Genomic DNA, 72089 nt, shown 5'->3' on the forward strand with positions numbered 1-72089 from the left:
CACAAGGTTAGGCAAGCCACTTATCTCGAACTGGCTCAAAAGTCAACTCGAAACCATGTTCTTGGCACAAGTACTCGACTCCAAATGGCCCCTTTGGTTTCCTCAAAATATCACCCTCAAAAGCTTCAATCCCATTCAAAAATGGTGAAAAAATAAAGAAGTGTCGCAGATGGGCTATTTAAATACTGCCCATATATTCCTTCTTCGCGAATGCGGAAGGCCCCTCGCGTTTGCGAAGCACAAATTCGCTTGGTTCCAGATTCCTTCATCGCGAACACGATACACGGGATGCGGACGCGATGCACAGACTCCTCCTCCTACGCGAACGCGGGAACACCATCGCGAATGCGTAGGTATGAAACCTCCCAGCTTTGTGAATACAGGAGACTCTTCGCGAACACGAAGCACAAAAACTCCCCTAGCCCCAGCTCCTCTTCCCCAACGCGAGACCCTACTCGTGAACGCGAAGAAGGAAACCAGAATTGGGCAACTGGACCCGTTAAGCATCCAAAACACACCCAAGGCCCCCGGGACTTAACTAAACATGCCAACCAAGCCTAAAACATCATTCAAACTTGTTCCAATCTTTGGAACGCTCAAAACACCAATTTAGCATCGGATTCAAGCCTAAGAACTTCAAAAACTCTCAAAATACACTTTCGATCAAAAGGTCTATCAAACCTCGTCCGAATGACCTGAAATTTTGCACACACGTCACATTCAACACTACAGAGCTACTCCAACTTCCAAAATTCCATTCCGACCCTCAGATCAAAATCTCACTATCGAACCGGAAAATTCAAAAATTCAACTTTCGGCATGTCAAGCCTAAATTAGCTACGGACCTCCAAAACACCATCCGAACACGCTCCTAAACCCGAAATCACCCAATGGAGCTAACAAAACCATCAAAATTCCATTCCGAGGCTGTCTTTACACTATTCCGACTATGATCAAATTTCCAAAAGCTCTCATTTAGGGACTTAGTATCCCAAAACTCTCCGAAACTCCCAATAATTCCTCCCGGCAACTCACAATAGCAGAAACAAACACGAGGAAAGCAGTTAATAGGTGATAAAGGCATAAATTCTTAAAATGACCGTCCAGGTCGTTACATCCTCCCATATTTAAACATTCGTTCATTCTCGAATGAGCATAGAGACATACCTGAAGTAGTGAAAAGATGAGGGTAACGGCTGCGCATATCCTGCTCGGTCTCCCAGGTTGCCTCCTCAACCGGCTAACCCCGCCATTAAACCTTCACTGATGCAATGTTCTTTGACCTCAGCTTTCTAACCTGCCTGTCCAATATTGCCACTGGCTCCTTAATATAAGATAGATCCTTGTCCAACTGGACTGAACTGAAATCCAACACATGCGATGGATCACTATGATACCTCCGGAGCATAGAAACATGAAATACCGGATGAACTCCTGCCAAGCGGGGAGGTAAGGCAAGCTCATAAGCAACCTCCCCAACACGCCTCAATATCTCAAAAGGGCCAATAAACCTCGGACTCAACTTCCCCTTCTTCCCAAATCTCATAACGCCCTTCATAGGCGAAACCCTAAGCAGAACCCGCTCTCCAACCATATAGGAAACATCACGAACCTTCCAGTCCGCGTAGCTCTTCTGTCTGGACTGGACTGTATGGAGTCTATCTTGAATCACCTTAACCTTCTCCAAAGCATCCTAAACCAAGTTTGTGCCCAATAATCTGGCCTCACCCGGCTCAAACTAACCCACCGGGGATCTATACCACCTGCCATATAAAGCCTCGTACGGTGCCATCTGAATGCGGGATTGATAGTTATTATTGTAGGCAAACTTCGCCAATGGCAAAAACTGATCCCAAGACCCTTCAAACTCAATCACACACGCACGAAGAATATCTTCAAGAATCTGAATAGTGCGCTCGGACTATCCATCCATTTGAGGGTGAAATGTTGTACTCAACTCCACCTGAGTACCCAACTCATGCTGAACGACCCTCTAGAATCGTGATGTGAACTGAGTGCCCCTATTGAAAATGATGGAAATTGGAATACCATATAGACGAACAATCTCCCATATATAAATCTCCGCCAATCGCTCTGAAGAATAAGTAGTACATACAGGAATGAAGTGCACAAACTTGGTCAACCGATCTACAATCACCCAAATAGAATCGAACTTTCTCAAAGTCCGTGGGAGCCCAACTACAAAGTCCATGGTGATCCGCTCCCACTTCCACTCCGGGATCTCTATCTCCTGAAGCAACCCACCCGGTCTCTGGTGCTCATACTTCACCTACTGATAGTTGAGACACCGAGCTACAAATCCAACTATATCTTTCTTCATCCGCCTCCACTGCTAGTGTTATCTCAAATCCTGATACATCTTCGCAGCACCCGGATGAATGAAATACCGCGAACTATGAGCCTCCTCTAGAATCAACTCCCAAAGCCCGTCAACATTGGTACACAAATCCGACCCTGCATCCTCAATACCCCGTCATCACCAATGATCACATCTCTAGCATCACCATGCTGAACTTTGTCCTTGAGTACAAGCAAATAAGGGTCATCATACTGACGCTCCTTGATACGATCAAATAAGAAAGACCGAGAAACCACACAAGCTAGAACCCGACTAGGCTCCAAAAGATCTAATCTCACAAACTGGCTGGCTAAGGCCTGAACATCCATCGCCATAGGCCTCTCCGATGCTGGTAAATAAGCCAAACTCCCCAAACTCTCTACCTGGAAAATCAAGGCATCGACCACCACATTGGCCTTGCTTCGGTGGTACAAAATAGTGATATCATAGTCCTTCAGCAACTCTAACCACCTCCTCTGGCACAAGTTTAGATCCTTTTACTTGAACAGGTGCTGCAAGCTCCGATGATCAGTATAAATCTCACAAGGCACACCATACAAATAATGATGCCAAATCTTCAGGGCGTGAACGATGGTTGCTAACTCAAAGTTGTAGACCGGATAATTCTTCTTGTGAACCTTCAACTGTTTGGATGCGTAGGCAATCACCCTACCGTTGTGCATCAAAACTCTCCAAGGCCAATCCTCAAGGCATCACAATAAACAGTGTAAGACCCCGAACCTGTAGGCAATATCAAAATTGGGACCGTAGTCAGAGCTGTCTTGAGCTACTAAAAGCTCGCCTCACACTCTTCCGTCCACTAGAATGGAGCACCCTTCTAGGTCAACCTGATCATAGGGGCTGCAATCGATGAAAACCCCTCAACAAAACGATGGTAATAATTTGCCAAGCCAAGAAAACTGCAAATTTCTGTAGCTGAGGATGGTCTAGGCCAACTCTGCACTGCCTCTACTTTCTTCAGATCCACCTGAATACCCTTATTCGACATCACGTGGCCTAATAATGCCACATAATCCAACCAAAACTCACATTTCGAGAACTTAGAATATAACTTCTTTTCTCTCAAGGTCTAAAGCACTGTCCTTAGGTGCTTCTCATAATCTTCCCGACTCCGGGAATACACCAAAATATCATCAATAAAGAAAATGATGAACGAGTCCACATATGGCCGGAACACACTGTGCATCAAATGCATAAAGGCTGCTGGGGCATTAGTCAGCCCAAATGACATAACAAGGAACTCGTAATGACCATAACGAGTCCTGAAAGCAGTCTTCGGGATATCTGGCTCCCAAATTTTCAACTGATGGTAACCTGCACGCAAATCAATCCTAGAAAACACTTGTACGCCCTGAAGCTGGTCAAATAGATCATCAATACGAGGTAAATGATAATAGTTCTTCACTGTAACTTTGTTCAACTGGCAATAATCAATACACATACGCATAGAACCATCCGTTTTCTTCACAAACAAGACAGGAGCACCCCAAGGTGATACACTGGGCTGAACTTTGTTCAACTGGCAATAATCAATACACATACGCATAGAACCATCCGTTTTCTTCACAAACAAGACAGGAGAACCCCAAGGTGATACACTGGGCCAAATAAAATCCTTATTAAGCAATTCATGTAACAGATCTTTCAACTCAGGAGGAGCCATACGATATGGAAGAATAGAAATGGGTTGAGTGCCCGGCAACAAATCAATGCCAAAATCAATATCTCTATCAGGCAGCATGACTAGAAGATCAGCTGGAAACATATCAGGAAAATCCCGTACTACTGGGACTGAATCAACTGAAGGGGTATCGATATTGACATCTCTCATGTAAACTAAATACGCATCGCACCCTTTCTCAACCATTCGCTGAGCCTTAAGGAAGGAAATAAATCTACTGGGAGTGTGATCTAAAGTACCCCTCCACTCAACATGTGGTGCACCTGGCATAGCCAGGTGACAATCAAGAATAGCATAATGGGGCGACAACCACTCCATGCCCAAGATAATATCGAAATCTACCATGCTGAGTAACAATAAATTGGCTTTGGTATCAAAACCACTAAGAGCAACCAAACACGACTGATAAATGCGGTCTACAACAAGAGAATCTCCCATAGGAGTAGAAACATAAACAGGGGAACTCAAAGAATCCCGAGGTATACCCAAATGCGGAGCAAAATAAGAAGACACATAAGAGTAAGTGGAGCCTAGATCGAATAGAACTGATGCATCTCTATGACAAGCCAGTATAATACCTGTAATAACATAATCGGAGGCAACAACCTGGTACAGGTAGGAAGGGCAAAGTATCGGGCTTGGCCTCCTCCTCTAGGGCGACCTCTACCTCCCCAACCTCCACCTCTAGCTGGATGAGCAGGCGGGGTAGCAACTGGAGCTGTAACCATAGCCTGAGAACTCTACGGGGCACGCTATAGCTGAGAAGTCTATGGAGGCGCACTACTCCTAGGTCTAGGGAAATCCCTCACCACATGGCGTGTGTCACCACACTCAAAACAAGCTCTGGGAGGACGTGGTGGTTGTGACTGGCTCGGTCTAGGTTTACTGGACTGACCTCTAAAAGCACCCCATGCTGGAGGCGCGCTAGATACCGAAGGTACATAATAAGGCTCTTGAGGCCTAGGAGGAGCTGGAATACTACTGGCTGCTGGAAGAGCTGAATGAACAGGGCGACTCATATAACCCCTACCATGACAACCTGCAGTTGGGGCACGGGCACCAGAATAATGGCCCGACTCTCGAGACCTCTTGGCCTCCCTCTCCTTTCTCCCCCAAGCATGCATACCCTCAATCCTCCTAGCAATACTCACCACCTACTGATACGAAATATCCATCTCCAACTTACGAGCCATGCTAGACCTGATGCTGGGAATAAGCCCCTCAATAAACCGGCGAACCCTCTCACGAATAGTAGAAACCAAGGTTGGGGCATGTCTATCCAAACTGGTGTAACAGACAACATACTCTGAGACAGTCATAGCACCCTAGCGCAAATGCTCAAACTCTGCGCGCCATGCATCCCTGAGGCTTTGAGGAACAAACTCTCTCAGGAACATATTTAAAAACCGAATCCAATCAGTGAAGCTTGTCACACCTCCTTTTTTCACTACACCCGCAAGGGCGTACAGGAGTTTTTCCATTTAAAGGACAATCAGAACAGGATTTAATTATTAATTATTCAGATTCGCCGCTTGAGAGATTAATGGTGTCCCAAGTCACTGGTTGAATCCCGAACCGAGGAAATTTATGACTCTGTTAATAGTCCGCGTACCAGAAATCCGAGTAAGGAATTCTGTTAACCCGGGAGAAGGTGTTAGGCATTCCCGGGTTCCGTGGTTCTAGCACGGTCGCTTAACTGTTGTATTTGATTTTATCTGATTTTAATACATGTTAACTTATGTGCCTTTTATTCGTAAACCGCTTTTATTGTTATTTATTTTAAAAGAATTGCGACGTTGTGAAAACACGTTTCGATCCACGTCACAATCAATGCGCCCGTGGTTGTCAACACGTTTCGACTTCGTCGATATTTGGATTTGGGTCGCATCAATGCGCACCCGAGTTTAAGAAGGTACTTTAATTAAAATCGCGCCTAAAAGATTCTAACGTAATATTATTTTGGGGAAGACAGTGGAGTTCGCTGAATGGCCATCCCAAATTCTAATCATTTTTTAATAACCACATTGAGGACAACCCGCATACGTGATTTGCGTTGGGCGAAGTTAACTTCTAACATTTAAAAAAAACCATTTGAGATTAACTTACAATTTTTAATGATCAAATATCCCTAACAAATAGAACTTAATTATATGTAAACTAAATAAAGTTCAGTGGCCCAACTTCTACAATGGACTGGACCACTGATGGGCCTCAGAAATGGCCCAAAATTTGGGTCAGGCAAACGAAAGGGAGGCCCAGGCGACAGACTTCAACACCTGGGATCGAATCCCTTGAGAAGCCCAAGCTCATGAAGGCTATTCGCATAACAACCTGAGATGGCTTATCGTTGAGCCCAGCGAGGCCTTGATTTGCTTACCCAGACAACCCTTTGAAATTATCTCTAAGCTATTGCAAGTATTCAATAATCAACCAAGGGGAAATAGTGCACATCTACTTAACTTAGAAGGAAATTAATCAATTGAATTCCACTTCATATACAGGCTACTTCATATAATGACATTCTGGTGAGTTTCTTAGACATCATCAAGGTAAAAGCAAGCTATAAACACAATCTCAATAACATGAAGCAAACGAGCTATTTCTGAATCAATTCATGCCAACGTTGCTATCAATCTATCATGTAATCAACTAACACTGGTGTTCACTTCATAGTACTCACATGACTCTAAAATATAACAGTTCATATAGTCAATTTAGCACTAAAGCAAGCAAAACTTTAACAATATCCATGAATTGAACACTGAATACTTAGATCTGAAAGTTAGCTAAATCAGAACTCAGTTCTGCATGTACATTCATTCTTCAAATAATTAATTTCTGCCCATTTGAGCTCACATTCATCAGGGGTACAATTGTGTCCTATCAGAACTACCCTTTTCCATACCCAGACTACCCCTGAAGGCTTCTCTAAGTTACTGATCCTACCCTCATCCTTAACAGCTATAACCAATCCCCTAATTTAATCTAAAACTAACTGAAATTGATTAATTAGCACTCAGAAATCAACTAATTAAACTAACCAATCCCAATTGCTCAAATACACCCACTTAATCAAACTAAGACAAACCAGAAACTAGGATCAATCAAAGCAGGGCTTAAGCTAACAAGATCAACGTTAAATTAAACTAATTCTTAACCAATAAACTCACAATCAACAAACTCAACAATATATACAACAGAACAGGCCAGGAACTGCTTTTGAAAACCAGAAATACAAGCAGCCTCCACAGATCAATTCAACACACACTTCAAATGCACTCCTAGCCCTTACAGCTGAACCCAAACACCTCTGCAATACTGCTAAACCCAAAAACTCAACTGAAATCCAAAACTAATAATGAAACTGTAAGATTGTTTTTGATTTCTTCATTTTTTGATGTTTTTATTTTTTGAATACTAGAATGGAACTACTAACTGGAATTGAAAGCAGGGAGGAGAGCCTTTTGTGGGGATTTTCGAGCTTAGAGCTGAGGGAAGAAAAAGAACCCCCTTTCCCAAGGCATTTCATGCCCTTTTATAGGCAACCAAAAGAGAATAGATCAGATTCTGATTTTCTAATTAGTCCCTTCCCTATTTTCAGTTTAGTCCCTCTATTCTTGACTTGCTAAACAAGTAAGCACCCCTATTGTGCTGAAATGTGCACTAAAATCCTATTCTAGAAGGCCCTAGGGTATTCTTCTACCCATACAATACCTATACTGCCCTTTCATATGCTTTGAAATTACTATTCCTATCAGAACTACCCTTTTCCATACCCAGACTACCCTGAAGGCTTCTCTAAGTTACTGATCCTACCCTCATCCTTAACAGCTATAACCAATCCCCTAATTTAATCTAAAACTAACTGAAATTGATTAATTAGCACTCAGAAATCAACTAATTAAACTAACCAATCCCAATTGCTCAAATACACCCACTTAATCAAACTAAGACAAACCAGAAACTAGGATCAATCAAAGCAGGGCTTAAGCTAACATGATCAACGTTAAATTAAACTAATTCTTAACTAATAAACTCACAATCGAGCATTCAAATATCAAACTCAGAACTAACAGTAATTGATAGAACTAATACAAATAAATCATAAATTAACAGAACACTTAATGAAACAAAAAACTGTAACTAAAACTTCAACAATGCGAGTAAAAAGAAACAGGAAAAACTCACAGAAGCACGAGGAACTCCGGCCAATCACTAACGTCTGAATCCTTTCAGATTTTTGACGCGTAACATCCCTAACCATGTGTTCTTATTGTGTGGTGTGATTTTGGGCTGGTTTGGATAAACCTTCGATTTGACCGGAAACTTCAATCGAAGATTCGACGAGCTCCGGCCTTATTCGAGGGGAACCCGTGGGTGGAATGGAAAGAGGGGAGTGAGGAGGACGAGTGGTGTAATTTTGGGCTTGAACGGTGCATGTGACGTTCACCACCGGCGAAGGATTTAGGGGCGGCACGGATTTAGGGTTTGAGAGGATAGGTGGGGTGAGGAAGATGAGGCAAATGGGGTAGGGGGAAATTTCGGACATTTATATACCAAACATCCTAGTTAGATCCGGACTGTTGGATTGATGAGATCCAACGGTCGTGGTTAAATACTGGGGAAACAATGTCGTTTGGACTTACCAGGGACCGGACCGGGTTGGGGGTTTGGGCTGGACTGGTTTGCAACGGATTTAAGGCGTTTGGGCCTGAAAATTTCTTTTGATTTGGCCCAAAATTGGCCAGCCCTTTGCTTCTTATTTCAATTTCCTTCCTTGTTTTTTTTATTTCATTTTATCTATTTGTTTTCCACTTTGTAATTTTGTAATTATATTTTCTGATTTTATAGAATTGCAACAATTAAAATAAAGTCCTAATATACTTCAAAACTAAAACTGACTAATGCCTAAAATTGTTTAAAAACTATTTTATGACAAATTCATAAAAAAATCATTAAAATGCGAAAGTGAGCTAATTTTTGTGATTTTCATGTTTTGTTTTAAAACAAATTAACCCTTAATTGATACTTAAACCTAAATGCAAAAATGCATATTTTTTGTATTTTATAAGAATTAACATGCGCAAATAGAATGCAACAATTATCAGAAAATGACACCAAAATGCACAAAAATTGTAAAAAATAAAGAAAAATTATTTTGTTTGGGATTTTGGGAATAATCATATTTAGGGCAAAAATCACGTGCTCACAGCTGCCCCTCTTTGCTCGGAAACACGAAGGGTTTTCGGGCACTCATAGGTGGCTCCTCGAAGCTGGAAGGCAGTGAAAGATACCCACTTGATCCTAATATACCCATAGTGCGGAGGATACGGTGACACTCCTCCAGAAATCCCAGGGCATTATCTGAGGCTAACCAACTGAATACTGGAGGATAATACTTCTTGAACCTCTCAAGCCCCCGCTGCTCATCCTCTGAAACCGCCACCCTATCCTCGGGCTGACCTGGGGTTACAGGCTGTACATAAATAATCTCTAGGACCCGATCAACATGCACTCGCTGCTCAGGAGTGCGGGCGGCGGGAGTCTATGCTCCTCCCCCGACCTGAGATGTAGCTACAACAAGGGGAAGCAGCCCTGCCTGAGCCAAAGTGGTGTACATGCGCACGAACTGTGACAGAGTCTCCTGAAGTGCTGGAGTAGTAGTAACAGTAGGCGTATCAGGCGCTATGACTCTGGCTGGAACTGGTGGTGGTACCTCGGTGGCATCTCGCGCATGTGCTCTGGCTGCACCACGTGCATGTCCTCGGCCTCTACCCCGGCCCCGACCTCTGACGGCTACAGTAGGGGGCGCGGGTGCCTGATCATCTCAGGTAGCGCGTGTCCTCACCATCTGTGAGAGAATAGAAGACAGAAGTTAAGAATTGTGATATCAAAATCTCGCACGACAAGGAAATCAAATGAAGTGGAAATTTCCTAATAGTTATATAACCCCCCGTAGATAAGAACAAATGTCTTCGTACCGATCAACGAGACTCTAATAAACTGGCTTGTGATTCATGACTCCTATTAACCTAGAGCTCTGATACCAACTTGTCACGACCTTGATTCGCCCCCCTCTCCCCATGAACCATCATGACGGCACCTAGTCTCTACGACTAGGTAAGCCTAACAATGCGGAAAATAAACCAATTAGCGGAAGAAATAATAAGAACGAAATAGTGAAACAAAAAAGTGTTTAAAAGTGCCGCTCGACATACACAATAACAACTCTCAAAATCTGAACACATTTCCCAAAACCTAGAATCTCATGATCACAAGCCTTTGAATGTCTACAAGTATCTAACTCCAGAATATCTAACAAAGGAAAAGAAAAATACAAAAGTGCAGAAGGGCTAATACAAAAAGGGAGAGTAGAAAGGGACTCTTCGGTCTGCGGACACGACAGATATACCTCGGAGTCTCTACAAGTGCCTCATCTCAAGCGTGATGAGTCTAAGTGGAGGTACCTGGATCAGCACATGAAAAACATGCACAGAAAGGGCATGAGTACACCACATCAGTACTCAGTAAGGGCCAAGCCTAAACTCGGTCGAGTAGTGATGAGGAAGGTCAGGGCCCTACTGAGATTAAATAAAATATAAGATGTGATAGTATAAAATAAAGTAGTACAGTTGAAACATAACCATAAGAATCAATACAGGATAATAAGGATAACTACAACTGAAACAGAAATAGAAAACAATCACCAGGAATACCACTCTTCTCAAAGACAATAATCGGGGATCTCCTAGTATCCCGAGAATCTCTTAGTACCCTCAATACATGCCAGGGATCTCTTGGTATCCTCAATATATGCTAGGGATCTCTTGGTATCCTTAATATACGTGCTAGGGATCTCTCGGTATCCCGCACCTCCACTCAAATCATCAATATGTACAGGGGAACTCCCGGGATGCCGTCCTGTAGTTCCAAAGTAAAACACACAACAACAACACAAAGAATACTCAATTAAGCTAAATTTCGTACCAAGTAAAACAGGTAATTCTAACCTAACATGCTTCACATAATACAATTATGGCAGTTTAAACAATAAAGCAATTAAGTAAAGTAAACATGCTTTTCTAAGCTAACAACAGATTTAAATTTCAAGTAGAGTAAGCAAGAAAGAAAAACACAATTTAACCTACTTAAGTAAACACAGGATTTTTCAACAATTAGCACAAGTACGCACTCGTCACCTCACGTACAAGTAATTTCAATTACCACAATACCAAATCCTAAGGGGAATGTCCCCCACACAAGGTTAGGCAAGCCATGTACCTCGAATCGGCTCAAAAGTCAAACCGAAACCACGTTCTTGGCACGAGTACTCGACTCCAAATGGCCCAAATCTCCAAGTGATTCCCCTATGGTTTCCTAAAAAAATCACCCTCAAAAGCTTCAATCCCATTCAAAAATGGTGGAAAAATGAAGAAGGGTCACAGATGGGCTATTTAAATACTGCCCAGATATTCCTTCTTCGCGAACATGGAAGGCCCCTCGCGTTCTTGAAGCACAAATTCGCTTGGGTCCAGATTCCTTCATCGCGAACGCGATACACGGGATGCGGACGCGATGCACAACCTCCTCCTCCTCCTACGGGAACGTGGGAGCACCATCGCGGATGCATAGTTATGAAACCTCCCAGCTTCACGAACGCGGGAGACTCTTCGCAAACGTAAAGCACAAAAACTCCCCAAGCCCCAGCTCCTCTTCGCGAACGCGAAGAAGGAAACCAAAACTGGGTTGCTGCAATTTTTCTGCAATTTCAACAAGTCCCAAAATGCCCCGTTGAGCATCTAAAACACACCCGAGGCCCCCGGGACCTCAACCAAACATGCCAACCAATCCTAAAATATCATTCAAACTTGTTCCAATCTTCGGAATGCTCTATTATGATCCTAAATCCGAACTCGATCGTGATGGCACCTCTCGTGAAGACAAGGCCAGCTAACACTTTCCTTTTCAGTTTTAAGCAATCAAACCATAAGAATTTAAGTATAAAACATGATAAATAATCCAAAGGTAAGCAGTTAACCAAACTGTTTACGGAAAGTAAACCCAACACAACCCTATACCGGAGTGTCACTAGTCATGAGCATTTACCAATTCTAACACAAGTCTGAAAAGTCTACAAAGTTAATACAAGGTCACTAATAAGGGAAAAAGAATGAGATAAGGGGGAGAAACACGGGGCTGCGGACGCCAAACAACTACCTCGTAAACTCCAAAGTCTGCCGGGAGCTCTCAACTTTCGCTAGCAGGATTAGCAATGCCTGAATCTGTGCACGGGGTGCAGGGAGTAAAGTGAGTACTCCAACTTAGTGAGTAATAAACATAAATAAAGACTGAAAGCAAGAAATCACGTAAGGCACATTATAGGCTATAATAAAGCAGTAAAGATATGTAAGAATCATTTTAGTTTAGTTAAACTTCATAAAAGGCCTTTTTAACAATTAAGCAGATAAATGACAGGCAATAAGGAAGATAAGCACATAAAGGTTCGCCCCTCGGGCACAATGTCAACAAATCCTCCCCTCGGGCAATATCTCAAAACAATACCAGCACCTCGGGCTACATCTCACATCACAATGTGTACCCGCTCTCACTGAGGGTGTGCAGACTCTTAGAGGGGCCCCTTACGGCCCAAGCGCAATATCAAGCTATCTCGTGGCATCATCACTAGGCTCTCGGCCTTATATCTACAAGCCACCTCGTGGCATACAAATCTCAGGCCCTCGGCCTCATAATCATAATCAGTGTTTCCTCACAACATAGGCCCTCGGCCTTACTCAGTTAGAATCTCACAGCCACTCGGGCAACATTAAAACATAGTTCTCAACCCAAAATATCATTTAAAAACATCATTTAAGTGTTAAAGCAGAGTAAACATGGCTGAGTCATGAAAACAGTAGAATATAGCGCGACTGAGTTCAAGTATAAAGTCAAAACAGTGAGAAAATATCAATAAAAATCTCCTAAGGGTTGAAATAGTTGGCACGAAACCCAAATATGACATTCATCCCAAAGCATAATGATAACAAATAGTTTTCAGTCAAATACGCGGTAAAACAATCATTCGGGATGGACTAAGTCACAATCCCCAATAGTGCACGACCCCACGCTCGTCATCTAGCGTGTGCGTCACCTCAATATAGTACAACGATGTGAAATCCAGGGTTTTATACTCTCAGAACAACATTTACAATCATTACTCACCTCAATCCGGTCCAAACTCTAGCTCGCGACGCCTTTGCCCCTCAAATCGGCCAAAACTCGCGTCGAATCTATCCAAAATCAGAACACGACATCAAAATATGCTAAGGGAACGAAGCCCAAACGACAATATGCAATTTACAACATAAATTCCAAAATTACCAAAACCCGACCCCGACCAACATCTTGGATTCCGGTAAAAATCACATCAATGGATTCCTTATCACTCCCCGAGTTCATACATACCAAAAGAATCAAAATCCAACCACAAATGACCCCTGAAATCCCAATTTCTAGGTCTCCAATTTCAAGCCCTAGTTCTTCCATTTTAGGCTTAATTTCCATAATTAATTAGGTAGATTTCACGTTACAATCAAGTTTTAAGTCCATGAATCTTACCTCCAAGTGATTCCCCTTGAATCCCTTATCAATCCTCTTCAAAAAGCTCCAAAAACACTCAACAATGGTGAAAATAAACCCCAAAATTGCGAACAAGACGACTATTTAAACATTCTGCCCAGGTCTGAAATCCTTCTTCGCAAACGCGATCAACGCTTCGCGTTCGCGAAGCACAAACCAACTTTGACCAAAATTTCCTCTTCGCAATCGCGACCTGCCCATCGCGAACGCACCCCTTCACTCGCGAACGCGATGAACTACTTGACCTCGAACCCAGCTGACCACTTTCCTCTACGCGATCGCAGAGCTTCACTCGCTAACGATATGCTCAATCCCTTAGCCCTTCGTGAACGTGGAGCCTTCCTCGCGAACGTGAAGGCCATTTTCTCTGCAACACTGATCAGCAATTTCTGCAATTCCAAACATCATGGAATGGTCCGATTGACCACCCGAAACTCACCCGAGGCCCCCGGGACCTCAACCAAACATGTCAACATATCCCATAACCTCATTCAAACTTGTTCCAACCTTCAGAACGCTCAAAACAACATCAAAACACCAAATACGCATCGGCTTCAAGCCTAAGAATTCCAAAATCTTCTAAATTACGCTTTTGATCAAAAACCCAACCAAACCACGTCCGAATGACCTAATATTTTGCACACACATCCCAAATGACACAACGGAACTACTGTAACTCTCGGAATTCCACTCCGACCCCTATATCAAAATCTCACCTATCAACCAGAAAACGCCAAAAATCCAATTTCGCCAATTCAAGCCTAAATCTACACTGAACCTCCAAAACACATTCCGATCATGCTCCTAAGTCCCAAATCACCTACCGAAGCTATTCGAACCATCGGAATTCACATCCGAGCCCTCTAACACATAAGTCAATATCCGATTGACTTTTCCAATTTAAGCTTCCTCAAAAGAGACTAAGTGTCTCAAACCTTACCAAAACCTTTTCGAACCCGAGCCAACTAACCCGATCTCATATAAAACCGATAGATAAAGTAATAAGAAGCAGAAATGGGGGAAACATAGCGGTAACTCATGAGACGACTGACCGGGTCATCACATCCTCCCCAACTTAAACAAACGTTCGTCCTCGAACGAGTCAAGAAATATACCTGAAGCCTCAAATAGGTGAGGATATCTGCTCCGCATCTCCCGCTCGGTCTCCCAGGTAGATTCTTCCGTGGGCCGACCTCTCCACTACACTTTCACTGAAGTTATATCCTTTGACCTCAACTTTCGAACCTGACGCTCCAAAATAGCTGCTGACTCTACATCATAAGTCAAATCACCATCAAACTGAACCATGCTGAAATCCAGAACATGAGATGGATCCCCAATATACTTCTAGATCATAGAAACATGAAATACCGGATGCACACTCGACAAGCTGGGTGGCAAAGCTCATAAGCCACCCCCAATCCTCCGAAGCTCCTCAAAAGGCCCAATGAATCGAGGACTCAATTTACCTTTCTTCCCAAATCTCATGGCACCCTTCAAGAGCGAAACCTTCAACAGAACCTCTCACCAACCATGTATGACACATCCCGAACCTTCCTGTCAGCATAACTATTTTGCCTCGATTGCGCTGTACGAAGTCTCTCCTGAATCACCTTTACCTTGTCTAAAGCATCCTGCACCAAGTCTATCCCCTATAGCCTAGCCTTACCCGGCTCAAACCAACCAACTGGAGATCTACACCGCCTTCCATACAAAGCCTCAAATGGAGCCATCTGAATACTTGACTGGTAGTTGTTGTTCTAAGCGAACTCTACAAGCAGTAGAAACTGATCCCATGACCCTCCGAAATCAATGACACAAGCACGTAACATGTCCTCCAATATTTGAATAGTGCGCTCGGACTGCCTGTCCGTCCGAGGGTGAAAAGTTGTGCTCAACTCAACCTGAGTACCCAACTCTCGCTGCACAGACCTCCAAAACTGTGAAGTAAACTGAGTGCCCCTACTGAGATGATGGAAACTGGGACACCATGCAAATGAACAATCTCCCGGATATAGATATCTGCCAACCACTCTGAAGAATAGGTAGTACATACAGGAATGAAGTGCGGACTTGGTTAGCCGATCCACAATCACCCAAATAGCATCGAACTTTTTCAAAGTCCGCGGAAGTCCAGCTACAAAGTCCATAGTGATTCGCTCCCACTTCCACTCTGGAATATCCATCTGTTGAAGCAAGCCACCCGGTCTCTGATGATCATATTTCACCTGCTGACAATTGAGACACCGAGCTACAAATCCTACAATGTCTTTCTTCATTCTCCTCCACCAATAATGCTGCCTCAAATACTGATACATCTTCGTGGCACCCGGATGAATAGAATATCGTGAGCTATGGGCCTCCTCCGGAATCAACTCCCGAAGCCCATCTACATTGGGCACACAAATCCAGCCCTACATCCTCAACACCCCATCATCACCAATGGTCACATCTCTGGTATCATCATGCTGAACTCTGTCCTTAAGGACAAGCAAATGTGGATCATCATACTGGCACTCTCTGATGCGATCATATAAGGAAGACTGAGAAACCACACAAGCCAATACCCGACTAGGCTCCGAAATATCTAACCTCACGAACCGATTGGCCAAGTCCTGAACATCAACTGCAAGAGGTCTCTCCCTAACTGGAATATATGCCAAAATCCCCATACTCACCGCCTTTCGGCTCAAAGCATCGGCCATCATATTGGCGTTTCCCGGATGGTACAATAGAGTAATATCATAATCCTTTAGCCACTCCAACCACCTCCATTGCCTCAAATTAAGATCCTTCTACTTGAACAAGTACTAGAGACTACGATGATCGGTAAACACCTCACAAGAAACACCGTACACGTAATGCCTCCAAATCTTCAACGCGTGAACTATGGCAGCTAACTCCAAATCATGAACGGAGTAGTTCTTCTCATGGGGCTTCAACTGATGAGAAGCATAAGCAATAACTCTACCCTCCTGCATCAATACACACCTAATACCAACTCTTAAAACATCACAATACACGATATATGAACCTGAAGCTGATAGCAAAACCAACACTAGAGATGTGGCCAAGGCTATCTTGAGCTTTTGAAAGCTCTCCTCACACTCATCCGACCACACAGATGGAGCACCCTTCTGAGTCAACTTGGTCAAGGGCGATGCGATAGATGAGAATCCCTGAACAAACCGTCGATAATAACCCGTCAAACCAAGAAAGCTATCTCTGTGGCTGAGGATGGTCTGGGCCAACTTTGAACCGCCTCTATCTTCTTCGGATCAACCTGGATACCCTCGCTGGACACCATGTGCCCCAAGAAAGCCACTGTACTGAGCCAAAACTCACACTTGGAGAATTCTGCATAAAGCTTCTCCTCTCTCAATCTTTGCAACACAACTCTCAAATGCTCTGCGTGCTCCTCCTGACCATGCGAATACACCAGAATATCATCAATGAAGGCTATGACAAACGAGTCGAGATAAGGCCGGAACATGATGTTCATCAAATGCATGAACACTGCTGGGGAATTGGTCAGCCCAAAAGACATCACCAAGAACTCATAATGACCATATCGGGTCCTGAAAGTCGTCTTAAGAATATCTAAGTCCTTGATCTTCAACTGGTGATAACCTGAACGGAGATCAATCTTGGAGAACACTCTCGCTCCCTGAAGCTGGTCGAATAAATCATCAATGCAAGGCAAATGATACTTGTTCTTAACTGTTACTTTGTTCAATTGCCTATAATCAATGCACATCCTCATAGTGCCATCCTTCTTCTTCACAAATAGAACCGGCGCACCCCAAGGGGACACACTAGGCCGAATGAACACCTTATCAAAGAGTTCCTGAAGCTGCTCCTTTAACTCCTTCAACTCCGCTGGTGCCATACGATATGGCAGAATAGAAATGGGCTGAGTGACCGGCACCAGGTCAATACCAAAGTTAATATCCCTGTCCGGCGGCATGCTCGACAGGTCTGCAGGAAACACATAGGGAAAATCCCTCACAACTGGAATATAATCAATACTGGGAGTCTCACACATCCCTCACAAAGGCTAGATACGAAAGACAACCCTTCCCAACCATATGCTGGGCCTTCAAGAATGAGATCACTCTACTGGGAACATAATCAGTCAAACCTCGCCACTCAATCCGTGGCACACCCGGTATAGTCAATGTGACTGTCTTGGCATGACAGTCCAGTATAGCACGACACGTAGATAGCCAATCCATGCCCAAAATGACATCAAAATCCACCATACACAATAATAAAAGATCCACACGGGGATAAATACAGATGCCTCCATACCAATCCGCGAGACTCTACAAAATCTGCTCATGACTCATGAGACCTATGTAACCTAGGCTCTGATACCAACTTGTCATGACCCTAAACTCGAACCCGGTCGTGATGGCACCTCTCAAGAAGACAAGGTCAGCCGACACTTTCCATTTCAGTTTTAAGCAATCAAACCATAAGAATTTAAGTCTAAAACATGATAAATAATCCACAGGTAAGTAGTTAACTGAACAGTTTGCGAAAAATAAACCCAACACAGCCCAATACCGGGGTGTCACTAGTCATGAGCATCTACCAATTCTAACACAAGTCTGAAAAGTCTACAAAGTTATTAAAAGGTCACTAATAAGGGAAAAGAAATGAGATAAGGGGGAGAAATACGGGGCTGCGGACACCAAGCATCTACCTCGTGAACTATGAAGTCTACCGGGAGCTCTCAACTCTCGCTAGCAAGATCAACAACGCCTGAATCTACACACCGGGTGTAGGGAGTAAAGTGATTACTCCAACTTAGTGAGTAATAATCATAAATAAAAACTGAAAGCAATAAATCACGTAAGGCACATTATAGGCTATAATGAAATAGTAAAGATATATAAGAAACATTTTAGTTCAGTTAAACTTCTTAAAAGGCCTTTATAACAATTAAGCAGATAAATGACATGCAATAAGGAAGATAAGCACCTAAAGGTTCGCCCCTCGGGCACAATGTCAACAAATCCGCCCCTCGGGCAATATCTCAGAACAATACCAGCCCCTCAAGCTATATCTCATATCACAATGGGTACCCGCGCTCACTGGGGGTGTGCAGACTCCTGGAGGGGCCCCTTACGGCCCAAGCACAATATCAATCCATCTCTTGGCATCATCGCTAGGCTCTCGGCCTCATGTCAACAAGTCACCTCGTGGCGTACAAATCTCAGGTCATCGACCTCATAATTATAATTAGTGTTTCCTCACAACATAGGCCATCGGCCTTACTCAGTCATAATCTCACAGCCACTCGGGCAATAGTAAAACATAGTGCTCAACCCAAAATATCATTTAAAAATATCATTTAAGTGTTAAAGTAGAGTAAACATGGCTGAGTCATGAAAATAGTAGAATATAACATGACTGAGTTTAAGTATAAAGTCAAAACAGAGAGGAAATATCAATAAATATACCCTAAGGGTTCAAATAGTTAGCATGAAGCTCAAATATGGCATTCAGTCCAAAACATGATGATAACAAATAGTTTTCAGTCAAATACGCGGTAAAACAGTCATTCGGAATGGACTAAGTCACAATCCCCAATAGTGCACGACCCCACGCTCGTCATCTAGCATGTGCGTCACCTCAATATAGCACAACGATGTGAAATCTGGGGTTTCATACCCTCAGAACAACATTTACAATCATTACTCACCTCAATCTGGTCCAAACTCTAGCCCGCAACGCTTTTGCCCCTCGAAGCGGCCTCCACCTGCATCGAATCTATCCAAAATTAGAATCAGGGCGTCAAAATATGCTAAGGGAATGAAGCCCAAGCGAAAATATGCAATTTACCATAAATCCCAAAATTACCAAAACTCGACCCCCGGGCCCACGTCTCGGATTCCGATAAAAATCATATCAATGGATTTCTTATCACTCCCCGAGTTCATACATACCAAAAGCATCAAAATCCAACCACAAATGACCCCTCAAAACCCAATTTCTAGGTCTCCAATTTCAAGCCCTAGTTCTTCCATTTTAGGCTTAATTTCCATGATTAATTACCTCCAAGTGATTCCCATTGAAACCCTCTTCAAAAAGTTCCAAAAATGCTCAACAATGGTAAAAATAAACCCTAAAATTGCGGACAAGACGACTATTTAAACATTCTGCCTAGGTTTGAAATCCTTCTTCACGAACACCGTCAACACCTCGCGTTCACGAAGCACAAACCAACTTCGACCAAACTTTCCTCTTTGCGATCGCGACCTTCCAATCGCGAACGCGATGCTTCCTCAGACAACTCTTCGCAAATGCACCCCTTCACTCGCGAACGCGATGAACAACTTGACCTCGAACCCAGCTGACCACTTTTCTCTACGCGATCGTGGAGCTTCACTCGCGAACGCGATGCTCAATCCCTCAGCCCTTCGCGAACGCGGAGCCTTCCTTGTGAATGCGAAGGCTAAAATTCCAGCCTTCACCAGCTAATCCTTCGCGAACGTGAGGGCCTACTTGTGAACGTGAAGGCCATTTTCTCTGCAACTCTGATCAGCAATTTCTGCAATTCCAAACATCATGGAATGGTCCGATTGACCACCCGAAACTCATCTGAGCCCCCGGGACCTCAACCAAACATGCCAAAATATCCCATAACCTTATTCAAACTTGTTCCAACCTTCGGAATGCTCAAAACATCATCAAAACACCAAATTCGCATCGGATTCAAGCCTAAGAATTCCAAAATCTTCTAAATTACACTTTTGATAAAAAATCCAACCAAACCACGTCCAAATGACCTAAAATTTTGCACACACATCCCAAATGATACACCGGAACTATTGCAACTCTCGGAATTCCATTCTGACCCATATATCAAAATCTCACCTATCAATCGGAAAATGCTAAAATCCAATTTCGCCAATTCAAGCCTAAATCTACACCAGACCCCTAAAACACATTCCAATCACGCTCCTAAGTCCCAAATCACCTCCCGAAGCTATCTGAACCATCAGAATTCACATCTGAGCCCTCTAACACATAAGTCAACATCCAGTTGACTTTTCCAACTTAAGCTTCCTCAAAAGAGACTAAGTGTCTCAAACCTTACCAAAACCTTTACGAATCCGAACCAACTAACCCGATCACATATAGAACTGATAGACAAAGCAATAAGAAGCAGAATGGGAAAAACAGAGTGGTAACTTATGAGATGACTGGTCGGGTCGTCATACGCTCAAAATAACATCAAAACACCAATTTAGCATCGGATTCAAGCCTAAGAACTTCAAAAACTCTCAAAATATGCTTTCGATCAAAAATTCTATCAAACCTTGTCTGAATGACCTGAAATTTTGCACACACGTCACATTCAACACTATCGAGCTACTTCAACTTCCGGAATTCCATTTCAACCCTCGGATAAAAATCTCACTATCGAACCGGAAACTTAAAAAATTCAACTTTTGGAATTTCAAGCCTAAATTAGCTATGGTCCTCCAAAACACCATCCGAACACACTCCTAAACCCGAAATCACCCAACGGAGCTAACTGAACCATCAGAATTCCGTACCAAGGCCTCCTTCACACTATTCCGACTACGGTCAAATTTCCAAAACTTAAGCTCTCATTTAGGGACTAAGTGTCCCAAAACTCTCCGAAACTCCCAATAATTCCTCCCGGCAATTCACAATAGCAGAAACAAACACGAGGAAAGCAGTTAATAGGGGATCAGGGCATAAATTCTTAAAACAACCGGCCAAGTCGTTACAGTTAAGAATGGTTTTAAATGTGTTTTTGTTTCCGATAAGGTTGTAATAAGTAAGAACGAAATATTTGTAGGAAAAGGTTACCTTACTAAGGGCATTTTCAAGCTGAATGTAATGGTTGTTGAAAATAATAATAAAATTTCAGCTTCGTCTTACTTACTTGAGTCAAATGAATTATGGCATATACGTTTGGGTCATGTTAATTATAAAACCTTGCGGAAAATGATTAATTTGGAATATTGCCTAAATTTGAATGCGACAAATCAAAATGTCAAATATGTGTGGAATCTAAGTATGTTAAACATCCTTATATGTCAGTTGAAAGGAATTCAGATCCTTTAGACTTAATTCACACAGATATTTGCGATATGCAGTCAATACCATCTCGCGGTGGAAAGAAATATTTCATAACTTTTATTGACGATAGTACTCGATATAGCTATGTTTACTAACTTAATAGTAAAGATGAAGCAATGGACACATTCAAGCAATACAAAAATGAAGTTGAAACGCAACTTAACAAGAAAATCAAAATGATAAGAAGTGATAGGGGTGGTGAATATGAATTTAAACTTCTTTTGAACAAATATGTTTAGAATATGGAATTATTCATCAAACAACGGCCCCATACATGCCCCAATCCAATGGGATTGCAGAAAGAAAGAATCGTTCATTAAAGGAGATGATGAACGCATTATTGATAAGTTCTGGTTTGCCACAGAATTTGTGGGGGAAGCTGTTCTTACGGCTAGCCGAATACTAAATCGAGTACCCCATAGCAAAACACAATTCATTCCATATGAAAAATTGAAAGGAAGGAATCCCAACTTGAATTATTTTAAAGTATGGGAGTGTTTGGCAAAAGTGCAAGTTCCTAAACCCAAAAGGGTAAAAATAGGACCAAAAACCGTTGATTGTGTTTTCATAGGATATGCAACTAATAGTAAAGCATATTGATTTCTGGTTCATAAATAAGAAAATTTCGACATTCATAATAATACGGTTATAGAATCAGATAATGTTGAGTTCTTTGAAAATATATATCCATATAGAAAGGAATGTGAGTTAATTGGTGAAGGATCTAAACGACCTCGGGAATAAACAAAAGAAAGTACACTTAACCAGGAGGATCCAAGACCTAGTAAACATCAAAGAACGTCTACTTTATTTGGACCAGATTTTATGACTTTCTTATTGGAAAATGAGCCTCAAACATTTGAAGAAGCTATGTCTTCTTCGGAATCATTGTTTTGGAAAGAGGCAGCCAATAGTGAAATAGAATCACATTGAACAACCATACATGGGAATTGGTTGATCTTCCTCCTGAAAATAAACCGTTGGGTTCTAAATGCATCTTTAAGAGGAAAATGAAAGATAGTGGCACTATTGACAAATTTAAGGCAAGACTTGTGGTCAAAGGGTATAGACAACAAGAAGGTCTGGACTATTTCGATACATACTCTCTAGTTACAAGAATTACGTCCATACGAACGTTAGTAGTTTTAGCTGCAGTTTATGGTCTTGAAATTCATCAAATGGATGTTACGATAGCCTTCTTAAATGGAGAGTTAGAGGAAGAAATTTACATGGAACAACCTGAAGGGTTTGTAGTTCCAGGTAAAGAAAAGAAGGTATGTAGACTTGTTAAGTCCCTTTACGGACTAAAACAAGCACCCAAACAATGGCATGCGAAATTTGACCAAACAATGTTGTCAAATGGTTTTAAAATAAATGAATGTGATAAATGTGTGTACATTAAAAATGTTCCAAATCACATAATCATTGTTTGCTTATATGTGGATTATATGCTGATAATGAGTAATGACATTGCTAACATAAATGCAACTAAGCCCATGCTAACTAGCAAGTTTGATATGAAAGACTTGGGAGTTGCGTATATAATTCTGAGAATTAAGATCCATAAGACTTCTCAAGGTCTGGCATTGTCACAATCTCACTATATTAAGACAGTACTTGAAAAATTCAAGCACTTGGGCTTTAAAATTGCAAAAACTACAATTGACGTGAATCTTGCATTAGCAAAGTACAAAGGCCAAAGCATATCACAATTGGATTATGCTCGTGTGTTGGGTTGCTTAATGTACATCATGAATTGTACACGACCAGATATAGCTTGTGCTATAAGCAAATTGAGTCGATATACGAGCAATCTAGGTCATTCTCATTGGATGGCCATGAAACAAGTTTTGGGGTATTTAGTACATACCCAGGACTTTGCTTTGCACTACAGTAAATATCTTACGATCATTGAGGGATATTGTGATGCAAATTGGATCACCGGATCAACTGATTCCAAGTCCACAAGTGGATATGTATTCTCTATTGGTGGAGGAGCGATATCTTGGAAGTCATCCAAACAAACTTGTATTGCCCACTCTACGATGGAGGCTGAATTCATAGCCTTAGATAAAGCTGGTGAAGAAGCTGAATGACTCTAGAATTTCCTGGAAGTTATTCCATTTTGGCCCAAACCGTTGGCACCAATATGCATACATTGCGATAGTCAAGCGGAAATTGGAACGGTTGGGAGAGTTATGTATAACGGTAAATCTCGTTATATACGACGAAGACATAAACCGTTAGGCAATTACTCTCTAGAGGAATTATCATGATTGATTATGTAAAGTCAAGTGATAATGTGTCGGATCCACTTACAAAAGGCCTAACTAGAGAGGTAGTTGAGAGGTCATCAAGGGAAATGGGACTGTGGCCGAGAACAAGTCATAGTAGAGGTAACTCTACCTAGAAGACTGGAGATCCCAAGATCTAGGTTCAAGGAGATCAAACAAAGTCATTAATGACGGTTCAACATTGTCAACTAAACTTTTGGTCCATTCTCGTGATGAGACAATGTTCAGTACCAAAGATAAAGTATTAAGGCTTTTTAATGATTTCTAAATTTGATACGGGGTATATCAAATAGTGTATCTACGGGATGACATGTTTAGGAATCACCTATGTAAGTGTGAAGTTTTAGTCGTTTCAAGGAGAATCTTGCAAGGCTAGTTCTCTAAGCACTTATGAAACCAGGCGGTGTTCATGGCTGAAACGAACACAACAATAAGAACCAAAGATGGTTGAGGGTTGGTTGTGTGACTTGTGGTTGTCTAGGTATACACCAAAGTTTGACGGTTCAAAGATATCAAATCTACCGATTGATCGAGTATATCCGACATAAGTTGACTACGGAAAGTTCAAAGGGAAACCTACTTATCCAGATGCAATTAATCCTTGCTTGCGAATCACACAGTTTTTCATGCATGTTTCCGTGATATAGCTATTCCCCATTCATGTGGGGGATTGTTGGGGTTTTATGTATTTAAGTATATTAAATACTTAAAAGAGGGTGAATGTAAAATGGAGGGAAATGAAAATTTTGAGTAAGAATTTAAGTTTCCCCCTTGACAAAGGGACATTGTCCCACATTGGAAGAGGAAGAGGTTTCTTATGGATATATAAGCAATTGCTCTTCTTCTAGTTCTTAAAGAGTTGAGAAGAAGGCAAGCCTCGCACCGTCGCCGTCGTCGCTTGCTCTGCTCGGCTTCGGATTTGGATTTGGATTTGGTCAAATGATCGATTGATTGATTAATTTTTTGGACCAAATTTATTTGTTAATAGTAAAATATTAATAGAAATGTTATTAAATATTTGTTTTAATAACAGAATATTAATATTAAGTCCTCCAGTCCATTTTTCATTTGTGTAACTGAAAATTAAACTACCCTCTTCAATTTTCCCTCTTTATTGTTGAGTAAATAGCCATTTATGTTATGGCATTTATGCTGTGGCCGTTTTGCATAAACAACCATTCTGAAGAGTTATACCTCTTCAAATTTCAGCCCATCTTTGGCTATAAATACAATTCTATTCTGCTCAGAATTTCCATACGATTTTCTGAGCTTCTTCTCCTTCTGCATACTTTTAACATCAAACAAAGCAACAGTAAGTGTGATTTGCTACCGAACTTTGTGTTTGCTAAAACACTGGGGTTTGAAGTACCACTACACCAGTGTGGAATTCGTTCTATCCTGGGAGGAAATAATCCATAACCTTGGGTATTAGGAGGGGATTAAATTCCTTAAGGAAACACTGTGGGAATTCAGTGGGCTCGGATTAAAATTCTGTTTCTGTTTTTCATTTCTGTTTATGTTCATTTGTATTTTCCAGAATTATTTTACAAATACAGTTTACTAACAATCCTAAGAAATTTAATATATTTTCTGTATTTGTACTCACTGTTTCTGGAGAGTAAAATCTTTGTGATTTTGTACTCTATTGGAGATTAAAATCTACGTGATTTTAACGTTTGTGTCATTCTTTTACAGAAAAGACTAATGATAATGTGAACCAATCTTTTCCAATGGTACCAGCGGCATTGGCACCAGCGGAGAAACCCAAAAAATATTTTGGGATTGATTTCATGCGCTGGCAGCAAAAGATATTCTTCTATTTGACTACCCTAAGTCTCTAGAAGTTCATCAAGGAAGATGTTCCTGTGCTGTCCAATGAAACTCCAGAAACTGAACACTTTCTTGTGATTGAGGCGTGGAAGCATTTAGATTTTTTGTGCAAGAATTATATTCTAAGCGGGCTGGAGGATGATTTGTATAGCGTCTATAGTGGCGTGGAAACGTCAAAAGAACTGTGGACTACGCTTGAAAATAAATACAAAACTGAAGTTGCTGCAAAGTTTTTGGACTACAAAATGGTAGTAGCAAGTCTGTTATTACCCAAGTCCAGGAATTGAAAGTGATTATTCACGATCTCTTTGCTGAAGGTATAAATCAAATTAATACTGATGTTGAAAGTAGTAATCTTAGTATTTTTACTAACAGAAATTTCATTGAAGGTGTTGTCATCAATGAAGCATTCCAAGTAGCAGCGATGATTGAGAAGTTGCCTCCTTTGTGGAAGGATTTCAAAAACTACTTGAAACACAAACGCAAGGAGATGCCCCTTGAAGATCTCATTGTTCGGTTGAGAATCGAAGAGGACAACAAAGCTGCTGAAAAGAGAGGCCATGAAAAATCAACAATAATGGCAGCAAATATTGTTGAAGAGAACAAAAAGAGGAAGAAGGCTTCTGGACCAAATATAACCCAAACAAGAAGCGGTTCAGTGGAAATTGCTACAACTTTGGAAAAGCCGGACACAAATCTACGGAATGTCGTGCTCCGAAGAAAGACAAGAAGAAGGGTCAAGCAAACATGGTTGAAAAGCATGATGATGTTGATGACTAATGTGCCATGCTTTCAATGCAACTTGGTGGGCAATCCTAAAGAGTGGTGGATTGATTCTGGAGCCACTCGCCATGTTTGTGCTGTTAGAGAAGCTTTTGCTACTTATGCTCCTATTGGACCCGATGAGATGCTTTCTACGAGAAATGCTGCAAAGGCCAAGATTGAAGGATGTGGGAAGATATTTCTCAAAATGACTTCCGGCAAAGTGGTGACTTTGAACAACGTCCTTCATGTTCCCGAGATTAGGAAGAATTTAGTCTTTGCTGGACTTCTTGTTAAGAATGGTTTTAAATGTGTTTTTGTTTCCGATAAGGTTGTAATAAGTAAGAATGAAATGTTTGTAGGAAAAGGTTACCTCACTAAGGGCCTTTTTAAGCTGAATGTAATGGTTGTTGAAAATAATAATAAAATTTTAGCTTCGTCTTACTTACTTGAGTCAAATGAATTATGGCATATACGTTTGGGTCATCTTAATTATAAAACCTTGTGGAAAATGATTAATTTGGAATATTGCCTAAATTTGAATGCGACAAATCAAAATGTCAAATATGTGTGGAATCTAAGTATGTTAAACATCCTTATAAGTCAGTTGAAAGGAATTCAGATCCTTTAGACTTAATTCACACAGATATTTGTGATATGAAGTCAATACCATCTCGCGGTGGAAAGAAGTATTTCATAACTTTTATTGACGATAGTACTCGATATTGCTATGTTTACTTACTTAATAGTAAAGATGAAGCAATAGACGTATTCAAGCAATAAAAAATGAAGTTGAAACGCAACTTAACAAGAAAATCAAAATGATAAGAAGTGATAGGGGTGGTGAATATGAATTTAAACTCCTTTTGAACAAATATGTTTAGAATATGGAATTATTCATCAAACAACGGCCCCTTACACGCCCCAATCCAATGGGATTGCAGAAAGAAAGAATCGTTCATTAAAGGAGATGATGGACGCATTATTGATAAGTTCTGGTTTGCCACAAAACTTGTGGGGGAAGCCGTTCTTACGGCTAGCTGAATACTAAGTCGAGTACCCCATAACCAAACACAATCCATTCCATATGAAAAATGGAAAGAAAGGAAGCCCAACTTAAATTATTTTAAAGTGTGGGGTTGTTTGGCAACAATGCAGGTTCCTAAACCCAAAAGGGTAAAAATAGGACTGAAAATCGTTGATTGTGTTTTCATAGGATATGCGACTAATAGTAAAGCATATCGATTTCTGGTTCATAAATCAGAAAATCCCGACATTCATAATAATACTATTTTAGAATCAGATAATGTTAAGTTCTTTGAAAATATATATCCATATAAAAAGGAATGTGAGTCGATTGGTGAAGGATATAAACGATCTCGGGATGAAACAAAACAAAGAACGTCTAAATATTTGTTTTAATAACAGAATATTAATATTAAATCCTCCAATCCATTTTTCAGGTGTGTAACTGAAAATTAAACTACCCTCTTCAATTTTTCCTCTTTATTGTTGAGTAAATTGCCATTTATGTTATGGCATTTATGCTATGGCCGTTTTGCATAAACAACCATTCTGAAGAGTTGCACCTCTTCAGATTTCAGCCCAACTTTGGCTATAAATACAAGTCTATTCTGCTCAGAATTTTCCTACGATTTTCTGAGTTTCTCCTCCTTCTTCTGCATACTTTTAACATCAAACAAAGTAACCGTAAGTGTGATTTGCTATCGAACTTTGTGTTCGCTGAAACGCTGGGGTTTGAAGTACCACTACACCAGTGTGTAATTCGTTCTATCCTGGGAGGAAATAATCCATAACCTTGGGTACTAGGAGGAGATTAAATTCCTTAAGGAAACACTGTGAATTCAGTGGACTCGGATTAAAATTCTATTTCTGTTTTCATTTCTGTTTATGTTCATTTATATTTTTCAGAATTATTTTACAAATACAGTTTACTAACAGTGAATACATTACGTAAGAATATTACAATCTATGGCTTTATGCATTATTGAATATTCGAGCCGAACAAACTAAAGATACCAAACTAATAAACTGAAACTGAAAGGAGAAAAAATGAACCACGCCGAATTAAATTAGGTATGGTATTGGTATAACATTTTAAGAAATGAATACTGAAAATACCAAATCGAAATATCTAAATATCGTAATGTACTGACCGACAAACACCCATACTCATGTTGATTGCTTAACTATTTTCTTAATTTGTGAAGTTGTTCGTGCGGTGAAATTTATCAGTAACCTATACTATAAGCCATGTATATTGCTTAGATCATCTAACAACTAAAAATATTAAATCCCAAGAAAAAGCATGTTTGACCAAGTTTTTGGGAGGTCAAAAGCACTTTTTTGTAAAAAAAAATACTTGTTGAAATTTTATGGTGTTTGATCAAGAGAGAGAAGTAAAAGCAGTTTTTATGCTTTAAGTAATAAACTACAAATTCTAACTCCTTCCAGAAGCAGTAGTAGAAAGCTAATGTTTTTAAGACAAAAAGATCCTTACCAAAAATTTATATTTCCCAATTATTCCTCGTTAATTTAGCTTTTGCCTTTTACTTTTTATTTCTAGCATCCAATATTGAATTTTTCTTCTTTTCCATTATTCTTATTTTCTTTTGTTCTTCTTTGAGATAGTCTCTCTATTATAAATAGATCTCTTCTTTTATATAAGATTATTTATGGAGTAAATTTTGATGTATGTTGACTAATAGGGATAGTCTCTTTATTAACAAAAATTATTAAAGTGACTAAAAATGCAAATTTTGGTCGAAAAAACGAGAGTTTTTAATCAAAATGATCCCTTATCTTTAAGGGTAGGTTCAACTTTGTCCTTTAAATATGACTCTTAGCACCATTTGCCCTATGAGTTTACAAAACATAAGCACTTTTAGTCTAAGTAACAGAAAATACTCACTTCTGTTACAAAACTAACGAACAGACCTCTCTTTCACCCTAAAAATCAGTCCATTTTCTTTTTTCCACTAGAAAACACGCTCATTTACCTTATAATATCGATATCTGGCATTGACATTGGTTCATGTTCATGACTAATTTCATGTTCGCACTGACATTTTCAAAAATATTCGATTGCTTGTTCATTCAATAAATTAACATGTTGTTCATCACTATATACTCTATAAATCCTTGTTGCATTTAGGTGTGAAGAACTATATGGAATGTTATATTTGCTGAACCGTTCCAGTACACACACCCGCACGCACACATACACACAAAAAATTAGCATATGTTGATTACTTAAATACCAGTAAAAGTTTCAGATTGAAACAATTTAATTTTCTTATGTGCAAAACTCTTCTTGATAGAATTTAAGGGTCCACCAAACACTATAGAGAACCAATTCTCTATTAGGTTTAGCAGAATACACGCAGACTGCAATAAATAAATGACAAGAGGAATTTTACGTGAAAAATTTCCAACTCAACGGGATTAAAAACCACGACCTACCCTTGTAGGATTTCAACTTCACTACTGAGCAACTTTTAGATTACAACCCATGCAACCTAGGAATTAACCTCTTAATCCCTCATTAACTTGTAATACTCTATTACAAGCCGCTTTGTAATAACTCTATTACAAAGAATTTACAACTCGACTATCTCTAGCCAAAACTCAAACACAAGGGTTTAAGATTTACAAAGAGTTTCCTATAGAATACTTCTAAACAAGCTAAGTAGGAATTACACTTGAAGAACTATTACAAAGTTACAACCCAACTAAGGAAAAATAATAACTTGATGTGGGAACTGGTCCGTAGTTATTTTGTTCTTTGTTCTTGATGCACTTGAGAATTGCTTACTGGCTAATCAATCACGTGAGAGAGCTTGAGTAAATTCTCTAAGTAGGCGTTTGGACATAAGAATTGTAAAATTCCAAAAAATGGTGAAAATATTTTTCAAGTGAAAATGATATTTGAAATTTAGAGTTGTGTTTGGATATAAATTTCACTTTGGGATGTTTTTGAAGTTTTTTGAGTGAAAATTTTGAAAAACAGCTTTTTGGAGTTTTTCAAATTTTCGAAAATTTTCAAAATGCGTCTTCAAGTGAAAATTGGAAATTTTATGAACAAACGTTGATTTCGAAAAAAAAGTAATTTTTTTTTGGAAAAAGGGGAAAAAAAGTTTATGTCCAAATGGGCTCTAAGTGTTCAAGTAATTTTTCGTTTTACCTTCTTTGATGTTAATAATACATGTGTGACATCACTTACAATGATGTAAGCAAGGTAGGTAAAAAGACTTCCTCAGAAAGTTGACTGTTGCACTATTCATGTACTGTAGCGTGTGCAGACAACAACTTTTCCAACTGGAATAGTTATCTCAGGAGCTGGTAGCGACCTGTTTCCTCAACTGTTCATTCGACTCTGAAGAGTGAACCATATCCCAAACTGGAACCTTTCAATATTAAAGTCTTGAGAATGAGTAACAGGTTCCTTATATGATTCTTGATAGTAAGTTTGTTTGATCGTCAAAACATAAAACAAGGTACTTGTAACCTATCACTTCGGTAGCTTCAATTCTCAAATTTATTTCTTGCAGATCTTGCTTTATCCTAAGTATTCCACAATCAAATTTCTTCGTGAAGTATTTTTCTTCTTTCTTATGTTGCTTAGCAACTTGTTGGAAGGTCACTATAATTTCCAGCAAATTAAATAAAAGGTCCTTCTAACTCAACTCAACATCAATTTTTTTTAAAGTTCTGACTCATCTCTAAACTCAAGGTACAAATATTCCAGATGCAAAAACCCATGGAAGCTTTTTGAGCTCTTTATGCAACAGAGTGACAGAACCGGCTGATTTTTGGGGTGAAAGAGCTGGGTTTTCTGGTGGAGAAGAAGGAAATGAACTGATTGTGAGGGTGAAAGAGGTGGGGTTTTGTCCGTTAGTTTTCTAACGGAAGTGGGTATTTTCTGTTACTTAGACTAAATATGCTCATATTTTACAAACTTAGAGGACAAATAGTGTTCAAAGTCATATTTTAAGGACAAAGTTGAACCTACTCTTAAAGATGAGGGATAATTTTGGTTAAAAATTCGAAAAACTGATGTGGCTATTCTAATCCTCTAATTATTAAAATTTTAAATTGATAAATGAAACACTTAGTACAATTTAAATTTGGATACTCCGATGTATTCAATTTTTTAAAATTTGTTAAAATTTGCTAGTAGTAAATAGTAGTACTATCAAACATTTTAAATGTCTCAAAAACAGAAAGGAGTATTATAACTCATATTTTCGATAACAATCATGTTATGATTATCAACAGGGGATTAATCATGTTATGATTCTGGATTCCGTTCTGTAAAATAAATACACATCGGCGTGCTGGAAAAACAATATATTTGCGTGAAGCAGGCAGTTGTGTACTTGTGTTAGTTGTTGGAGTAGGTACATATATATATATATATATGATTCTAAAAGTTGAGTGTCAATTCGTCCTCTCTCAATTTAGAAAAGTATTTTCTTTTCAAATAGTCGAAGAATAAAAATTTACAGATGTTTCAAAAGTACTATTATAAAACGGCTTCCTTGAATTTGTCGCATCTTTTTTTTAAATTTTTCTTTTGATGATGGTGGCGTCTCGTGCCCGCTTCGTCAAATATTACCTTGTACTATTTTGCCTCATGCCCACAATTCATCTTTCTTTTTATGAAAACAAAGCAGCTTTGCATTAGAATAATATGACGAAGTCAAAACTTCTCTTGTATTTTTGGGGATCAACTGGAAATGCTGTTAATTTGTAATCTCTTTCCCAACTGGAAATACAATACAATCATAAGAGGAAAAAGGACGGGAAAAAGAGATATTGTTCACGTAACTTGACCGGGGAAACTATGAGCTAATTTACAACAATCCCAACTCATTTCACCAGTAATTGATTGAGGAAAAAACAGAGAACAAGGAATTGCAATTATATCCAGAATGCTTATAGCCTTCTGCTTAGGTTACAGATATACAAAAGAAGAGCGTAACACTCCTAGTTAATCAGATCGGAAACTTGGCCTTTGCTGTCTTCTATGTTGCCCAAAGATGGTAAATTTTCCCGAATGTTCTCTCCAAGTTTCTTGGCTTCCTGGTCTAACTTCAGTGGTCGTCTCCTCAAGCTCTGAAAACATCCAACTTTGTCAAACGGTGTCTAGTTAACATGTATAAGGAATATATTAAGATATTCATACCTCGGAAGCCCATAAGCAGTCACTTGCTTTACGAGGAATTATATGAATATGGGTCTGAACTTGTCATCCAAAAACAAAATTTGTATTAGCATTTTTATAAGTTATTAGTATGTATCAAAGCATAAGAATTGAAGGAAAACTTTAGGGTCAAGCAATTATCTGAAAAATGCTGAAGAAATTATTTGCACCTACGTGAAAAACAACCTGACCTGCAGCTTCCCCATTGTTGACTAACAGGTTGAATGAATCTGCATGTTTAGCAACATTTGTGAGTAAACTTATGACAATGATTAAATAGCTTTCCATGAAACATGGATAATATCTGCGAGTGTAAAAGCGGAGGCCCCCAACTGCTAGCAGTGTGGTTTGGAATCGATTCTTTTACCAATGTATTGACTACAAAGACATGGTTTCCTAATATATTCCAGCTCTTCTTTTTCTTTTTGATAACCATGGTATCTGGGCCAACTTGAGCGCACCTCAACTAATTCTACGGGATACGTGTCACCTCCCTCCAGTAACAGGTACCGGGTAACTCTATCCACCAAGGCTTGGACAGATAGGAAGAAATTACCTAGTACTTTTGCCTCCATTGAAATTTGAACTTGAGACCTCAAGGTTCTCAACCCGCTTAATTGACTACTAGGTCACACCCTTGGGTGCTATAATCCAGCTCTATATTGTACTTGATGCATAAACTTCCTTTGTTAGGACGGAGAGTTCGGGATAGTGCAGAATCTAACAAAATAATATTACAACAACAATAATAGAAAGAATGCAAGATGATAATGATAGTAAATGCAAATAAAGGAGGCGCAAAATTTACGTGGTTCGGTCAATGTGACATACGTCCACGAGAGAAAAGGAGCAAATTTACTTTACCAAAATAAATAGAAAATTAGAGTAAGTACTCTAATTAATCACAAATACCCCGAGAGGAAACCTCACAAAAACACTCACACAACTATTCCCCAAAACAACTCTTGCACAAATACTCTCTATTACAAAAGATACTGTTAAAGTGTTTCTTGCTCTATGAATTGGTGTGTTGTGAAAGAGCAACACTTCTTTTTATAGGAGCCAAATTATCAACCATTATACATTTTAATAAATACATTATTTTTATTTATCAAAATGATCAATTTAAAACTCAATTAAAGTGAATTGAGACATCACTTAATTTGTATTTGAATGAATCTTGAATTAAAAATCTTGCAATAATCATCATATTTTAGTTTTACCAGATTTAAGGTCATTTTAACAGAAAAATTGCTTATTAGCATTTTCTTGTCAAACACTTTAATTGCTTATTTTCAGTTTCAGCACTTTTATGCTCTAAATCATTTTTCATAAAATCCAATCAAATTCAAGTAAATCTTGAAATTACTGGAAAAAGCTTCAAAAACATGTCAACAAGGTTATCTTTGGTGTTGATAACAAAGTGGTATCAGAGTCGTATCTAACCGAATTAGTCCAGTAGACAAAATGGTGGATGTCCTATCAGTAGGAAAGTGACACTACAACATATAGTAGCTTTATCTACCAATCAAAGCATAATATATGGCAATGATCAAGGAAATCAAAGAAGCTTTATGGTTGAAGGGTCTATTTGCTGAACATAGCTAACCCTGAGGTGTTATTACTACTCCCTCCGTTTCAATTTATGTGAATCTATTTCCTTTTTAGCCCGCGCCAAAAAGAATGACTCCTTTCCTTATTTGGAAACAATTTACCTTTACACAATGATTTATAACCACAAAATATATGTGCCTCATTTTACACCACAAGATCAAAAGTCTTCTCTCTTTTCTTTAACTTCATGCCCAGTCAAATGAGTTCATATAAATTGAAACGGAGGGAGTATTATTTTATGTGATAGTCAAAGTGTCATTTATTTGACTAAAGATCAAATGTATCATGAGAGGATAAAGCATATTGATATGAAGTATCACTTCATTCGATAAGCTATCCTTGGGAAAGTCTTTGTTCAAAAGAATCAACACTAGAGACAACCTTGGTGATAGGTTTACAAAGTCTCATCCAGTAACCAAGTTCAAGCTTTACTTGAACCTGATTGGTTTTCATGATAAATAATTTATCCCATCAAGGCTTTTGTGTAGAGGGTAAATTTTTTATATCTGCCAAAAGTAGACCAAGGTAGAAATTTGTAATATGGCCATTCTTTAGCTTTACAAAAAGAGGTATTTGTTCCATTATAAGCTCGTTCGGATTGCCTTAAAAAAAGTAGCTTTAAGCACAAGTTCTTAAAAGCACTTTTTAAGTGCTGGATCTCGTTGTATAAATAAGCAGTTACGTGTTTGGATAAAAGCGCTGGTTGAACACAAGTTGTTGAAATGTTCGGTAAACAAGTGCTTACCAGCACTCTTTCTATTAAACTGACTGAAATATCCTTAAAGTTGTTAACAGTATAAAGAAACTTATTACTATAATATTTATTCTAAACTAATATGAATACAAAATAATTAATATTTTAATTCACTTTCAGTTTAAACTTTAAACAAATCACCTAAGATAATTTTTATAAATAAAAATTCTTGAACTCTCATTTTTCACCACTTTCAATCATGTAAATTTTTTATTCTTGAAATTCCAAGCTTGTTGCGGAAACATATGAAATGAATATCACATTTACTTACATAACAAGGAAAATAAATGAACTACATTTTGGATTAAGCTAAAACTTCAATGCAACCTCCTTAATTTCAATGTATGAGAGGCAACAACAACAATAAAAAACCAGTATATTCCCACAAGTGGGTTTGGGGAGGCTAGTGTATATGCAGACCTTACCCCTACCTAGTGAAGGTAGAGAAGTTGTTTCCAATAGACCCTCGGCTTAGAAAGAGTGAGAATAAGAAGAAGGCGATAAGAAGAAGAGAGAAAAGGGAGGGGGAATAAGTAGTACTACTAAATACTAACAGCAGGAAATACGATAAAATTTATGAGAGGAGTTAGGCTTATTTATATACCTAAAATAAGATCGATCTGAATTGTATGATTATTGATATAAAAAAAATAAAAGTAATATGAAATGAAAAGAAAACAGTAGGGTAATACTTTAGGTAATACTAGCGCAATGAGTGGCGGCAGACAGAAACTAAAAATGTGAAGCAAAACAACAGTTACCATCTCGAGAAGAACGGGAAAGAAAAAGAGTAAAATGAAGAAATACAAGATGGAGGAAGGCGCAGGAATGGAGGAGCGAAAAAGAATAGAGTAAAGTCGGGGTTTTGTTGTGAAGGATTAAGCTAAAAAAAATTAAGTTGGGATTGCCCAACTTGTTGCTTTTAGCTTATTTGGGCTTAAGATCAGTTAGGTTAAAAGCTATTTTTAAAGTTACCAAACACTCAAACAAGCTAAAAGGTGTTTTAAAGCTGGTTTGACCAGCTTTTAAGCCAATCCAAACACCCTCTATATAGGCATAAGTCTATTTTCCCAAAGACTTGGCTGACAATTACTCTTGGAGCCTAAAGAATGAATTTTGTGGTGGCTGAGTTTTGGAGAAATTTTTTCTTTCATTTGTGCTTGGTGCCCACGTTTTGCTCCTACAAAAGGAGGTGCTGCTCTTTCATTCCAACATAGCAATTCAGAGAGCAAGAAACACTTCAACAATATCAACAATTTGCCTCTCGCTTCTGTCCAACTTATTCTCTTTTGTGAAATCTAGAGCTCTCTTGTCCTTTTTTTGGTGTATAATTATGAAAGACGAATAGCATTTAGTAGATGCAAGTCATGTTATGCTTCTACCCGTGAAAAATATAAAGCTTATAGAAAGTGTGTTCAGAATCCAACAAAAGATGCTCTATTTAATGCTAATAGCCTTATTACCATTTAAAACCACAAGACATGAAAGACTCATTACTCAAAGACGCGGAGAACTACATTAACAGCATAATTCCATAATCAACTTATCAAGAGCAATTAAGAGAATGATGCACTTCCCCCCCCCCCCAAAAAAAAAAAAAAGGGGGGGGGGGGATCAAAAGAGGAGAAAAAGCATATCAGAGAAAACATGCAGACAAAACTAACACGATTAATTATCAAGAAACAATTAGCATACCACAGCCAGTGGCTTTTATGACTGCACTGCTAATCGCGGGAACTTTTGAGAACATGGAGGCCACAACCTGCAAAATAATGAAACTTTCGCATTAAGAACTTCAGAAAGCATGCAGGCCAGAGGGCCAGTTTATCCAAAAAAAAAAATTTGCAGAATTCAGATCATGTGCTCACAAGGCAGTTGGCCTTGATAATTTAACTAAAGCAATAAAATGGAAAAAAAATCTATAACACAACCAAATTCTATTTATAAAATGAACATTATCCTAAACAGATTTTCAGAACAAGAAGGGAAAATTGTATCAGACATAAAATGGTTTTAAAAAAAATTAATAATAGTTGGCCACTTCAGGTATGCATAAATTGAACCGTAAGACTGTCAGCTTAATGTAAATGTCTAATGCAAGTGCAGAAACAGCTGCAAAACAACAGGGTGGATGATGACATCTTGTTGTTAGAACTAATATTTAGACAAAGGAAACTGGGGAGAAGAAGTCACCTGTAGACAAGAAGCCTTCTATTTGAGGGGAAGAGAATTTTGACACATACAAGACATTGTCAGATTGAAATGCTCAACAATGAAATAAAGCCTAGACCCAGGTAATCTCTATGCCAAATGCAGCCTATAGCAAGATCCAGGCTCATATCCCAGTCATTTCCTTTTCTCTCTTAATAACTAATGCAAACAATATTTATTTGATTTCCATCACTTCTTAATAAGTTTGTTGACAACCACTCCAAAAGGTAGCGGATACACCTTCCCATAAGTATTATCACTTAATTATACAAGTTAGATGTGCAGGAAGAAGGGTAAACAATAACATCAGTCAGCAGAAAGATATCCCATTGACAAGCCAAACAGTCTGATGCAGAAGTCAGCAACTTACTGATGGTGGAGTCTCTTTCAAAGAAGAAAAGTGACACTTTGGAATGATAAGCGAGTGCCTGAAGAAAGGGAATAAAAGGTAAAAATAATTCAGCTATGATTACCTGTTAAATAAAGATAAATTCCAAACACGTGATGAAATAATGTGACACTGTGATGATTGAAGTGCTAATACAATATGAGGTAGACCTATAATCACATGAAGGAAGGTTATCTCAAGAGACCAACAACCTCTAGGAATCTATGGGGACTGAAGGAAGAATGTAACGCAATGGAAGCAAAGTATCAATATAAGTGATACCAACTTGTTAATTCTCACTGGTGCACTTACATTAGGTTCTGGTATTTGCCAAGAATCCTTTTACTTGGTATGTAGTGTAAGAACATGTGTCAAAGTTAGAGTCTCTGTTTTTAGAGTATCACTCATTTGTCTTAAAACACATATTATTGAGTTTTACAATGATTCAGGCCAAAACAAACAGAATAGATATGTAGGGTTTACATAACAGAACCCAATGGATCGATATTGTGAGCAGGCACGGAAGAAAATATGATATTGATATTGTGTGTTCAATATAATACAAGAGGTCCTTATTTATAGCTATACTATACAAGGACATACTATTCCTATTCCAATGTGAGACAAGACTACATTATGTACATATCTAACACTCCCCCTCAAGCCGGTGCATACATATCATATGTACCGAGCTTGTTACACATGTAACTAATACGAGAACCAGTAAGAGAATTAGTGAAAATATCTGCTAGTTGATCATTCGACTTTACAAACTTTGTAACAATATCTCCTGAAAGTATTTTTCTCTTGACAAAGTGACAGTCGATCTCAATGTGTTTAGTCCTCTCATGGAACACCATATTTGACGCAATAGGAAGAGCAGCTTGGTTATCACACACCAGTTCCATCCTGCTGATTTCTCCGAACTTTAACTCTTTGAGCAACTGCTTGACCCAAACTAACTCACACGTTGCCATAGCCATGGCCCGATATTCGGCTTCGGCGTTAGATCGAGCAACTACATTCTGTTTCTTGCTCTTCCACGAGACCAAATTACCTCCTACTAGAACACAATATCCAGACTTAGACCATCTATCAGAAGGTGATCCTGCCCAATCAACATCTGTGTACCCAACAATCTTCTCGTGGCCTCGATCCTCGAATAGTAATCCTTTAACTGGAGCTGACTTTATATACTGAAGAATACGAACAACGGCATCCTAATGACTATCACAGGGAGAATCCATAAACTAACTTACAACACTCACCGGAAAAGAAATGTCAGGTCTAGTCACTGTGAGGTAAGTCAATTTTCCAACCAACCTCCTATATCTCGTAGGGTCTCTAAGAGGCTCCCCCTGTCCAGGCAGAAGCTTAGCATTCAGATCCATAGGAGAGTCAATAGGTCTGCAACCCATCATTCCAGTCTCCTCAAGAATGTCTAAGGCATATTTCCGCGGTGAAATAACAATACCTGAGCTAGACTGAGCGACCTCAATACCTAGAAAATACTTCGGTCTGCCCAGATCCTTAGTTTGGAAGTGCTGAAAGAGATGCTACTTCATATTAGTAATATCATCCTGATCATTGCCAGTAATAACAATATCATCAACATAAACCACCAGATAAATACACAGATTTGGAGTAGAATGCCGATAAAACACAGAGTGATCAGCCTCACTACGAGTCATGCCGAACTCCTGAATAATTGTGCTGCACTTACCAAACAAAGCTTTGATACCAAAGCCCCCTACCTAAGTTTGATGGCTTTTGTTACCCCTTAGCAGCCCCTACCTAATTAAGATGACTTTTTAGCAGCCCCCTACATTATTTTAAGGACTTTTTACTCCTATAAATAAGGAGTTCTTCTCATTCATTAGATACTTCATTATTGATTAAGTATATCATACTTTGAGAATTCTTTTGAACCAACCTTTACTAGTTCATAGTTCAAGGTAGTAAGATTACTTCTTTGTTGTGATATCTTTGATTCCTTTGTGGTATTCTTAGAAGGCGATTAATACTAGTTATTAATTGTTGTCTCAAGTTACTCGTAAAGTGGCCAAGATCCGAATCTATTGTTTTGATTTGCTTTTAAGTAAAGACGTTTGATTTCTTCAATAAAACAAGACGTCGTTACTTTGATCTTCTCAAGGCTATAGAACTTTTACTTTCACGGGAGAAAATATGATATTGATATTGTGTGTTCAAAACAATACAAGAGGTCCTTATTTATAACTATACTATACAAGGACATACTTTTCCTATTCCAATGTGGGACAAGACTACATTATGTACATATCTAACAGATACAATATTACTTTATCCAAAAATAATAAACCCCAACTAGCTCGGGATTGAAGCGCATTTGCTCTAGTTGTATTTTGGAGTCAATACCAAGCTCGCTTCTCAGGAACATTTGCTCAATACACACAAATCGAAAGCAGTCAGAATCGGCAAAATGTTTTTGCCTTAATTGCATAAATTATCCGAAGACATGGATTGTAATAAAGTTCTCTCTGTGGAAAATAGTTAAACAGTTAAGACTAATAGCCAATCTTCTCTTCTTCTTTTATTATGGAGTAACTATAGCCAAACATAAATTCCCCAAGTGTCCAAATTCTAAATGCATACGGACAAATAGGAATTCTTTCTAAACTGATATTCTTTTGGTGTTTTCATCTTTTTTCGTCAGATATCCCATGTCAAATCGTCAAAGACTACACTAGATAGATTAAATCAGTTAAGTCAATGCATCTTATATAGAGAATACATATCCAATACCAATAGAACAAGAATACGTACGAGATAATGGTTAAAGAAGATACCTTACCCACAACTCAAAGGATTTGTATCTAAGATGCAGAGGCACACATCATCTTCGTAGACCTGTAGTGAAAGCATTTTATGCATGCCATTAGAAAACTAGCATGCACAGAACAGAAACTTTATATCTTCCACATTTTGTCATGATAAAAGGTCCCGGTCTCGGAAGAGATGCAGCATCACGAGCTAAGTGGTATACGATTAACTTTTGTATGGGATGTAACTCCTATACCACATAATGCTTGTAGACCTCCGAAAAAAAGACGTGTGCAGAACTGAAAATTGAAGAAATCTCAAGAGAAATAAAAGATTCGATGATCTAATCAAATAATATACTATGGTTCCCCCTTATATCCAACACTTTACTAGTCACAGGGGAAAAAAATGGGACCTTTTGAAAATGAATAAGAACTGATGCAAACTATAATCTTAAAGGACTTACACAAATAGGTTTATCATAGCAGGTTTGAATTATCAAGTCTATGTGTCTGGCAAAACTACAAAACTGATAACAACTTAACAAGCAACCTTCCTGGAGCCTGTCGAACCAATTGGATTCTTCCTAACAGGTCAACAATAGCCGTGATTCTAATACTTTCCTCCCCCTAAGCATGCTAGTCTTTTAATCATAAACATACTAATACTTCATATATCAGTCAAAATCTAGCTTTGCTGGATACGATTAATGAATAGAAACCTAAACATGAACATCACGACTTTCCTGACATTAATAGTTGTACAAGATCTTAGGTCAAAATTTTGCTACTTGGCTTCTACTGCAAGGACAAGTACATGACTCCTGCTATCCCAATGGAGTGGATAACTCCAACCATGGTGAAATTTTCAAAGTCGTTATATGGTTAACATACTTGTATCTAAGCAATACACCAATACCCTCTTCGTTCCAAAAAGAAATGCAGCATTTGGAGTACTTTGGATAATGCGTCTAATTTTCAAGTATTCGAGCATCTTTACCTTAAATCTTTTCTAAAATAAAATTAGCTTATCTAAAAACCACTAGCACACAAAAGTGCTATAGTAAAAAGAAAAGGCTTTTTAAATTTCCAGTAGTAATACTGTCGTGTAATACAGGAGAGAAGGAGTATGTTTGTTTTTACTTACGTAAACCTCTGCTTATGTTAATCTAAATAAGGCAAGCAATCCACGTCAAGATGCTTGAATGAGAAATACTGATGCTACTTCAGGTATTACCAGTTTTAGCAGGCTATTCAAATAAGTAATTAAGGACCAACAATACATGTGATTGAACAATTTTCACGAATAAAGTCCAACTTACAATTGTCACCTAACTTCTCTTAATAGAGTTGGTAAGGCTAGTTAGTCCTTAGCACATGAACAATCCAAGTACAATTTTGAAAAGAGGAGATATTAAATATGGACAACTTTCGACACCTTAATTGCGGGTGATTCCCCTCGGACAATCTTACAGAAAATGCATCCATTTTCTGTGTGCTCTGCATTGGAGCTGGAAGTGCAATTGGTAACCTCGAGAGGATTGAAGCAATTTGATTTCAGCGGCGAAGTTGCCGGACGAAGATGGGAAGATAAAAGAGCCAGACGACGTCGTGCTGGCGCACTTTTGTCCATTAAAGTAAAACCTTTTTGATTATTTGAAACAGAAAAAGAGAGAAGAATGAGGAGGTGGTCGGAATTGTGTAGCCATTGTTTTAGTGGTTCGAGAAGAGGACAAAACTGTGGCCTATTTGCCACGCAAACTGGTGGTTAGCTCCGTCTTATCCACAGATTTGATTTTAATTTTTTGGGAGGCTTGTATTTAGCGTCGGGTCCACTCAAACCACAGGTCTAGGCCCATAGACCCATCTTAAAATCAAATATTTGCACAAATATGATTATTTGTGCACCGAATGGTTAACATTTGTCCTCGTTTTTTAAAACTTTTCTTTCCAAAATATACACTTCTGGCCAAAAAAATTCTAGTGGTGTGATGTTTTAGTGACCATATACCACAAATGTGCAAACTGCAGTCTACGGGGTTTTTGGTTGGAACAGGGCTTATGCCGGTATAAGTTACGCCAGTATAAGTTACGTCGGGATTAGTTATGTTGAGATTGTTGTTTATTCACTGTTTGGTATGTTGTATTAAGAATGACAATTGTATAATTTTTAAGAATAAGATATATGTTATACAGGTGCTAATTACCCAACCCTCTATAAGGTATAAGTTATACCAGTGTTAAAATTAACACCGGGATAACTTATACCTGGTTTGCTAATCAAACAGAATATTAAGGTGGTATTAAATTTTTATATCACCCCTATACCTTCTTATACCTTATACCAAACGACCCCTACAAGTGCAACTTACACCCGTCCACTACAAATTGCTCTAACAGAATTTTGAAGACGTTTGCGTAAATTATATTTGCCGAATGAGACTTATAAATCAAATTTAGAAACACCTCGTATCAGAGTTCGACCAAAACACCTGCCTTCGGAGGTGATCACGCCCAACTATGCCTTATAAAAAGGACTAAGCGATCGCTACAAATATAATCCGATTTACAAGTCCGAAGTCGAATCCCACAGAGAACTAAGGCTTAGTTATAGCTGTTCACTATCACCAAGAATACTAGCTTGAACAATTCCTAACTTATAGATATTAAGATTCTTGTGTTTCACTAACTAACTAACAAATTAAAATAATAAATTAACACTAAAGATATTACAGGTTGGAGAAAAGATTAAGGAGGTCTAGAGTTATGATTTTCCCAATTGTCGGAATCCTTCCCGCTATGTCTTCTATAATTTCGCCTCAGTATTCTCTACCGCTCTGCGTGTTGTAATTATCTCCTGAGTAATTACGATAATTTACTTGACATATTCTCCCGAGTTACGCTAGCTGGCTTTAATTACAGCTCACTTAGATTGCACCCAAGGTTTCGTTATCCCTAATCCCACCTTTAAACCCTTGGTTATTGATTCCTCACATACGTCGGGAGTGATGTTGTTCAACAACTACCTAAATATGCACTCTCTTCCGAGTAATACATACTAAATAGGCACAGCTAATTGAGGGCCCTTCAATCAACCACAAGAATAATATAGTTGAACAAATAGAGAAAATACTACGACTCAATTATATAAAAACATAACAAGAATTTATCCTACAAAAGGTTCCATCAAAACCCTAGATAACAAATTAGCTATTCATAATAGTATGCAAAATTAAATACAATACTAAAAGTCATAACCAATAATGGAAATAGGAAGAAGGAAGTAAGAAACTTGTAGAAGAATTTTGCGCCTTGCTCCTAATGTGTTCTTGCCTCCTTAGGTCGAACCCTTGGTCTCCTTAGCCTCATTAGGTCTAAATTATGTCAAAAGTATGTCTAAGTCCCTCAAAATACCGTTTTTCCATGTATATATACCAAGTAGGGTCGGGCCAAAACAATTATACCTTCTCCTAGACGAAAAAAAACACTTTTCCCGGATTTGACTAGCGCAGCCACGCTCGTGACTGCGCATATTGCCCAGTATTCTGCCTGACGAGCACGGCCATGCACTTGACACGCACATTTCACCCTGTTATGTTGGGAATTTGGAAAACCGTAAAACATAAAAGTTGTAGTCCTTTATCTTTCCAACCATATATTGTGGTTCCCAAATGGAGTTCTGGGCAAAGAGTATGTACATTTTACTAGACAGTGCGCAATATGCCTACTCGATTCTTCGTTCGCTCTAACTATCATCCGTTAACCCCCGAACACGATTCCGGCTTAATTTCTCGAGCTTTTACTCAGACTTCAAAGCTTCAAATCACTTGAATTCATTCCATAACATCTACATAGCTCTGAATCACTCCTACAAGGCATAAAACACATAATTAGTGCAAGACACTAGCGATTAAAGCTCAAACTCAATTAAAATGCAGTAAATTAGAGTGTAATAAGCGACTAAAATATGTAATTATAGCCTATCATCAGGAGGCATCGGGACCACGTCCTCCGGGTCCAGTTCGAGTCCCAAAACTTTGAAGAGCATTGTCAAACAACTGCACACGACTAACAAAGGGCCGTGATATCCGTGCCCAACCGGATGTCACGGCGTAAATCTCGGCCCATATTAAGGATGGATCAGTGATTGGCGAAAAAAGATATTTTTCCCTTTTATAGAATTGTACTTAAGGTAAAACTCCCCAACTATATAAAGGGAAAACTAACTATTCATTATGGACATTGTAACATGCATACCAAGGCAATTTACCTCCATTCTCTAGGTTATTTAAAGTTCTTATTTTCGTTCATCAGTTCTTCATAAGTGCAAGCTCGGGATCGAAGGCACATTCTTCATCGAGCCACTAACCGAGCGTTGGATCACTCTTATTATTAGTTTGACCATTTATTATGTCTTTCATTTGCTTAATCTAACGTTATTAATCACTTATATTGAATTAATTCACATATCACTAAAACCACACATAAATTCAATTGTTATCCTTTTAAAGGGTAAACAGTTTGGCGCCCACCATGGGGCTAAGGATAACAATGGCAATTTGATACAAATTTCTATAACACGCTCTGCTTTATGCTTACTCTTTGAGATTTTAATTTCAGGTTAATTTAAGAATGTCAAATTCTCAATCTACTCACTTGATCATTGATGCTGAGTCTAGCCATCATGGCGAGAACAACAATATTATACCTATCAATGAGTCTCCCCCTGCCGACCCTAACGAAGTCCCGGTCACAGACCTTGTCAATGCCAACTCGCATGTGTCCATCAACACAAACTTTTCTTCCAACCCAGAGAACAACGTTCGTCGAGGGGCCCGATCGGTAGCCCGGGGTACGTATAATGGTAAAGGCAATGAGATCAATTTGCGAGTGATCTTCGAAATGTTACAAGCTCAACAGGTGGCGATAGCCTAGTTACATAACCAAAGCCGCGCCCCTAGTAGAGTTGAGCCTGAACCATCCGGGGAGAACACCCGAAGAAGTGAACGAACCTCGAAAATGCCGGGTGATGTTCAACCCAAAACCAACCCCGAAATAATAAAGATGCTTGAGGAACTGACAAAGCGGGTGGAATCAGGGAAAAAGAAGATCGAGGCCGACGACAAAAAAGTTGAGACCTATAACTCCATGGTATATCAGATCCTAGGAGCACCCTCGATATTGAAAATCCTATATTCCAAGAAATTTGTCCAAAAGACGTTCCCTCCAAGCGCGACACCAAAGCTAATCCTGAAGAAGTTCCATATGACCGAAATTCCAAAGTATAATGGAACAATGGATCCAAATGAACACGTGACCCCCTACACGTGTGCCATCAAGGGGAACGACTTTGAAGATGATGAAAATCGATTTGTTTTGCTGAAAAAACTCGAAGAAAACTTGTCAAAAGGAGCTAAGATATGGTATCACAACTTACCCCCTAATTCTATTGATTCGTTTGCTATGCTTGCAGATTGCCTTTGTAAAGGCGCACGCCGGGGCCATCAAGGTCGAGACCAAGAAGTCGAACCTTTTCAAGGTAAAGCAAAGAGATAACGAGATGCTTAGGGAATTCGTTTCGAGGTTTCAAATAGAACGAATGGATCTGCCTCCGATCGTAGATGATTGGGTCGTTCGAGCATTCACCCAAGGACGCAACCCCAAAGCTCATTGGCTTCACAATAGTTGAAACAAAATTTGATAGAATACCCGACAGTAACTTTTGCCGATGTCCATAACAGGTACCAATAAAAAATTAGAGTCGAAGACGATCAGCTCGGGCCCTTCTCCAGATCCGTGTATCCCGTCAAAACCAGTGACATGTCTAAAAGAATCATCGATCATGAACCAAGACCGAACAGAGATTGGTATCAACCGTATAGTGGAGATCGAAGGGGTAATGGGTCCGGACGTAACCCTGCGAGGAGTGAAAAAAAGAGCGATTGAGGCTAGAATAGTCAGGGACTCATGACTAAACACGGCTTCGACAGACCATTCGGGGCCAAGGAGGCACCGAGATTATCAGAATACAATTTCACTATCGATGACGCTGGTATCGTATCTTCCATCGGATGCATTAAAGAGACCAAGTGGCCTCGGCCGTTGCAATATGATCCTAGCCCAAAGGGACCCAAGCCTGATGTGTAAGTAACATGGCACTCACGGCCATAGGACCGAAGACTACCAACAATTAAGGGAAGAAGTGGCCCGGTTATTTAATAACAGACAACTCCAGGAATTTCTGAGTGATCGAGCCAAAAATCACTTCAGGAATAGGGACTCCAACAAGTAGATCGAGTAAGAGGAACCTCGACACGTCATTAACATGATCATTGGTGGAGTCGACGTCCCCTAGGGGCCAATGCTAAAACACACTAAGGTGTCCATTACAAGAGAAAAGCGAACTCGAGATTACATACCGGAAGGGACCGTATCTTTCAACGACGAGGACGCTAAAGACATCATGCAACCACATAATGATGCACTGGTAATATTTGTACTCATAAATAAATCTCGAGTTAAGCGTGTGTTAATTGATCCAGGTAGCTCGACCAATATCATCATATCGAGGGTCGTGGAACAACTAGGTCTACAAGACAAAATAGTGCCTGCAGTCCGGGTTTTAAACAGATTCAACATGGCATGCAAAACAACTAAAGGGGAGATAACCCTGCCGGTGAACACCGCTAGGACCCTTCAGGAAACAAAGTTCTATGTGATTGAAGGGCATATATATTCGAAAGGCCATGGATTCACAACATGAGGGCAATACCATCGATACTACACCAGGCACTGAAGTTCCTCACACCGGTGTTGATACCCAATTTTTACCTATAATACTTTTTAAGTGCACATATACCTTCAAAAACTATGCATTAACATCGATTGATATTTTTCCATAAATTCTACATTTTTAAATTAATTTATCCTAGTATTTTATTTATATAAATAATTACAAAATTGCATCACAAATGGCTTGATAACATTTCATGATTTAATATTGCCATTTATAGTTATATTAAGTTCAAATTATTTCACAAATGGCCAGATTTACACTTTTTGGTTACAATTGCAATAGCTTTGCAATTATAGCCCATGCACACATTATTGCATTATTTTACTAGAAAATGGTCCATTGTATTTTTTAAAATAGCGAATAATTATTTTAAAACACTTCTATGCATGATTTTTTTTTAATTGTTAATTATTTTATAAAATAATTTTTATTCAATTACTTAGGTATTTAATAAATAGCCCCTTTATTTTCAGATCTAACCCCTTTTAAACCAGCCCAAAAACCTTTTTTAGACCATCCCAAAACCCTCTCTAAATTTGGCCCAATTCCCTTAAGCCCAAATACATATCTGCCCGACCCAAGACTCCCATTCAATCCTGACCGTTAATCATTTATATCAACGGTCTACAACCCCCTTTCCTTAATTAAACCTAGAGATAACCTCCCCCCCAAACACTCTCATTCTCTCCCTCACCCGCCGTCATCATCTCCCTCTTCTCTCAGACTCTCTCGACCTAACCTTAATTCTAAGCGCCGTCACCGGCATAAAACTCACCTTATGAGGCTTCCATGGTTTCTCTGACCAGCCCTGGCCCTCTACACGCCATGGCTCTTTGATTTCTTGCATCCTTGAGAAGATCTCAAAGAACCTAGTTGGTTTTGGTTTGAAACTTCGTTTATTAGCTTGTCTCAGGCCATTTTTTCAATTGTGAGTAAAAACTTCTCTTTATTTTGTTACGAATCTATGGGTTCTTGACCTATTCTCTCATCTCTACTACTTTTATAAAAAAACCTAGTCCGTTACTATCGATCCTTCTCAGATCTGTATAGATCTAGGGTGATTCGAGCGTGATTATGTGTTTTCCTTTAAAATTTTTTGGGTTAATTAACTATTTCGACTTTTATCTCTCTTCCTAAACTAGGGTTCATCCCAAATTATTTTTCAAAGGTCTTTCTGACTTCTAAGTGTTTAATCAATTATTCTTTCGCCTTCTTGACTAATTTTTTGCAAGAGTATTCAAACCCTAGTTGATTCTACGTAATATACTGAATTTTCCAATCTTTGCTTCGATTTTGGGTCTTTCCTTGTTACCAATCGTATTAATTTACTCTTTCTTTTGGACTTAAACATTTTCTTTGTCAAATCCAGTATTTTGTGGGTTTTGCCCTAATTAATCTTTGTTAGGGTTTGAACCTGTTTTTTCCGACTAAGTTCTATGTTTTCTATGAGGTTTTACTTAGGCTGATTTCTATTTCTGGAAGTTGAGTAATTCTTTCCGAATATCAATATTCTTTTGAAAGTTTTGTTGATTGCTTTACTCTGTTAAATATTCGTATGCATAGACTTTATTTGTTTCCTTGTTTATAACTTTAATTGGTCATCTCTGACTTAATTACTTGCCCGTATAACTTTGGGATTCTTACTGATTCCTTATTTAGTATGGTCTGGACTCCTTGCCTTAATTAAACCCCTGTTGTTACCGTTAATCAATTACCCCTAATTAAGGGGGTCTATTCCGAACCCTTATGTGATTGAATTCTGTGATTTCCTTAATTAACTGAATGTTGATTCCTTTACCTTATTTGTGCTACTCCTAAACTGCTATATATACACACTTGTTTTTACCCCTCAACACACGAACTAAATTCAGAACACACACACACACACACACACACACTTAAACTCTCTCTGTTACTTGTGCTAACTGTTGGTCTAGTTGGCTGAAAGCCAAGGCTAGACAGTGGAATTACACTTGCTTTACATTCTGCATTTTGCTTCTCTAACTGGTATGTTTCCAGTTCAATTCTGAAACTCAAACTCTATGTGTTCCATGTTTTGCACTAGTTCGATTTGCTATGTATTTACTTTATCTTCCTATTTACTGCTTTACTCAGCATGTCTAAATTCTGTCCTCCTTTGTTCAAATGTGCAGTCAGTATGTCTGGGTCTCACTTATATGTTTGATACTTGGCCAACATGTTTATATAGTCTATGTTTACTTTCTTTAATTGGTGTGATCATGTCGATAACTTAGTTATGTAATGTACTTGGTTGATCCTAATTAGTATGCACTTTGTCTTCAACATGACTATTTCACTGCATTCTATGCCTATGTCTTAATTGCTTCTTATCATGACTAACTTGTTAAGTCTCTGAACTAGTAGATTCATGTTTGTTTTGTACAGTTGTTTCTCCATATGCTCCCCTAGACTTTGTTTATGTGTTTGAACTCTCTATGTTCCCAACCCCCTTGACCCCTGTTTGTAAAGCTGATTGCTGAGTGATTGTGAGTATGAACACTCTAAGTTTGTGTAACTATATGTCTGTTCTTTTCAGAATTGATTTCAAGACTGTTTTCACCACTAGCATCTTCCTGAAAACTATTTCTATTCCTGAAAATCTTTTCACTTCTAAAATTGTCTCTAAACTGCTTTACTAAGTCTTTCAAAACAATGTCAAGCACTCTCACTTTACTCTTAGACTATTAGGTTCTCCTCCTCCAGTGTGTGTGCTGCTTAGGAATCCATGAGATTCCTCTGAACTCTGGTACATTGGGGATGACTCTTCCACACTGCACATAACCAATCCTTTATTTGAGAAAATGTCTTGGTGTGAGCACTGCCCGGGATCCTTGAGGTCCTTAGAAAACTTTGACATACCAGGACACACTATTGGCTGTGAGATTCTTGGCATCTAAGACTTTTTTTGAAAGCCTGGCATCCCAAGGTTTACTTTGGGCCTAATTCAGGCTCCCTATAGTATAGTTTACATTTATTTATGTAATTCATTCGATCCTGGTCTGTAGTAATATTATTTGTAAACAGATATTGGGATAATTAGTAAAAAGGGGAGGGTTCCTATGCGATTTTGTGGGGAAACCGGGTAAAAATCATGCTTTAGTTTTATATATATGTTGATTTGCAGTAGAAATCATGCTTTAGGTTTATATTATGTCGATTTGCAATAGAAATCATGCTTTAGGTTTATATTATGCAATAGATATCATGCCACTAGGTTTGCTATGCCTATTTATGTCACACCCCCGGAAGGGTATAAAAGGAGTTTTTTCCAATTTAAGTGACAATCGAAACGAGATAATTTATATTAAATCAGAGTCACCACTTGGGATAATTTATGGTGTCCCAAGTCACCGGTTTAAAATCCCGAATCGAGGAAGTTGACTCTATTCACGGTCTGCGAACACAGAAATCCGGGTAAAAAATTCTGTTAATCTGGGAGAAGGTGTTAGACATTCCTGGGTTTCGTGGTTTAGCACGGTCCCTTTGATCATCCTTGGCTTATTAAACTTGTTTAATTACTTATTTTAGAACATATGTGCATTTACCTCTTTTAATTAAGAAATTATCCTAAAACGGGTCACGCGCACGTGTACCCATTTATTTGGCGTGTCAAGAATCATGTCACGCGTACGTGTCCACAATTAATTACGCTTTATTAATATTAAGAAAGTTTGGTCGAAGTTGCGCATACACATACCCCAATTTTTTTTAGATCAAAATATGTCACGCGAACGTGTCCACAATCACGACGATACATTAAACGGGACTAAAGCAAACTACGAACATTCATTGTTAATATCTAAGTTAGAATATTTACGAGGGCCATGGGTAATTAATTATGGATGGCACACCTCGGTCCATTTTTAAGAGTTACACTTAATTAGGCCTAATGGATATTCCTACTTACAAATGATTTTAAAAAAAGTAAGGTATAGCTATTAGCAGGAAGGTTTGGGTACATGCTGGGCCTTTGATTATTTAAAGCCAATTGGTTTGAGCTTATACCCAAAGAAATTATTTCTTTCTTTAGTATGGATCTAGCCGTATGCCTGGCCACATTTCTGGGTTCGTTTTGAACCCATTTTTTTTTAAAATAATTTCTTTGACCTAGATCCATACTACAGTAAGTTAAAGCACTATATACTCAACAAAAAGATTTTTTAGCCAAATCACAAACCAACATAATAAGCTAAAGTCCTAATCCAACCTTGAAAATGAGATATAACATCAGTAACGTGAATGAGCAAAGGAACACATAAAGTAAAGCTAACTTAATACAGAAACTAGATAAACTTTAAAGAACATATTAATAACATTCTGCAAGCTAACATTTATCCTTAGATCTCCACACTTGACTACATGTTTCAGATTTGCACTTCACATGTCATTCAAAGTCCAAGGAATACTTGTATGTCAAAATAAAGCAAAAGAGAGTGAGGATTTCAACACCAGCAAAGCAGGAGCCAAGAAACAAATCAAACAGCAGGATTCAATCCTTTTTAAACCCTCTTTTAACCTAGCAAACCGGAGATTTTGTGAGAAAACCTTTTAAGTACTCCAAAAAGAAAATCCAAGAAAAAGTAGTTCAAGGCAGACTAATGAAAGGAATGCAGAGAATTTAGGGTATTTTTCAGAGTGCCAATATCTGATTTTTTGTGAAGGAAAAAGGTCTATATATATCCCTTAAGAGTTCCATGTGCTGAAGAGAATATTGGAATTATTCTTTCAGCCACAAGACATCTTTTTTTAACTAACTTGGATAGCTCGCTGTCCCTCATTGGTTTATGCATTTTGTACAAACCAAATGAGGCCAGCTGCCCCTATTCTAGAGCCTTCCAAATATAGAAATTATCTAAAAATCCTTGTTTCGTTTCCCAACTTAACCCCTAAGTTTTAATTGTTAAAATTAACCCCTAGAAGTTCTAATGATTTGCAGACCAAGGCAAACAAAACAAAACTCCATCAAAGATCAAAATGCAAATTAAAAAGGCAATAGAATAAAAAATGATGCAATTCAAACTAAGACTAACCTAATCACTAAGTAAAAGTGTTTTATCTAATTAGCTTAAATAAAGCTAGACTTAAACGACTAAAGCATCTATACAATAATCAAAACAACATTCATTTAATTACAAAATACGGGAGTGGAACAGTTAAATAAGACAGAATAATCGATTCACCAAAACCCTAATTAAGCATAAACCTATGCAAAATTAACTTTAGATGAACAAATCTCGACATGCTTGATTAATCAAAAGGAACGAGTAGACACAGTCAAAAGAAAAAAAAACCTAGAGTTATGTTGACCCTAGACAAACGGCTAAAGAAAGAAAACAGATACAGGAAATAAACAAACAAAAGAAAGAAGAAAAGAGATTACCAAGACTTCACTTTGAGTTTGAATCCATCAGAACTTCGGACAAATTTCAAACGGGATAAAAATGAACTTGAACAACCATTAGTCGACTGTTCCCAACAAGAAACAATCGACTAATGGACGTTTTAGGTTCAAATAGCCCATAAGTTGACAAAAGGAAAATTAGGGTTTAGTTCTCAGATCTGAAATTGGAGTGGTTTGAGAATGATTCGAAGGAATTAGCTTAGGGATTTGGAAAGGGGAGAGGACGGGGGTTGACTGGTAAAAATTTGGGGAGGTTTGGAGTGTCACCGCCGCCCTAAGGCGATTTTCGGCGGCGGAATATGACGGAGACGACGGGGATTCTTGGGGTAGCTAGGGTTTGTTTCTTCAGCTGATAGAGATGGAATGGGAGGGTCGAATGTGTTACAACCTATATCCACAAGTGTTAGTTCATGCCATATACTAGTTAACATAAATCCAAGAAGGAATTATCTTTGAGATGATAAGAAGTCAATCCTATTGGTCTTAAGTGATACAAGAGTGTATAAGGGTGATTAACCAGTATTAGAAGTTAAACGAATCAAGGATGTTGTAACTCGAATTTTCAGGTAATCTAGCGGTGCTTAATACACTCAAGAGGTCATTTATGAAGGTATTTTAATCATATAATATCCGTATCATAAGTCTTGAAGTCAAACGAGTTATGAAACAAAAGTCGACAAAAGTTGTCGCAACTTAGGTTCATAATTTTACTTAAACATTAGGTCAAATGTTTCTAATCTTTTCTCATAATTTACAAGGAATTACGGGGTGATCTACCAACCAAATTAAAGATCTATGAGTCTAGTTTCCAACGCATTAAACCGTTCATCGATACGATCTCGAAGTAGAGCGTTTTCGCGAGACTGCGCCAAGCACCTCTCTATGGGGCCCACTAAGTCGGTTTAAGATATTTGGACCTATATAGGATGACTTCAACCCGTTTTAAGTCATTTATTTTCACTATTTTCAGACCTTAGAACCCTAGGAACATCCTCTCAAGGTTCTCTCAAGATTCAAGACCCAAAAAGGGCAAACAACACAAATCAAGTGTCGGGAATTCCGTGGCGCTAGTAAGTCTCTTGTTCTTCTTGTTGTTGCTCATTTTTGTCTTGTTCCAACTCATGTGGGAGGTTGTTTTAAAGGGTTTATGTTCTGTAAATACTCCCTAATGTTCTTAATATCAATCCTAGGTGATTTCAAGCCTTCTAAAGTGATTCTAGTGCTGAAAAACTCTAATTGATCGCTAGTTTCTTTTTTTTTTTGTTGTGGCAGCATTGGAGGGATATTTCTTGGAAATTTAAGGTCAAATTGGAGTTGTTTTTTCTGTATAAAGGTAAGGAACCTCTTACTCTATATGTATTTAAGATTATCCAAGTTGCGGCTAAGCCATTGAAGCTAGAACTTGTGAGATATATATCGAAAGGCTTGGTAGTAATGTTATTGTTTTGTGGACTGTTTTGCGTTGTTGTTGGGCTGCATATTTTACTACTATCTTGTGGAGTTTTGGAGGAGGAAGGGTGTGGAGAAACACCATATATATGTAGGGTTATGGGCTGATAGTTATTCGTAACATTTCCAGGTTGTTTGACACGACTATGGTGGTCGTCGTATGTATGGAGTGATTAGGCTGTGTGTGGACTATTTTGGGAGGCTCAATATGTTTATTATTGATGTTGTTTGGGCTGTTTGGTGACTGTCTTGAATGGTGTGAGGTCATATATATAGGGGAGGTGCTGTCCGTTTCATCGTAAAATAGGTTGTGGTCGATACATAATAGTTATGACGCTTAAATGATAACGATAGTATCGTTTCTCTTATTGTAGACTAAGGAGTTTTGACAATTGCATAGCTTGAGATTGGGGCAGTATATACAAGGTATGTTAGGCTATCCCTTTCCTTCTTTTGCACGACTCCGATTGTACATAATGTAATGAACGAGCTTCCAAAGATACTCTACTCTTAGAAGCTAGCAGTACTTACATTGTTTTCCCTCTTATGGAACGATTGATGTTAATGTTGCTTCTCTTATTCTTATGTTATCAATGTTATTGGTACTTCCTGATTCTTATAAGGTTCATAGTGAAGAGTTAGTCCTAATAACGTGTACAGAGGATACCGACCTTACGTCACTCCGAAAGGTTTAGAATGTGATTCCATGAGTCGAGCATGCATTATATATATGTATCTATTTTACTCTACCGAGCCACGCTATAGTTGGACGGGTACGACACCTATTGTGCAACCACTGATCAGTTGGGTTTTACCGAGCTCCACGTGGCCGGGTACGATTCTACCGAGCCTATTATGGCCGGGTACGATATGATGATAATGATGCCCACAGAGGCGAATGCTTTAAAGGTTTATGTATTTATACATATGTATCATGCATTTCATGTAAGTAGCCCTCAGAGGTACTAAGATGTTACAGGTTGTATATTCTCTATCCTTGCTTACATTACTGATCGTATTTATGGTTCCTTGCCTTACATACTCAGTACTTTATTCGTACTGACGTCCTTTTATTTGTGGACACTGCATGTCGTGCTGCAGGTCCTGATAGACAGGCAGGTGCAGCTCCCCCACCACAGTAGACTGTCCAGTTCAGCGGTGATTGGCGAGATCCCTTCTCCGGACTTGCCTTGGTCTTGGTATGCAATTTTTGTTATAGACATTATGGGTATGTCGGGGCCCTATTCCGGCTATGTTGCAACACTTATGTTCTTTTAGAGGCTCATAGACAGGTGTCGACTCATGTATAGTTTGGTATGCCTTGTCGGCTAGTTTTTGTTGTATAGTCTTTCATAGTAGCGTGGTAGCTCATACCTTATATGTAGTTTCTTGATTGTCTAGTCATCCCCTACTTTGTATGTTCATGCTGTCATATTTTATTGCTGGTTGTCCATGATCCAAGTCTACCATTTATATTGATCTTATCATCCCTAAAAGATAATAATGAAGGTTAGATGAAATGTACGTTGGTGCTCGGCAAGTGTGGTCGGGTGCTAGTCATGGCCCTCCTGTTTGGGTTGTGACAGAATGGGTATGGGGGGGCATTTGGACAGTTTTATTTGATAAGGAGGGCCAGTTCCCATCCGTTCGATCAAAGAGATCAATAGATGGGATTTGCTTGGCCAGGGAACAACGTCGTTTGGCAAAGGGGAAAGGCTGGACTGGGCAGGGGCTGGGCCAGGCGGATTGGGCAACTCTAAGGGTTAAATGGGCCAACGAATTTGGCCTTGGCCCAATTCAAAATCAACAAACCTTCTTTTTTTTTCTTTCTTTTATTAATAAAAAATCCTAAAATTAACTCCTAAATTAATCTAAGTTGTAAAATTAAACTAATTGTCCAACTATAATATTTATAAAATTAGTTGCTCATATACTAAAAGAGAAAATTATTAATCTAAAATTAGAAAGCTAAAAATGTACAAGTGAACCAATTTTTGTGATTTTTATTTTAATAAAGAAACTAATTAATTATTTAATCCTAAAATGTGAACACAAAATCTAAATGCAATGCATGGTATTTCTAGTATTTTTAATGATTTTAATAAAAGTAAACATGGACAGAAAATGCAAACAATTAACACAAATTCCTACAAAATACTATAAAATTGCAAACAATTGGGAGAAACTTATTTCTTTAATTTGTAGGAGTATTTCACATAGGGCAAAAATCACGTGCTCACAGCTGCTCCTCTTTGCTTGGAAACACGAAGAGTTTCAGGCAAAGATAGAGTGAGTGGATACGGGCGATTTTTGCCCGTGTGAATACTCCATTGGAAGCATTTTTGAAAGATCTGACCGAACCTTGCTTTCAAGGTTGCCTACATATCCTTGGCTATAAAGGAATCAGGTTAGTGTAGTTCGAGAGGTCTCGGTAACTGGGACTACCAGGAAGCTGTGATTTCACTATTGCTGCTGCTACTATTGCTTACTGAACTCCTTATTACACTGAGACAAAATAAAAAGAAGCTAGGCTAAACTATGATATATGAATTACAAGAATCCTATCTACTATTTTCAAATTTGGTCTTGCTGCTTCTACAGTTCTGTTATGCATCTTGAACTGTTGACCTGTATTCTCGAGGCGAATTTCTGTTGTTGTTAACATGAATTGAATTCTGAAATGGGTTCCCTTGTTTTCCAGGTGGGTGCCTAATTGCCGAAACTTGAACTGCATTCCTTTGTTCTCCAGGTAGGCGCCTGATTGCCAAAACTTGAACTGTATTCCCTTGTTCTCCAGGTAGGATCCTGATTACCAAAAAACTGAACTGCATTCCCTTGTTCTCCAGGTGGGTGCCTGATTACCAAACTTGAACTGTATTCCATTGTTCTCCAGGTGGGCGCCTAATTACCAAAACTTGAACTTTATTCCCTTGTTCTCCAGGTGGGTGCCTGTTTGCCAAAAACTCGAACTGTATTCCCTTGTTCTCCAGGTGGGTACCTGATTGCCAAAAACTTGAACTGTATTCTCTTGTTCTCCAGGTGGGCGCCTGATTACAAAAAAACTGAACTGTATTCCCTTATTCTCTAGGTGGGTGCCTGATTACCAAACTTGAACTGTATTCCCTTATTCTCCAGGTGGGTGCCTGGTTACCAAAAAACTGAACTGTATTCCCTTGTTCTCTAGGTGGGCATCTGATTGCCAAAAACTTGAACTGTATTCCCTTGTTCTCCAGGTGGGCGCTTGATTACAAAAAATTCGAACTGTATTCCCTTGCTCTCCAGGTGGGCGCCTAATTACCAAAAACTTGAACTGTATTCCCTTGTTCTCCAGGTGGGTGCCTGATTACCAAAACTCGAACTGTATTCCCTTATTCTCTAGGTGGGCGCCTGATTACCAAGAACTTGAATTGTATTCCCTTGTTCTCCAGGTGGGTGCCTGATTACCAAAACTCGAACTGTATTCCCTTGTTCTCCAGGTGGGCGCCTGATTACCAAAACTCAAATCGTATTCCCTTGTTCTCCAGGTGGGCGCCTGATTACCAAGAACTTGAATTGTATTCCCTTGTTCTCCAGGTGGGTGCCTGATTACCAAAACTCGAACTGTATTCCCTTGTTCTCCAGGTGGGCGCCTGATTACCAAAACTTGATTTGTATTCCTTTGTTCTCCAGGTGGGCTCCTGATTACCAAGAACTCGAACTGTATTCCTTTGTTCTCCAGGTAGGCACCTGATTACCAAAAAACTGAACTATATTCCCTTGTTCTCTAGGTGGGCGCCTGATTACAATAAAATAGACAAAATAAAAGAAAGATTTCTACCCCAGTTTGGTATCTGGACACATCTGTGAGTGTTAATCGAATCATGTTACCCCAAAGCCCTAGGAATTTAAAAACTAAATCCCATTATTCAGGAGGGCCCTGACAATTGAAATTAAATCCCATCTTAAAAGTGAAAACTTCAAATCCAACTTATATTTCCTAAAGGTAGAGCTTATGATAAATCTTGTTATCTTATGAAGGTCTTGGAATTCAACTAAGTCCCATTATCTAGGAGGGTCCTGAGAATCTTTAAAAATTGAATCCCATTATCCAGGAGGGCTCTGAAAATTTTAAACTAAATCCCATTATCCAGGAGGGTCTTGAAGATCTACGGTCGAACCTGTCCAGTACGTGCTTTCCTCATGGAGGGTTCCTCCGGAAAAACGAAATTTCCTGCCCTTGTTCAACCAACGAAAATTTATCAGTTTAAAAAGATGTGGTGGTTAGTTTGTGGCATTCTTGCTGAAGGTGGCCTTTCCACTGCTGTGCTTTGTTCTGACCGAGTGCCTTAGACTGGCAAAGAATTGTTTGACTTTCTGACTGAATCTCACCCACAAGACCCTAAATGACCCGTGTGACCTACACTTAACCCGCTGTTTTACATTTCTGTCCTTCCAATTTGAAACTATGTATCTTCCACAAAATTACCAAACCACTCGACCAGTTGAGCTTTCATTAACACCTTATTTTCCATTTTGCATCATGCTATTTCTGGTATGTTTTGGCCGCACTTTGCTTTGTGCAATTTGGAAGTTAGTAGTAAGCTTTGAAATCCTTTCTTACTTGCTTAAGGCTGTCATTGGAAAGCCTTAGAGAAATAAACTCAAAAGAAATGAAATGCAATGACTTCGAGAGTTAGGTATAAAGAAGAAAATTCGAAACAGGATGACTGTTTGAGGGAAAAAGGGAAAAGAGACTTATCTGAGTGAGGCGGCTGGCACCAATGATCATGACATGCATTTTGGATTAATCAGCCCAGCCTGTTCAGCTAATCACCTTTAAGTTGTCATACTATATGCCACGGGATTCCCATATTCTAATCTCTTTGCAAAGTCACCAACCTTGTTCGGCTTGTGAAGGGTTTTCGCCAACAAACCTCTCTCATTTGTTCATCTCTAAACTCACCGTCGCCTCATGGTGAAGGTTTTCACCAATATGACTCTCTCATTTTAATTTCTCTTATCTTTCCATCGCCATACGGTGCCCGACAGGGTTTTCACCAATAGGACTATCTCATTTATTCATTTTCCTTTTGCAGCATGGGGTGTTGCCCCTGATGCGAATCATACCTCTATCTCTCTTGACTTGGCACTCTCAAATATTGATCGGAAAGTCTTTCTTTGGACCGTAATGTAGGCTTTTGGATATGGTTTAGAAAGAAAGGATATCATAAAGGCTCAAAACAACTTGAATTGGTTCAAAATTACAACTTTTGGAATCAGATCTTTTATGAAACCGCGACTTCTACCCCAGTTTCTTTGCTTGGGGGCTTTTGAATTTTATTTTGATGAGACCGAACCGTGAGGCTGCCTACGTATCCTTAAAAGGAATCAGATCAAACGTAGTTCATGACATAAGAATTGCGTTGTTTTTTGTTACTTGTCTTTCTTTTCTTTATTTTTTCTTCTTCTTTTCCTTTTTTTCTTTTCTTCTCCTTTTCTCTTTCTTTTGCTTTGCTTACTTTTCAATTTCGTTTTTACCCCAATTTTTCTTCTTTATTTGCCTTTTGTATCCGTGTTTATGAACTTTGCTACTAATTCCAAAAGAGGGGTATGAAAGAAAATAAATAAGGCTCAAAGGGGTAACAAAGGATAAAGTGTTTAGATAGCAGAATAAATTACCTTCGTCATTCCAATCTTCAAAACATGCCAAGTATAAACAACAATTAGACAAACCAAAGAAATCATACATAATATCTCTTGACCGCATCAGAATTGATAGCCATATCTACACATTTGCCTTCTATATCTGTTAAATACAAAGCACCATTGGACAACACTCTTGTTACAATGAACGGCCCCTGCCAATTTGGGGCGAAATTGCCTTTCGCTTCAGCCTGATGTGGAAGGATATGTTTCAATACTTGCTGACCCACTTCAAATTTCCGGGGACTCACCTTCTTGTTGTATGCTCTTGCCATTCTGTTTTGATACAACTAGCCATGACACGTTGCTGCCAGTCTTTTCTCGTCAATCAGACTTAATTGCTCCAAACGGGTTTTGACCCACTCATCATCATCAATTTCGACTTCAACAACAATCCGAAGGGATGTCATTTCAACTTCCGCAGGTATCACTGCTTCAGTACCATATACTAACAAATAAGGAGTTTCACCTTCTGAAGTGCGAACAATAGTGCGATAACCCAGCAAAGCAAAGGGAAACTTTTCATGCCATTGCCTGGAACCTTGCACCATTTTCCGAAGTATCTTCTTTATGTTCTTGTTGGCCGCCTCAATAGCTCCATTTGCCTTGGGGCGATACGGAGTGGAATTCCGATGCGTAATCCTGAACTATTGGCATACTTCTTTCATCAATTGACTGTTAAGATTAGCACCATTATCCGTGATGATTACCTTTGGATTCCGAACTGACAAATGATATTTGAATGAACAAAATTGACCACTGCCTTCTTGGTCACAGATTTGAAAGTCTTAGCTTCAACCCACTTAGTGAAATAATCGATGGACACCAGAATGAACCTGTGCTCGTTTGATGCTGTGGGCTCAATTGGTCCAATGACATCCATGCCCCAAGCAACAAAGGGCCACAGTGCGGACATTATATGCAACTCAGATGGTGGAGAATGGATCAAGTCTCTGTGTACCTGGCATTGATGACACTTGCGCACAAATCTAATGCAATCTCATTCCATGGTGAGCCAGTAATACCCTGCTCGAAGAATTTTCTTTGCCAGAACATACCCACTCATATGCGGTCCGCAAACCCCGAAATGCAGTTGTCGTGCCCCCTTTTTCCCATCCTTGCGGAGGGAGGTCCAGGTTTCGACATTCACGGGGTGTAATGACTCTTTTCCTTTTGGGAATTGGGTATTTGAAGAGTCTCCACCTAATGGATTATGGTGCGTTAGGGAACCTAGGGCAATTAACTCTTGGGTTGGTTTGCATTACCAGAGATTAGGGTAAGGGCTCGAAATAACCTCGAGGGGAAGGTGTTAGGCACCCCTCTTGGTCCACAACTGTGGGTCCCGACCGAACTTATATTTAGAAATTAGTCCATATAAACAAGTAAGTTGTAAAGCTCAATGAACAAGTCAAGTAATAAAGGTTTGAACAAATTATACAAACAAAGTTCTAAATAAGGAGAGGATTTGGGGTAAGAAAGGGTCCTAGGTTGTTTATCCTATAGGATCATCCCACGCAATGTCCGGTAAACACTCCTCAATGAGGGGCTACACGTGACATTAATGCGTAGTCATCATATCCCATGTCTACCCTTCCTATCCCCTTATTGGTCATGCAAAGCGAGTGTTTGGTCATTGATTCCTATTACGTGCTTCTACCCATCCCTTCTTAATAGTCCCGAAGGGAGTTGGGACCTTTACCTATAGGTCGTTCTAGATGTACCCCTAAGGTTTTAAAGGCAAAACTCTAAAGGCGATAGTCAAAAAGCATCTAGGACTTTAACATAATGAGAGCAAGTAAAAGGCTCATAGTTTCCTCCGCAAACAAGCATGCATGTAACACGACTCAACCACAAGTAAGGTCTTTAGTAATCAAGGTCCTAAAGAAGGATTTCTAAGTGATTATGCCTAAATAAACCACTTTCAGATACAGAAGTCATAACATTATTAGCTGCCTAGGACCTCCTCTTTAAAAGCTTATTAGAATTCAGAGACGTCAAGTGATAGAAACAACTTTAGAGAAATGCAAGTTTTGAAAATGCCCTAAGGCTTGTCTATATGAAGAACTGTGTCTATGTTAATGCAGAAACAGACAAGTTTTCAAAATAGAACCTTTTAATACCTAGAGGCGGAATATCTAATGGGATTAAAGCAATTATGAAAGGACTGGTTTTAGAGAGTTATCGCTTGACAATGCCAGTTTTAAGAAGTAAACTAGGTGAGATAAAATCGACTCATTATGCTAATTAGATTACCAAACATAATTGCGAGTAGAAGTCCCTATAGGCATGGTATCTAGGCGTGTTACTGGTTTTAGGCAATTTGCAGTAACTTATCGAATCAGAATTATGTCCTATAGGCATGGTATCTATACTTGAATTGATTTAAAACATGATGGCTTGGAACCTGGAAACATGGTTTCTAACATGACAAATGTAGGATTTATGAACATGGTTTATATCTGATGCAACTGACATTAAAAGTGAAAACCTATAGACATTATGTCTATTATGCAAAATGAAATTAGATTCAACAAGAGTCACACCCTATGAACATGTTTTCCATTGAGTAAAGCAGACATATTTGAAAGTAAAATCCTAAGAGAAGGATTTCTACCCATATTACCCCACAAAGTATACATTCACCCACCCCTTTTACTAAATTACCCCGAATATCTGTTTATAAAATATTAGAGGCCAACAAATGAATTACATAAATGAAATAGAAAACTAAGAAGCTATTCTATAGGGAGCCTGCAATCAGGCCCAAGTTTCCTAAAGCCTCTAATGGTCTTTCAAACCTCATTTCCACAGACAAATTAGGGTCTAGGTGCATCAAAGTTCCCTAAGGGTCTCAAGGACCCCAGACAATGCTTACACCTAGACTTAGTAGCAAAGCATTGAACCGGTGTAGTTTGGAAAGCCAGCCTCAGTATGCTAGAGTTCCAAGGGTTCTCTAGAGGATCCCAAGGCAGTACACATACTAGAGGGGGCAGAACTTATTAACTAAGAGTAGAGTGAAAGTGTAGGACACATGTTTGAAAGACGTTTATTAAAGACTGGACTTAAAGGTCTGTTTTGAAAGCAATTAGTAAAGCAATAACGGTTGTTTGAAAGAGGTTGGAGTAGTAAACAGAGTTCAAACACTTCAGTATAACCACACACAGCAAGTTCACAGAATCTAAATATATTCATTAATCACAGGGGTTAAGGGGTTTGGGGATACACAGACATTGCCTACAGACACATGACCCCAGCAGGAGTATTAGGACTGGTATGGACATGCTCAGAGATAGCTTGACACTGGCATAATCACAAACCAGTCATGAGGAACATAAACATTTAGAGAGGAATAGGGATTTGGGATTCACAAAATGGTAAGTGCACAGTAGGTAAAGGAAAACAATTGTCCATACATGCTTGAATCACACAAGGGAATACATAGCTTAAAGGGAGGGGAGTTATACTAGTATGTTTAGCTACAAATTCCACAACAAAACCATAAGTAAAAGCAGACTAGAAATAAAAGAAACCGAAACAAGAAAAGAAATATGTTGTTGTTGTGGTTGTAAATTAAACTAGGACATACCAGTGAAGATAGAAGTAAGCAGAATGAAAGAACCAAAGAGCACAAATGATTAGCCTTGGCTTGCAGCCGACTAATAGTAATAGAATAACAAAGAGATTTTAAATAAGAGAGGGGTTTTTTGGAAGCCAAGTGTGTATCATTTGTGAAAGACTTAGGGTATTTATAGTTGAAAGTAGGTAGTGAAATAAGGTAAAAAATATAGCAGTATACTAATTTAAGAACTCATAATCAATCACTTAGAGAATCAAGGAAGTACTTCCTTGAGTTAGGGGAATCAAGGTCAAACGGAAAGATTCAGTACCATATAAGGGGGAAAGGAGGAATTAGTGCATAATTAAACAAGGAAAGGAGCCATGAGTCCATTAGGCATAAAGTAGTCAATTAGGACCAAATTCAGAAAGACCCAATTAAGGAAAGACTAAGTAAAACCAAGTATCACAGTAAATAAGGTAATAAAATCAGTGAATTCAAACAGACAAGTAGAATTTTAGGGCCTTGAAGGAAAATCTTTCAATTACCAACAGTTAAGGAAAATCAGAATCAATCATGAAGGGTCATGATTCTGTGTGTTTCAACATATAAATAGAGACGAATGAACAGAAATAGCAAACAAAACAAGGTCAATTATATAGGCAGAAAGAAATATGAGATGAGCAAGCACAGTCATATAGAGGTGATGTAAGTAGGCTAGAGATTCAGCAGGACATATTCGAAGCATGGTGACCACGAGAAATTAACAAGACTAAGGCAAAGAAAGTTATGCTAACAAACATAGCCTAGGTGAAGAGAATCATGCTAATAAACGGAACCAAAGTGAAGAAAATCATGCTCACACACAGAAACAAAGTAAGAAAATCATGCGAACATACAGAAACAAGTAAAGAAAATCAGGCTAACACACAGAAACAAGTAAAGAAAATCTTGTAAAAATTAGGGCTTTTAACAGAGTTGAGTTAAAAAGCAACAGGAACATAGAATCCATCAAGATAAACGAGGAAAAATGGTTTAATAATAAAGAAACCAGTTGAAACCGGTATAGAAATAACTCCGAGAAAACCCTAGTTTTCATTGAAAGTAAGAACGGTTTAGACTAGAGGATCTTTCAGAACAAAGCTCGAAAATAAGCAAATCATAGAAGGAAACAGGTTTAAAGTATGAAAATAACACAGATCTGAGAGATCCAGAAGAGAGTTAGGGGTTTAAAAGGAAACCTAGGTAGAAATCAAAAGAACATGTTGTAACTTCATAAATCGTAACACACATGGTGTGATTTTGCCCAAAATCGCACCAGAGAAGCCTCGAACAATAGAATCAGGAACCCTAGGTCTGAATCGACATGGCCCAGGACCCTTGAATGCCTTAGAGATGATGCGCAAGGTGATGAGAGTGACCATTTGAGGCTTGGGGTTTGAGAGATAGTCACCGGAGATAACCGGAGAAGAAGGTGAGTGGAGAAGTCTAGGGTTAGGTTTGAGAGAAGAGTGGAGATGAGAGAGCATCTTAAGGCGGAACCTTAGGAAAAGTGACTTAGGGTTAAGGGTCGTTCGAAAATTAAAAAGGAAAGGAATTATTTGGACCGTTGATTTGGGAGATCAACGGTCATGATTAAAATGGGCAGGTGGGTTCCGGGTTTGGGTAAGGATTAATAAGGTATGGGTCGGGTGATTTGGGTGTGAAATTGGGCTGAAAATGGGTCAAATTTTGGATATAATTGAAAGCCAAATTTGGCTGTTATTTAAATAGCCAATTTTCTCCTATTTAATTTATAAAAAATAGTAGGTAATTTCTGGAAAATAAATTAAGGTACCAAAATGATTTAAAATACATAATTAACAATTTAAAAATAGAGGATCCAATTTTGTGCATATAAACATAATTATATCTAAAAATGGGCTAACATTACTATTATATGCAATTTAGCTTTTTAAAATACTAAATGTAATTGTGAAAACACATAAAAATTACATTAGCCATATTTTGGCATAAATATAGAAATCCAATATATGAATTATCAAAACAATAATTTCGGAAATAATTATTGGGATTTTATGGATAAAAAGGGGAGAAAATAAATTAATTTAAACCCTTAAAATTATGGGAAAAATAATAAAAACCTTGGGCATGCTTATGTATGCATATATATGCTATTTTGAAGGCTTTTATGTATATCAAAACATATAGGAAAAAATTGGGTATCAACAGCTGCCCCTCTTTACCCGGGAAGGATGAACGAGTTTTCGGGTAAAGAAATGGTGGCCAATTTTTACCGAATGGGATATTTTGAAAGACAGAGGCCGAGCTCCGGTTTCCTAGTTGCCTACATATCCTTGGTTTTACAAGAATCGGTCCATGTGTAGTTCTGGATTCACCTGCGGAGTATGTCGATGAAGCTACTACAAGAATGGACACGAGATGTGGAAGTGGCTATGATCGGGACGGTTCGAGGGAACTGGAGCGAGATAGATCTTGCTAGGATAGCGGTTGCTTACTGGTTACCTGCAGATAAAAGATGCTATAATCATATTAGCAAAAATTTAAACATGATGCAAATATCCTTTGGACCATGAAGGTTGTCTTCGGACGGTTAAAGATGACGTCCTTAGACCATGATGTCCTGGGCCATGAATTGTTTTAATGAGAGATTCGCAGGATATAAAATGATGTTCTTGGGCCATAAAAATGGTGCCTTTGAACCATGACTCCTTTGAATAATGATATGCTAATTTGAGAGATCCTCAGGCCATGGCATAGTGTCTTCAGGCTATGAGGATGGTGCCTTTAGACTATGATGCCTTTGGATAGATCGGCAATATTTCAGCCCATGATATGCAATAATATGATGTAACAAGACAAGGTTTAGTCTTGCGAAGCAGAGGGCAGAGCTCAGCCCAATTGAAAAACAGGTAGATAGTAGTAGAAAATAGAGCAATATTGGTGCAATGTGGGAAAGTGCTTAGTCCCATGCGAGTGGGGAGGAAAGGATTAGCCTTATGCAAATTGGGATGCAAGTATTAGCCTCATGCAAATACGGAGTCAGGGTTTAGACTCATGCAGGTATGGAGGCAAGGATCAACCTCATGCAAATATGGAGTCAGGAATTAGACTCATGCAAGATTAGAGACAGAGCTTAGTCTCATGCAAAGAGAAGGCAGCGCTTAACCTTATGCAAATATGGAGGTAGAGCTTAGCCTCATGCAAGATTCAAGACAGGGCTTAGTCCCATGCAAAATGGAAGGCAATGCATAGACTTATGCAAAATGGAGGCAGGGCTTAGCCTCATGCAAGATTCAAGACAAAGCTTGATCCCATGAAAACATGGAGTCAAGGATTAGACTCATGCAAATGTGGAGTCAAGGTTTGGAATCATGAAAATATGGAGTCAGGGCTTAGACTCATGCAAATATAAAGTCAAGGATTAGACTCGTGGAAATGTGGAGTCAGGGGCTTAAACTCATGCAAATATGGAGTCAAGGATTAGACTCATGCAAATGTGGAGTCAAGGCTTAGACTCATGCAAATATAGAGTCAGGGCTTAGATTCATGCATGATTAGGGACAGGTCTTAGTCCCATACAAATGTGAAGTTAGAGATTAGACTCATGCAAATATGGAGTCAAGGATTAGACTCATGCAAATGTGGAGTCAAGGCTTAGACTCATGCAAATATGGAGTCAGGGCTTAGACTCACGTAGGATTCGAACAGGGCTTAGTCCCATGCAAATGTGGAGTCAGAGATTAGACTCATGCAGAGAGAAAATAGCAGATAAGGGTAGAGTATATCTTAGCTAGGATAATCTCAGCATCTAATGGCCGGATGGATGGTGAATTTTCTTTGTGTACGAATGCTATCATCAAATGTGCCTGCGTTCAAAGAAAAGTCGTGAGTTTCATGAGGGGAGATTGGTTCTTGCTTCGTCTGTTGGTCTTGCCTCGCCCCGTTCTGGAAGCCCCTTTTGAGTTCCTTTAGGTAGCACCTGACTGTTATAATAAAATAGAATTTCGAAAATATGCATTCATTGATAATATAATGGAATTATTTTGGAAGCGTATTGATATATCAAGTAACTTTTGATGAACTAGCGACCGTGACACATTTCAAAGGCATTGCAGCTCAGTTATGTTGGAATTTTGAGGGTCCTCCTCAAAATTCTTCCCCAGTTTGGTAGATCATTTTTAACCATTTACGAATGGCGGGCCTTGCTTAATCATCTTTAGAATTTGGGAATCCTTCTCAAAATTCTGCCCCAGTTCTTGACTGATGACTGGCTTCCTAGCATGTGATGGCGCTGGCTGGACTTACTCCGGAATTTTAAGGACCCTCCTCAAAATTCTGCCCCAGTTCTGATTTTGGAGAAAATGAAAATTTTATTATGATATGACCAAACCCATAAGGCTTCCTACGTATCCCCTCTTAAACGGGAATCAGGTCAAGCGTAGTTCAATTACATTAGAAAGGAAAATATGAAATAATCTAAGATAGTATCTCTTGACTGCGTCTGAATTGATTGGTTTTGGCCAGATCTCTCCATCCATTTCTACAAGTACGAGTGCTCTTTCTGTTAGTACTCTGTGAACTATACACGGACCTTGCCAGTTGGGAGAGAGTTTCCCTCTGGCTTCATCTTGGTGTGGAAAAATCTTCTTCAATACCAGCGGTCCTGGTGCGAACTGCCTTGGTTTGACCCTTTTGTTGAAAGCTCTAGACATTCTATTCTAATAGAATTGGATGTGGCATACTGCGTTCATCCTCTTTCCATCGATAATTCCAATTGTTCATAGCAACTTCTTACCTATTCGGCATTGCTGAGTTCAGCTTCCTGTATGACTCTTAAAGAAGGAATCTCTACCTCGGCTGGGATGACCGCCTCGGTACCATAAAACAGCATGTAGGGGGGTTGCTTCGGTTGACATGCGAACTGTGGTGCGGTACCCTAATAGAGCAAAGGGTAACTTTTCATGCAACTGCTTGTGATTCTCTACCATTTTCCTTAGTATCTTCTTAAATTTTTGTTGGCGGCTTCTACGGCTCCATTCATCTGAGGTCTATAGGCGGTGGAATTCTTTTGCTTGATTTTGAAGGTTTCACATATAGCTTTTATCAGGTTACTATTGAGGTTGGAAGCATTGTCAGTGATAATGGATTCCGGAACTCCGAATCGGTAGACAATACGATCCTTGACAAAATCTACGATGACTTTCCTGGTTACAGCTTTGTATGATGCAGCTTCTACCCATTTCATGAAGTAATCAATGGCTACCAGAATAAACCGGTGTCCATTTGAAGCAGTGGGCTCAATTGGACCAATAACATCCATTCCCCAGGCGGCGAATGGCCAAGGCGAGCTTGTTGTATTGAGCTCGTTTGGTGGCACTTTTATCATATTGGGATGTACTTGACATTGAAAGCATTTGCGGACATACTGAATACAATCCTTCTCCATGGTCATCCAAAAGTAACCTGCCCTGAGTATCTTCTTGGCCAGAACGAAGCCATTTATATGCGGACCACATGTCCCAGCATGTACGTCCTCAAATAGCTTGGAAGCTTCCTTTGCGTCGACACACCTTAGTAAACCCAAATCCGGAGTTCTTCAGTACAAATTTCCTCTGCTGTGGAAGAAATGATTTGACAACCTCTTTCTGAATGTGATTTGCATGCTCCGGGTATTCTTCTTTTGATAGGTACTCCTTGATGTCATGGAACCAAGGCTTTACATCGGCTTCTTCCTCAACATGAGCACAATATACCGGCTGATTATGGATCCTCACCGGGATGGGATCAATATAGTTTTTATCTGGATGCTGTATCATTGATGACAAGGTGGCTAATGCGTCGGCGAACTCGTTCTGAATTCTGGGCACATGTCGGAATTCTATCTTTGTAAACATCCTTTTTAATTCCTGCACATTGTGCAGATATGGAAATATATTGGAATTCTTGGTAGCCCATTCTCCTTGCACCTGGTGCACAAGCGAATTCGAATCGCCGATCACCAACAACTCCTAAATGTTCATGTCGACTGCCATGTTGAGCCCTAGTATGCAGGCTTCATATTCTGCCATGTTGTTGGTGCAGAGAAATCTGAGTTTAGCAGATACAGGATAATGCTGACCCATTTCTAACACCAAAACTGCTCCAATGCCCACCCCTTTAAATTTGCGGCTCCGTCAAAGAACATCCTCCAACCGTCATATGCTTCCGTAATGTCTTTTCCCACGAATGATATTTCTTCATCTAGAAAATACGTTTTCAAGGGTTCGTATTCTCCTCCCATTGGATTCTCAGCGAGGTGATCTGCCAATGCTTGTCCCTTGACTGCCTTTTGAGTTACATAGACGATGTCAAACTCACTTAGTAGTATCTGCCATTTAGTCAACTTCCCAGTAGCCATGGGCTCCTGAAATATGTACTTCAGAGGATCCATCCTGGATATGAGGTATATTGTGTAGGCACAGAAGTAATGCCTTAACTTCTGGGCTGTCCAGGTCAAAGCACAGCAAGTGCGTTCGAGCAGAGAATACCGTGCTTCATAAGGTCTGAATTTCTTACTCAGGTAATATATGGCTTGCTCCTTTCCTCCTGTCTCATCATGTTGCCCTAAAACACATCCAAAGGCTCCATCTAACATGGATAGATAAAGCAACAATGGTAATCCTAGTTCTGGCGGGACCAGAACTGGCGGTGTGGACAGGTATTCCTTGATCTTGTCGAAAGCTTTCTGACAATCCTCGGTCCAACTTGTCTCAGCATCTTTCCTCAGCATTTTGAAGATGGGTTCACATATTACTGTGGACTGTGCTATGAATCAGCTTATGTAGTTGATCCGCCCCAGGAAGCTCATCATGTCCTTCTTGCTTTTGGGTGGTGGTAATTCCTGAATAGCTTGGACTTTAGTCGGATCTAGTTCGATCCCCCAGCGACCCGAATGCACACTTTGCGGGGTTCAACTTCAAATTGTACCTCCTAAGCCTGTCGAAGAATTTTCTCAAGTCTGCTATGTGATCCGCGACCCTCTTGGATTTGATAATGACGTCGTCCACATATACCTCTATTTATTTGTGTATCATATCATAAAAGATGGTTATTATGTCCCTCATGTAAGTGGCCCCATCATTCTTCAGACCGAACAACATCATCTTGTAACAGTATACACTCCAAGGTGTAATAAAAACTGTCTTCTCAGCATCTTCTTCATCCATCCAGATCTGGTGATAACCTGCGAAGCAATCTACAAAGGATTGGAGTTCATGCTTGGCACATTTATCGATCAGGATGTGTATATTTGACAGTGGGAAATCATCTTTGGGGCTTGCTCTATTTAAATCCCGATAATCGACACATACCCTAACTTTCCCGTCCTTCATCGGAACTGGCACAATATTAGCTAACAATGTTGGGTACTCAACCACCCTGAGAACCTTGGCATTGATCTGCTTGGTAACCTCCTAATTGATCTTCAAACTCATGTCTTGTTTGAATTTTCTGAGTTTCTGCTTGACTGGCGGGCACATGGGATTGGTAGGCAACTTGTGAGCTACTATAGATGTGCTCAAACCGGCCATATCGGCATACGACCATGCAAAGATATCCTCATATTTTTTTAGAAAATGGATGTACTCTTCCTTTTCTGTTGGTGACATGTGAATGCTGATTTGGGCCTCTTTGACGGTCTCGGCGTCTCCCAACTTTTCTGCTTCTGTTTCGTCCAAGTTGGATTTAGGCTTGTTCTCAAAATTCTCAACTTCTCTGACAATTTCCTCGGGTATCTCATCTTCTTCCTCTAAGTCAATATTCTCGTGTTGTGTTGCCTCATTACAAGTCACAGTCACTGGCTCATCAGGAAAAGTAATAATAACACTATAGAAGAAATATAAAATAAAAATATTAATGAATAATGATAAAGTATAAATGCATTTGATTAAAACTGAGAAAATTGTTCAAACAAAGCTTGACTCGGTGGATCGAGCATTTATTTTAAAACAAAGAAATCTTAAAACAAAATTGCTAAAAAATTAAAATGCCTAGAATGGTTTATAAATTTTGCAAAGTTACCAAGGGACTTGGTGGGCTCGGGATGGTGTGACGATCCAGTTGCTGAGAACAACTCCCTTTGCCACAGTCTGAATGGAGAAGCCTTCTTCCTCCTTCTCCTCAATTATGGCACAACAATCCATGACCTTGTCTTCCAAGAGCAAATCCTTCCACCCAACTAATGCTTCTTCCTCTGCTTTTTGTGTTTCTTGAAGGAGGAGGAGGTGAAGGGCCTCTGGATCTGGTATGATATGCTGATGAGGCCAGTATGGATTAACCAACCTAAGGGTATGAGAATAATAATAGAGATAAGCAAAAACAAAAAGGTAACAAGTCAGTGAGGATCCTAAAACGTTTGTAGTATTTAAACACATATTGCTAAATATAAATTCGTATCCTAATTTAGGAGCCTCGTTGTGCCC

General features: G+C 39.1%; 1 protein-coding gene across 2 annotated transcripts; it reads right to left on the bottom strand.

Moving 5' to 3' along the window:
• Positions 1-32467: 32467 nt before the first annotated feature.
• On the bottom strand, positions 32468-42468 carry LOC107818855 (adenylylsulfatase HINT3). 2 transcript variants are annotated; one of them, XM_016644904.2, is made up of 7 exons: positions 42140-42468; positions 40734-40789; positions 37883-37940; positions 36997-37063; positions 33108-33163; positions 32916-32969; positions 32468-32845 (listed from the first exon to the last, which is right to left on the bottom strand). In XM_016644904.2, the coding sequence occupies exons 1-7, from the start codon at positions 42332-42334 to the stop codon at positions 32717-32719; spliced, it is 615 nt and encodes a 204-aa protein (XP_016500390.1). In that variant the 5' UTR covers positions 42335-42468; the 3' UTR covers positions 32468-32716. The 2 variants fall into 2 exon arrangements, with proteins under 2 accessions (XP_016500390.1, XP_075100368.1); XM_075244267.1 differs by lacking the exons at positions 37883-37940; positions 40734-40789.
• Positions 42469-72089: the final 29621 nt, after the last annotated feature.

Source organism: Nicotiana tabacum, chromosome 22 (assembly GCF_000715075.1).
Source record: "Nicotiana tabacum cultivar K326 chromosome 22, ASM71507v2, whole genome shotgun sequence".
Lineage (NCBI taxonomy): Eukaryota > Viridiplantae > Streptophyta > Magnoliopsida > Solanales > Solanaceae > Nicotiana > Nicotiana tabacum.

Excerpts from the sequence above, each read along its gene's own strand:
- LOC107818855 (XM_016644904.2), bottom strand. The coding sequence starts at position 42,334 with ATGGACAAAAGTGCGCCAGCACGACGTCGTCTGGCTCTTTTATCTTCC. Across the intron at positions 32,970-33,107 it reads CAGGTCAGGTTGTTTTTCAC|ACCCATATTCATATAATTCC; the intron begins GTAGGTGCAAAT and ends TGACAAGTTCAG. Across the intron at positions 32,846-32,915 it reads ACTGCTTATGGGCTTCCGAG|AGCTTGAGGAGACGACCACT; the intron begins GTATGAATATCT and ends GGATGTTTTCAG.